The sequence below is a fragment of the Saccopteryx bilineata genome, chromosome 1 (genome assembly GCF_036850765.1).
Source record: "Saccopteryx bilineata isolate mSacBil1 chromosome 1, mSacBil1_pri_phased_curated, whole genome shotgun sequence".
Lineage (NCBI taxonomy): Eukaryota > Metazoa > Chordata > Mammalia > Chiroptera > Emballonuridae > Saccopteryx > Saccopteryx bilineata.
In genome coordinates this window covers 351,847,786-351,919,874 of record NC_089490.1, presented here as the reverse complement: position 1 = coordinate 351,919,874, position 72,089 = coordinate 351,847,786, and the positions used below count along the sequence as shown (strand labels likewise).

At 37.2% G+C, this 72,089-nt stretch overlaps 3 protein-coding genes and 1 pseudogene across 5 annotated transcripts in view; all 4 read right to left on the bottom strand.

Annotated features, from left to right (window-relative positions):
* Nucleotides 1-4,453: 4,453 nt before the first annotated feature.
* On the bottom strand, nucleotides 4,454-5,404 carry LOC136320627 (olfactory receptor 52D1-like). Its single transcript, XM_066253787.1, has one exon. It carries the CDS (start codon nucleotides 5,402-5,404, stop codon nucleotides 4,454-4,456), a length of 951 nt encoding a protein of 316 aa, XP_066109884.1.
* A 13,385-nt stretch (nucleotides 5,405-18,789) lies between these two features.
* LOC136318467 (olfactory receptor 52H1-like) lies at nucleotides 18,790-50,617 on the bottom strand. Of its 2 annotated transcripts, XM_066250806.1 has the most exons (3): nucleotides 50,512-50,617; nucleotides 44,630-44,652; nucleotides 18,790-19,767 (listed from the first exon to the last, which is right to left on the bottom strand). In XM_066250806.1, exon 3 carries the CDS (start codon nucleotides 19,729-19,731, stop codon nucleotides 18,790-18,792), a length of 942 nt encoding a protein of 313 aa, XP_066106903.1. In that variant the 5' UTR covers nucleotides 19,732-19,767; nucleotides 44,630-44,652; nucleotides 50,512-50,617. The 2 variants fall into 2 exon arrangements, with proteins under 2 accessions (XP_066106903.1, XP_066106904.1); XM_066250807.1 differs by lacking the exons at nucleotides 44,630-44,652; nucleotides 50,512-50,617 and adding an exon at nucleotides 23,381-23,467.
* LOC136319626 (E3 ubiquitin-protein ligase TRIM22-like) lies at nucleotides 27,354-60,398 on the bottom strand (annotated as a pseudogene).
* Nucleotides 60,399-71,457: 11,059 nt separating this feature from the next.
* LOC136318464 (E3 ubiquitin-protein ligase TRIM22-like) overlaps nucleotides 71,458-72,089 on the bottom strand; it is a 13,754-nt gene continuing 13,122 nt past the window's right edge. For both annotated transcript variants that reach the window (XM_066250799.1, XM_066250800.1), the window contains one exon: nucleotides 71,458-72,089. This exon is cut by the window's right edge and continues 567 nt beyond it. In XM_066250799.1, coding sequence (XP_066106896.1) covers nucleotides 72,061-72,089 — 29 coding nt within the window. In that variant the 3' untranslated portion in view covers nucleotides 71,458-72,060.

The window sequence follows — 72,089 nt, the reverse complement described above, 5'->3', positions numbered from 1 at the left end:
CTTGTTTTATCTTAGCTGTCATATACATTTTTGTTAAATTTATTATAAATACTTTAGATTTTGTTGCTTTGTCAATTATGATTTACAAAATATTTACAATGGTGAATTTATATAACAATGTAATTAATTAGTCTGGGTTTTGTTTGTTTACTTGAAATTCAGCAAATTTCTTGAAATACCATTTGTATTAATTAAAATTAAATCTTTAAAGTCTTATGGGGTTTTTTCTGTAGAAAAATCATGTAATTAAAAATTATTTATTTATGTATTGCTTTTAGAGAATGCAAGGGAGAGAGAAACATTGATTTGTTGTTTTATTTAGTTATGCATTTATTGGTTGATTTTTGTATGTATCCTGATCAGGACTTGAACCCACAACCTTGGAGCATCAGAATGATGCTCTAATCAACTGAACCATGTGACCAAGGCTTGTTATTTGTTAATTATATATTTTTTTCCTTTGTGACTCTTAAAAATTGATTCCTTTCTATTGCCAATTATATCAATTTGAATTTTTAATATTTATAAAGTAGAAGCAATCAGTATAGGAATACTTGTTAAACTCTTGTACCTTGAAGAAAATTCTTTTTTAACTCTTTACAACAAAATATATTTTTTAAAAATCAATCAAAAAATTCTAGGAGTTCTAATGGGATAGTGAAAAAAATAACTTTAAGCAAAGGGAAGTTCATCTAGTCTTAACTTCAGCTACTGGGAGGTGATGTCTAGGCCCTTGCAATGTCCTACCTGACAGAAGTATATTCGTTTTGCCTGGGGGCTTTGGCCGCGAGACAGTCTATCAATGCAATTTACAATGAGGGCTTTGGGTCACATCATATTATTTCTCACCTCAAGAGGAACTGAAGACTACATGTATTAGCTTGACCTTCTGAAAGAGCTGGAGAATGAATGTCATCATGTGAGAAGTGTGATGGAGCTCTAAGAGTGGATCAGCCCTGGTTGGCAGTACTCTGCGAATAGTCACACATGGACCAACAGGACAGAGTGTCCATCCATGACTCCATAAAGAGAGGGTGACCAGAAACTTCACATTTGAATCCTTAATGGACTTTGCTTTATGAATCCCTTACTTCTGCTGTTTTAATCTTTATCTTTTTGTTATACTAATTCTTTAATCATAGTATTTTGTGTTTTTCTAGCAATTTAATTAACATGATATTGTGGTGACCCCCAAATTTGTGGCTAACTAGTCTTAAGTGAGGGGGTTATTGGATATTTCTTAACGTGAACATAGTATTGAAGTGAAGGTAGTCTTGTGAAAACAATTCCCTCAGAATTTGTGGTTTGGCTAATTCTGGGTAACTATATACGTGCTTTAAAGAATGGATTCCTACTCAGGGTCAACACAGTAATTCTGGTGAATTGTTAAATCACTGGCAATGATTGCAAGCTTAGTAAGATGAGCACAGATATTGGGACAATTTTTATTGCAGTAGAGAATAATGGTATGTCTTCTTTTGAGAAGTGTCTATTCAGATCCTTTGCCAATTTCTTAATTAGATTTTTTGCATTTTTGGTGTTGAGTTTTATAAGTTTCATATAAATTTTAGATATTAAGTCCTTATCTGATATATAGACAAATATGTCCTTCCGTTCAGTGGATTGTCTTCTTATTTTGTAGAAAGTTTTCTTTGTTGTGCAAAATCTTTTTATTTTGATGTAGTCTCATTTGTTTGTTTTTCTTTTATTTCTTTTGTCCAAGGTGATATATCAGAAAAAAATATTGCTACAAGAAATGTCTGTTCTACAGTAAGATTTTACTGCTTGTTCTATGACTTTTACGGTTTTGAGTCTAACACTTAAGTCTTTAATTCATTTTGAGTTTATTCTTGTATATGGTGTAAGAAGGTGTTCTAGTTTTATTTTTTTGCATGTACCTGACCAATTATCCCAATAGCCTACCCACATTTCTTGATGATCTTTAATTTAGAATTGGCCCCAAACTTCCAAGATACATCCTTAAAATTATTAGGCACAAGCTCATATTGTATAAATATCCCCTCCTAACTCTCTGAGGTTCTCAACAGTTTTTGGATGGTTTCTCATTTTCTGTAGCATAAACAATAAACCTAACTATTTGACTATAAATGTATTCCTAGTGGTCTTAAGTGTTTTAGTAACTTCCGACAAAGGAGATAGTTGCAGTCTTTTATTGTTCTTCCCCCAAAATATAGGAAACTTCTTACTACAACTAATTTTTATACGATTTTTCCATAGAAATAACTTAGTTATCTAACTGGAAAACCATGAAAATACCAAAAATATACTTTCAAGTTATAGACAGTTTTTACCTTTCTGCCTTAGCTTATAGAAAGAGGGCCTAGAATCAAGATGGATCAGACAATAATAATAGCTTCACTGTAAAAGAAAACAAGTCTCTTAACATAAACATTTTTATTCTTGCTCCAATAATATCTTTTACTCCTTTTTCTTGTCACTGCAAATGCCAAATTTTGTTGTAATTACCTTAGTTCTTCTCTCCCTAAATACTGAGTCTCCTGATTGAGCTTGGTGTCTTATTCATCTATGAAATTCAATGCCTAAATACCTGATAATAGTTGATCCATAATACTTAATTTTGAGTGAACACTCAACTATGAGAATGAATAAATGAACAGTGTCTTTAAAGTTATTGGGAAAAGCATATTCCCTTCAGATTGCATATTATTGATATCCAAGGACTGCACACAGATAGAAGGGAGAGTTATTACTTAATATTTACAGAGTTGCTATTTGTGGTGATAAAAGTTTTGTAAATAGAGAGTTATGATGTTTGCCCAATAATATGGGTTGAAATGCCAATTTATGTTATATACAGTTTATAATAGTGCAATAAAGAAATTTGATCTCAGTTAATATGATCCTTTTTCTTCAGACACTACATTACAGATTAAGTCAACTGTACACGGATTGAATCTCAGATTTTAGAAAAAAAAGATACGAATCTTAGAGTTGAAAAGTGAAATAAATTTTTTAGAAGATTAAGAGTTCCAGGTAATAACACATGGTGAAGCATTGACTCTGAAGAAGATTAATGCATTGTCTAGGAGGGTAGATTGGTAATTTGGTTTTATTTCTGTCAAGGTATCCAAGGTAACCTGTGTAAAGCACAAATGCCAGGTGTTTGGAGAAAGATACTGTCAATTCTGACTTTCCTAAGATACCCTAAATAACATTATCAAGAAATGCTTTGTCTGAAAATTTTTATACCCAAAGGGCTGTTAACTAAATGACGTAAACAAAAGGTCAGGCTGAGTCCACAATGAGCCAAAAATAATTTACATGTAAAGCTCATGACTCTTAGATTATCAGGAAAAATGCAAAAGTCATCAGTCAAGAGGTGATCAGCTACAAAGTATCATCTTTGAAGTCATTCCTTCAGAAAGCTGTGCAATGGTTTTCCCATTGATACTTGTGCTTCCAGATTTCTCACAATAAGACACCTAGAAGTCATCTTCATCTTTTGAAACATAAACCCAGAGCCACAGGATCATGGAGTCCCTCAGTCCTCTCTAGTCTAGGGGTAACAGTCTTATTGCAAATACACTTGGCATAAGAAAGTGCTATCAATCAATCAATCAATGCATGTGTGTGTATGTATTCTCATTTTCTTGAAGATATAAGTAAATAGTTCTTTTATGACTATTTTCCCTCTACTTCTAGCACTTGAGATTTCTGTACATTGAGAAAATAAGTTTTTTGGCTTTTACTTTCAAATGTATTGCATTGCCTCCTGACCTTTGCTTAAGAAGATTCAAGACCCCGACCCATTTACAGGGCATATAATAGTTTACAAAAAAAAAAAAAAGGTATTCCATTGATTGGTCAGGTATAAATAAGCTGTTCTAAATACTTCAAAAAACTGTCAGATATCATGATACTTACTGGATCAAATTAACAGAAGTGAACCCTCTAGTCCAAGGAAAAGAGGTGCTGGAGAAGGTGGGAGATTAATAATAACCTATCCCCTTCGTCCTTGAGATATAGAGAAATTATAGTTGTTAGGTTTGGGTTCAGGGTTTCTTTTAATCCAGAACCCCTTTAAACTCAAATTCCCCTCACCCAACCTCCCACTAAGGCAACTTCCTCATTAGCATCTCCCTCGCCCAACCTCCCCCTCCCCTTAAGCAACTTCTCCCACATGGGATGGTTCTGGGAAATATCCTTGGAACAAGGTCATCCAGAGGGACCTGAGTGTTGGGGAAGGGAGACAGTCTGTGAGCAAAGGCAACAGACTAAGATATGCTAATCTGGGCATGCCAGGTGCCAGCAAATGCCTGCAGTAACCCCGATATCAGACACCCCTTTCATGTAGCTCTCAGCTGATGCCACTGGGATCTCAGCACATCTGCTTGCAGATGCATAAATAAACTTCCTTTTAAACTCATCAGGCCTTGTGCATCCCCCCCCCCCTCAGACAGCCTAACAATAATTACCTCCTCCATATAAAAAAGCTAAATATTCTTAGGCGGATCTGTTTGGTGTTAATGCCATAGACCAGGGGGTTGAGAACCGGGGGTACAAGGAGATAGAGATTTGCAAGTACAATGTGAACATAAGGAGGTATTTGGTGGCCAAAGCGGTGGCTGAAAAAAGTAAAGAAGGCAGGGATATAAAAGACAAGAATCACACAAATGTGGGCTCCACAAGTGCTAAAAGCACGGAATTGGGCATCCTTCGAGGGCAGGCGCAGTACAGCCTGCAGGATCAAGCCATATGAAGTGGTGATGAGGATCATGTCCATACCAGTAACTGCGAGTGCCACAGTGAGACCATAAATGGTGTTGGGCTTGATGCTAGCACAGGCCAGCTTGGCAATACCCATATGTTCACAGTAGGTGTGGGGAATGATGCGATGTCCACAGAAGGGTAACCGTTCAATGAGGATGACAAAGGGGAAAACAAAGATAAGGCCACGGACTACACACGCCAAACCAATCTTCCCAATCACTGTGGCATTGAGGATGGATGTATAATGAAGCGGATGGCAGATAGCTACATAGCGGTCAAAAGCCATGGCCAACAGAATAGCTGACTCTGTGGCAAAGACGGCATGAACAAAAAACATCTGGGTAAGGCAGCCATGGTAGGAAATTATGTGGGACCTAAGCCAGAAGATAGTCAGCATTTTGGGCAATGTGGTTGAACAGAGTATCAGATCAGTGATGGAAAGCAGACACAGGAAGAGGTACATTGGCTCATGTAAAGCTCTGTCTGTCATGATGATGTACAGGATAGAACCATTGCCAACCAGAGCGAAGATATACATGGAGCAAAAGGGAATGGCAACCCAAACATGCTGGTCTTGCATCCCAGGGATTCCAAGTAGAATAAATGTGGAAGGGTGGAAGGCAGTATCATTGGGGGCAGATGAAGAGACCATAATGATGCAGAGAACAGAAGACTCTCTCCTTCCTGAAAGTGGTTAGAAAATGAAAGAAAGTCATCCTCAATGCCATTTATTCTTTCTGCGTACTCATTTAATTCCTTGTCTTTTATTCTCACCAATGCTCTTACAATTCATGCTCCCTCATTTCTTGCCTGGTTATTAAAATGGCTTTGTAACTAATATGCCTGTTTGTAGGATTTCTATTTTCCAATAACACCTCTATATCACTACCTAAAAATTTTAACATGTGACTTATTCAACTAAAATACAAATATAACTTTTTTTAGTGTATGCAATGCAGGAAATCTTGCATTAACCTCCTCTGATCTATCCTCCACCACTTCCATCATATTCTGGGCCCTGTGATACTGGACTGCATCAAAAGACTTTATTACTTGTGGTTGAATTTGGCAATGGGAAACACAATCATGAGATTGTGAGGTCAAGAATTTATTCTGTCAGCTCCTTCCTACCAGGATTGCTGCAAGCTGGCTGCATCTCCCTATAAAGTTTTCTCTGGTTCTGATTTCCACTAATAACCATATGCTACTCGTCTCTCTTCAGTCAAAGCATTGTAATAGTTTCTGCTGTCACTAACCTAAGGACTTGTGATTTTCTATGCTGACACACATTTTTTATAATGATGACTGTATTACACTGTACTCAGATTACCTAACTTTTTTTTTTAAGTAAAATGAAGGGAGATAGAGAGACAGACTTCTGCATGTGCCTCAACTGAGATCCTCCCAGCAGCCCCTGTCTGGGGCCAATGCTTGAATCGTCCAAGTTATCCTCAGTGCCCGAGGCCAATACTTGGAACAACCGAGCTATCTTCAGCACCCAGGGCTGTCACTTGAATCAATCAAGTCACTGGCTGTGAGAGGAGAAGGAGGGGAAGAGAAGCAGATAATCTTTTCATATGTGTGTTGTGACTGGGAATTGAACACGGGATGTTTGCTTACTGGACTGACGCTCTTTCCACTGAGCCAACTGGCCAGGGCCTCAAATTACTTAATTTGAGCATACATTCTATATCCCACTAGTATCTTGATACAATGGCATGCAAAGCTCTTTTTGGCATTGTTCTTGCTCCTGGTCACCTATCTAACATTATTTACTATCACATTCTGCCACATGCTTTATGTTCCAACCAAATCTAAGTCATATCTAATTCAAAATATCCAAAAACATGTTTTCTCACATCTGCATGTCATTACATAAGGTGATTTTCTTTTTCTTCCAAAAAGGTTGTTCCCATTTGTTCACCTGCCAAGATGCTAACAGTCAGACCATCATTCTAAACTCATCTGAATACATCCTCCTTTATGAAGGACTTCTATGATTTCTTCTGCTGTGATGCGAGAAATATACAACTTCTTCATACTCCCTTTAGAAAATACAAACTTGTTTTATAATTATGTGTATGTTGTTTCCCCTTTTACACTATGAAACTTCTGCATTTTATTTTTTTTTCTACATTCAGCATTTGTGCCTTAGGTCAATAAATAATGTTTAATGAGTGAATGGATAAAGAATTGAATGCTGCAATTAAAAATATTTTTGACATATTTGGGAAAGTAGCCACAGTTGAAATGGTTCTTCTTGAGAGCCTTCCTTGTGGATCAGACAAGCTCCTCTTTTACGAGACCTACAATGCACATTATGTTCTTTGCACACAATATACTCCAAGAGATGCTCCTAATAACCTCTTTCATACATTTCTAATCTAACCCAATCTATTGGAATATGACCTGATTTAATCTATGAACACATTTTTGTCTGCTTTCTTGATTGGCCACAAACATTAGTTTGATTATAAAACATAACTACCTTAGTTTGTTATGTATGCTTTAAAGTGTGAGCCCTGACATGACAGATCAGGCCAGGAGCCACACAGGCTCCATGAAAATTTCAAGATGAATGTGCCATTGAAAGGAAAGAAAAAAGAAAAAAGAGATTGGGGGCTTAGTAGTGTGTTTCTAGGCATTAGTAGTCCATGTCAATAGAAAAGACGAAAGAGAGAAAATTTTATTTTTCCTTAGAGTCATCTTACCTTGAGTGATTCCTGTAGGTGAAGTCAGAATCACCATTCTTACCTTATTGAAGTTCAGTCTCTGTAATTCAAACACGCTCGTATTTAGAAGAAACATTAAGGATAAGTTGATTCAATTGCTCTCACCTAAAAATAATTTTAGAATATAGAAACACTAATACAGGATTAAAATATTATAATAATTTAAAACAATATTCTTCCTTTAATCCCTTATCCATCTGCAGTTGCATTATTAAGAAATCAATTTTTTTATTAATTGCAATACTGTAAACATTTCTCATATTCTATTATTGTAAGTTTATTGCTTTAAGCCAACAGTTACTATAGCTACAAATTTTATAGAAATAACCTTATCAAAATATTAGCTACTAATAAAATTATTACTTTGTTAGAATTTTAAAGCCAGACAATGTTTACTGCCAGCACTACTATAATTTTGTATATCCTTAAAAATTCAAATCAAGTCAGAAGAAAAAATTGATTGTAAACATATCAATGCCCATAGTGGAAAAGTGTAAAGTCTGGTGATGTTTTCTTTTCATTAAGTTAATGTCTATAAAAATAATCTGTATCAAACAAGCATGATTCTTCTACAGATATCTTGGGTTTCTGTTTTACAAATACTAATATATTTTTAATGCTGCTCTTTTACTTAATTTGTCAAAAATATTTTATTGACAGTTTACTATGCACCAACATTTTTTCTAGATATTTTCTATATTTAATGAGAAGATGTAATTAATCAAATTACCTCTAATATATCTATTAAGACATTACACTGCTATATGCTTTGAAAAAAAAGTTACATAAACCAGTACCTATTTAGAGATGGACTGACTTCCTAAAAGAAGCCACAGGCAAGAGTATATAGGAGCTGAATAGGAGCTGAGTAGGGATGTTGAAGCCAGGACATTGTGGACATCTCTTATTCATAGGATCATCAGGAGTCAGAGCTGACTCAACAGCGTATAACACACACTTAGAGAAAGCTTCCCTGAGAAAATAAAATTTAGTGTCCAAATATGAGTCTTGCTTAACTGTCTCAAACCTTCTTTATGCAGTCCAGTCTAGAAAATAAGAGGTCAAAGAAAATTTAGATTCAGACTGCGTGATTTTAAAACCTGACCTGACTGCAGGTAGTTGCTAACTGTATTACTCTGAGCAACTGTTTTATGCCCCTCTCTCCTTGTTTTCCTAATATAGTAAAAGGTGAGATAATACTTCATAGGGGGCTTTTAGATTGAGAAAATCCTACAAAGTACATAATACATTCTTTGATTTAATAAAGAGTTGTTGAGATTCTGTTATTTTTTATGATTTTGCAAATCTCTCTGACTTCATTGGTCTTACCATATAATATCTCACCATGTACCTCTCAAAATAAGAAAATTCACTTAGTTTCTCAAGTTGGACATCATATTGACCTTTTTAAAGTTTCCTTTAGTGAGATTACTGAGGGTTTCACCCCCCTTTTAAATCAAGAACTATCTTCAGAGATATTTAAGACTAGTCCTCAGTTAGCTGAGTTAGAGGAACTTTTGCATGATATGAGAGAAAATGGCTCCTCAGTGATCCTACTCCTATTAATATGCCAATGTCACTGAGGTCCCCTCATTAAACTTTCTTGGAACTAAGAAAGAACTGTGACATTTGGGTCTTCAATACAAAAGGAGTAAGCATATCTGTGCTGCCTCTAAGAATGAAGAAATGTGTGTCTTATTTGTGTTAGAGAAAAAACTTCTATTTTAAGCTGTTCAACTAAGCAGTCACCTGGTTTTGCCTTGGAAAATATAAATGGAACATGGGGATACTGTCACAGGGATTCTGAGCTCGGTGTCATCTAAATTTTTTGCATGTGAAATTATACAAGCAAATTAGGAAATTAAATTCAGAATATATCAGCTGTACTTAGAAACTGGGGAAACTGGAAATCAGATGAGTTTTCTGATACTCCAATCTGTCTAAGGACACTGTGAAAGCCCTAGGTACTCAAGAACAAAGTCATTCTCTAACAAATATACATAGCTGTCTTCCCTGTGGCTGGCCTGACAATAAAAGTTAGAATAATGTGCAGTTATTCTCAAGAAATTCAGACCTCATCATCAATACCTTAAGAAGAGCTGCTTCTGGAGTTCTATCTGACTGGCTTGTCTTGAAACCATAAGGAAAATATCAAGAGACTAAAATCTCTAACTATAGCAGAAAGGATGTAGGTGCACAAAAAATAAGAACATATTGATACATTTTGGCATGCTATAAGGCTATTCAACTGCCTGAGGGATTCAAGAAACTGTACCTCCTATAATAGAATACAGGGGATAATCTGAGATGACCTCTGGAATCAATATCTTTGTATGATTGTCATTCCTCCCTATCTTCCCCTACCTCTGCTCCTGGCTTTACAGAACTGTCTGTAACATTAATTTTCTCTTTATCTCATTCAATACTCACCCAGCCTCAGTGGTCAACAGCACTAGAAAAATTTGAACCAGCACAAGTAGCATAGTTCTGAGATCTGAGATCTGATCCCACTTATCTCCACCCTCTAAAGAATTTTTGACCCAGAGAGGTTGTGATTGTCTCAGAACACCAAAGGTCCCATCTGCTAAAAATAGAAGTAAATTTTCAAATAAGATCTCTGGGGGAACATATCAGACATATCAGAGGCTTCTCTTAAAGGCTGGGCATTTTTTTTTAAAGTAGGACAAAGTGTCAAAAGTGTGAATAGTGCCAGAGATATACATTTGCTAATCAGCATCATAATGATAATATTTAAATCTCTAAAGTGAAATAAGATTAAAAAAAGAATGCATATATTTAAAAAGCACCAAAAATTAATCCCTTGTAAAGATTACATGATGAGAAAAAACTAGTAAACCAGGCAAATAAATAGTGACAGTAAGATAGGAGAGAAAATAAAAAAACACTGAAACCAAGTGAAAAAAGTAATTTAAAAAGAAAAATAATAATTCCCTGGCATATATAAATATAAAGTACTGATAAAAAAATAAGTCAAGGAATAAGAGCACCGAGACCACTATTTTTAGTAATTGCAGTCATTACTGACCTTAACAAGGACCAAGTTGTGCAGTGGTAATATTTGAGTAGGAGTGAGTTAAAGACAAAATGAGAGAAGAATTAGAACTAGTAAATGTAGACAACTCTTTCAAGGAGTTGTGATACAAAGGGAACTAGAGAGAGAGGTGGGATAATAGGTGCAAGAGAACCATAATCAAGAAAAAATTTAAGGTTAGAGAAATATTATTAACTTTATATATTGATGTACCAAGATTCAATAAAGAGAAAAAAATGGTAATTTCAGAATGAGGAGACAATTGTGGAGATGATTGCTTTAAGTAGGCATTAGACAATGCAGTCTAGGGCACAAGTAAGGAGTTGAATCCTTGCATCCATAGTAACCAGACTGAGAGTAGAGATGAAGGTGTAGATGTCGATAAGTGGGTATGTATAGTGGGGATGTCTGAGAAGGTTTTTCCTTTTTGCCTCTGTATTTCCAGGCCAGTAAAAGCAAGGTCATCTATGACTGAGAATGATGATAAGAAAGAAGGCACTGGAAGTCTCAGGAGAGAAGGTATAAAAATAATCATCTAAAGAGTGTGTAATAAAATAAAAAGAGAAACAAAAAAATTGCCATGAAACACTAAAGCTAGGTGGCAATACATTACAACTTGCTCAAGAAAGTCCCAATTTATATTTGTTGTCTAAGTGTAATTACTAATAGTTTCCCATTTTATTTTCAAATTATGTTATTTAACTAAACATATTCTTGAGTTTAGCAATCCTAAACTTAAAATATGGTGTCAGCACATTTACATCTTTTGTCCCCTGGCAATAGGCACAAAATGAGTGGAAAGTTAGTTTTAGAGTGAATTTCTGTAAAAGCATAATAAAATTTGTGTGTATGTGTATACATAGTGTATGTATGTTTGAGTTAAGGAGGGAGGATAAGAGAAGGGGGATAGAGAAATAGACAGAGGAAAATTAATTTGTATCAAATAGTAATTCTAAGAATGAACCATAAAATTAAAGTTGGTAAGGAGGATAAGAAATGAGGAAATGTAAAAAAATAATAATAGAATCAATTTATTATCAATACAAATTCTAAAGTATTTTCAAGGAATTAAGAAGATTAGTAAGGATGGGTAAGATCTTTGGAGAAAAACTTAGAGTACAAAGAGTAAAATTGCTTCAGTTGTTGACTATTGCATCACAAAATTATTCCAAAATGTAGTGATTTAAATATTTTGTTATGTCATGATTCTATAGATTTACTAAGACCAGATGGGCAGTTGCCATTTGGAGTCTCTTTGTCATGTGGCTACAATTGATTTCGGATGAAGAAGTAGTCATTGCAAAGTCTGACTAAAATTGATGCAGTTGATTTTGGCTATTAACTAGGAACTCAGACAAAATGTCAATCATGTGAACTCTCCATGTAGCCTGAGAATTGCACAGTATGTTCTAGAAAAAGTATCCAAAAGCACAAGTCCAAAGACACCAATGAGAAAAATATAAACTTCTTATAATCTAGCCTTCAATATCCTGAAATGTCACATCTATTGCATTCTTTTCTCAAGGAAGTCACTAAGGCCAGCTCAGATAAAATGGGAATATAGTTAGATGGCACCTCCTGCGGCAAGACCATATTGCAGAAAAGTACGAAATACAAGATTTTATTTCAACCATCTTTGTTAAATAAAACCTGCAAAACACTCCACCTGCTGGCCAGAAAAATGCATATATCTTCCTACATGCAAACTCATGTTTGAACTCATGAAGTTCAATTCATCATATCCCTCAGAACCTAAAGTTTCCTTCCCATCATGGGATTAGTTCAAGGTCCAGGACTTTGGCTTCTAAATTAAGACAAAGTGTGAATAAAGCTCATTGGACATGTATCCTTGAGTACAGCTCTTTGTATGTTGTTCCTCTCAATCTGAAGATCTGTATAGTAATGAAATGAGAAACAAATAGGCTGCCTACATAGCCAACCAACAATGGTGATGCAGAGATAGAATAATTGCAATAGATACTCACTTATGAAACACTGGAAGTCATATCATTTCCACTAACTAGTTCTTTAAAGATTCTTAAATAGGTGCTCTACCACTGGTCCCCTGAAGCACCTGGAAGTCTGAGATCACCATTGTCAAAGCCCTAAAGCTGTAAAGCCCACACAACACACCCCACCCACAAACATGACTTCAGCCCTGCCTACATCATTGTGACAGCAACATCTCAAAAGACAGCCCAGGAATTCAAAGAGCTAAAACCCAATCCTGCTCCCTAGAAATGATTCTCCATGGCTCTCATCTACAACCTCTGGGCAATTGGTTCTATATTCCATGTGACGTTTGCTGCTTAGTGAGAACTGATCTATGTTTTACATCTGAATATCTTTCTTGGTCTGCTTCCTGTCAAATGAGTTTGAAGACCCAAAGGTCTCTTTTCATTTTACACTAACTCTGTTCTTTTTAGTCCAATCTAATAGTGCTTACATTTATACATTTATCTCAAAAATTGTAAGTTCTATATGAATCTTTTTAGGGTTTACTTCATCAGACAAAATTTATACTGGCATATCTCCCATATTGTTCCCTGTCTGATTTTGACTGGGAGTTATGATTATCTGGAAAATTTTCTTAAGATTCTTAGAAGCATCTTTTTCTAATTAAAAGATTTATTAAGCATACCCCAAAATATTTCTTTACTCTTGTTTGTTTGTTTGTTTTGTGATTTGGAGAGGCTGGGGGAGACGTCTTTTATTTTTTTTATCCCATTTAGCCATAACTCCTCTGTATTTACTCTAAATTCTGCTTGAACATTAATTAATTTAATTTTCATTCATACCTCTTTATACCTTATTATATCAAAATCTTTTTGTCCAAATGTATCAGTTAATTAGGTGTATTTTTTTTATTTTTCATGTTACTGCAAACTATGGTATTACCAAATTTTCTGTTGCTGTAAAGTACTTGTACCTTTTTCTCCAACCTCCAATGATAATTTTCTTGCTGTCTTTCAACCTTTCATCAATAACCTCCTCAAATATTTTTTAGCTTCTGCTTGCTGCCCTTTTCTAAAGTAACAAGTATTTTAGGTTTTTGCTATATCAACAGTCCACTTTGACCAATTTCTGCATCATTTTTCTATTGTGATAACTAATCATACCCATATTTATTGGCTTGTTTAAGCCAATTATTATTACTTTCCATGGTTCTAAAAATTGGTTTTAATCATCTAGGTGGTTCTCTCTTTGAGACTCTCATGCATTTCAGTGAGATATCAGTTGAAGCTACAGATATCTAAAGTCTCAACTGAACTGGATGTTTAAGATGGCTTACTGATATAACTGGCAGTTGTTGCTGTCCTGGCTGGGATCTCACTTGGGGCCATTTACTAGAATATTTAGACAAAGCTTCTTCATTTTGCTTGGGATTCTCACAGCATAGAAACTGGTTTCCAGGAGGAAACATGACAATACCGAGCCTTTCACAAGACCCAGGCAGAAACTGCAAAGATTTTTATGTCACTTCTACTAAATTCTTTGTCAAGAATTTCTATGAGCGGTACAGATTTAATAGAAGTCGAATTAGACTCCAACTATTGATGTAGGAATGGTAAGTTCACACTGTAAAGAAGCATGGAAGATGAAATATACTATTGTAATCATTTTGGGAAATACAACCTATCACATTAGTTTATTAAAGTGTCATCTACACTAGCATTAAAATCAGCAACAGTCATGATTTTGTGTTTGTGTGTGTGTGTGCCAGAAGCCAGAATTCTTTAAATGAGAAAGAACAATCCAGGCTGAGAAGATGATTGCAATATATAGAGATACTTGATAATATGTTTTGATAATGTCAACTTTAAAATTGCAGAGTTTTGGCCCTAGCTGGTTAGCTCAGTAGGTTAAGTGTGTCATACCGAAACAACAAGGTTGCGGGTTTGACCCCCAGCCAGGGCGCACACAGGAAACAGTCAATGAGTGAAACAACAAATAAGTGCTTTGTTCCCCTTTTCCTCTCTCTCCCTTCCTCTCTCTGTCTCTCTGAAAATAACAAAGAAATTAATCCCTGGCTGGATAGTACAGTTGGAACATTGTCCAGGAACGAGGAGATTGCCAGTTCTTTTCCCTGGTCAGGGCACATACAGGAGCAGCCTGATGTTCCTCTCTCTCTCTCTCTCTCTCTCTCTCTCTCTCTCTCTCTCTTCATGCCTCTCTCAAAAACAAAACAACATAAAACAAAAAAATGAATAAAATTATAGGGTTTTCAGACAGTTTATTAATACTAGACAAGAAGTTATGGGGACCATAAAGGAAAGATATGTTATTTTCAGACTAGGAAATTGTTATAAGCACCAAGTCTGTGAGTTTTTCCAAGAACAAGAACTTTTATGATTTGGAAAGAACTAAGATTTCTTAGGTTTTATAATCACCTAAAGAACTATTCAATTACAGAGGTTCATTTAATGGGATAGAGCTTGAAACTTTGCATTTATATAAAATTTCTCAGGTGGTTCTGATACTTACCAAATTTGAGAACTGTTTTATAGATTAATATATTTTTTGGATGATTCTTAAAATAGAGTAATCATTTTCTGTTAGCTTTACCAACTCTCATCTGGAAAGTGTCCTACAAAAGTATCCCAAATTATTAAAACTTTACTCATATCTTTTAACCTGTTTATAAGAATAATATTCTATCCACATTATATATAATCAAAATTGTATTCCCTAAGTCTTAAAAATATATCTACTTCCTTATTTTGTCTCACTGATTCTTATAACACAATGCATTTTTAAGATTTCATATATATTAAAGTCACTATTTCAAAGATTGTAGCTTTTTTAAAAATTAGAAGTATTCTTAAATCGATATGGTTACCCATTTCCTTTCCCAGTAATGACAGACAAAGGAACAAAAGGGACCGATATAAGACCATGCTCATGGTAAGGGAGAACACAGAGCCTGGAGGAGTGGAGTGAAAATGCACTTCCTTTGTTTTATTAGAGGATTAGAGACACGTTAGAACACATGACCTCTGAACAAGAGTTACCTATGGGCATCAGGTTCCATGGCTGCAAGTCAGTCTAGGACACACAATTAACTCCTTTCCAGATTAGGTTCTTAGACCTCTCCTCATATTAGTGGTTGCTTGGGAATTGTGGGATTCAGGATGATAGCATATTTGAGTCTCAGCAGGGTCTTGATCTAGCTTGATCAGTAATTTGATTAAAAATAAAACCTGGCAAGAGTCAGCATAACCATGTCTCCAGGCCTAGCCTAGAGCTCCTAATATTTCTTGTAGAGGAATTGTGTTATTTTCTTTTGAATTCATGGGAGAGTTTTTTCATATGAATAATCAATAAACATCTATTAAATTAAATGAATTTACTTCAAGCCTTAGATTACAGAACTCTGGAGACATTTTTCCCTGTTACTGGCACCACTACCACATCCCACCTTAGTGGAAAGAGGCTTTTCTTTCCAGGTTCTTATTTCAATGTTCAGTCTTGCTTGGCAGTTCTCTTCATCTTCCCTCATGGAGAATCATCACTAACTTTGTGTTCAATCTGTTACTTAGAGTATAGGCTAGTAATCTATTTGTGTGAGGTAAATCTTTAAGACAATGTACATAAAGTTCTGAAAGCCATAGATAGCCAGTCTGGGTACATATCATCCTTCAAAATAGAAAACCCTTTATACAAACTCTTATTGGTCCAATGAAAAAGTCTATTTTCAAAATCTAGTGGCCAAATATCTGGGATTTATCCCTTGTTTGACTCATCCTTTCCTTTGTGCTTTAACAAAATACTTAACTGTTCTGAAAATCAGTTTCTGCATCTATTAAAAGGGAATAGTAACTTGGAAATGTTTAAACGAGAATTCTGTGGAATAAATGGGAAAACAACTACTCCCTTACTGTAGAGAAAATGCGTCCAAGACTCTTTGTAATTTCCTTTATTAGATTGAGTTATAAATACAGGCAGCTTCCCATAATACAAAATGAGATTTTATTAATTAATTACAACACATGTGTTTCAACTCTTACAATCAGAAAAATATTATTTGCATGCTCATTATGAATTAGGAGCTTTGCCGGTGATCGGAATATAATGGTAAACAAGGCAGACACTAACGTGATCCTTGATGACATAAGGGAGAAAATAAACAACCAAGTATACAAGCAATCTGTTAAAGTTGTGATAAATCCTGAAATAAAATAGTACATTGTGCAATGAAAATGTATGCAGGATATATTAGTCAAATAAGCAGGATTAAAGAAGAAATATCTGAAGGATGATTTCTAATTAAAGCTTTCATAGCAACTGCCAAACAAATGGAAGAGAAAAAAGAATCTGATGCATTGAGAAGTTGAAACTAGGCAAATATGGGGTCATTAACAGCAGTATCATTCAGCTCTATGGGGTCATGCTCTCTAACTTCCCCAAAATACAAGGCTAACTTCTTTCCTGTGGAGACTTAGGAAATAGGTGTTTTTTTATCTTGGACAGTTTCTTAATAGAAACATAAATGGCTTCCATCCAGCTCCACCCAATATATGCTTACACCAAGGGTTTGTTTTGTTGTTTTTTTTTTTTTTTTTTTGTAAAATAACAGGACACTGAGTATGACAACATAAAAAAAGAATTATGGCCTGACCTGTGGTGGCGCAGTGGATAAAGCGTCGACCTGGAAATGCTGAGGTCGCTGGTTCGAAACCCTGGGCTTGCCTGGTCAAGGCACATATGGGAGTTGATGCTTCCTGCTCCTCCCCCCTTCTCTCTCTCTCTCTCTCTCTCTCTCTCTCCCCCCCTCTCTCCTCTCTAAAATGAATAAATAAAAAAAAAAAAATTAAAAAAAAAAAAAAAAAAAGAATTATGCCTTCTGCAGTTATTTGCTCAAAGAGTTAGAGGAGGGCAAACAAGTGAAAATAAACATAAATGAAATGTAAATAAAAGTAAATCAAGTGCAAGGTTCTAAATCTCATGGAAAACTCTTCTTTTTATTAAAGTTGTCTATTCCCTGCAGTGAGTCTAAGAACAATAGTTGTGTATGATCTTGACAATAAAATTATTGAAGTATCAAGACACAAAGCGACCCAATCATGTAAATTGTAAAATGATCACTCTGGTTTTTATCAAGTGAGTGGATTAAATGAAGCAGGGTTGGAACTCCTTTAAAAAAAATGACATTGAAATACTTCCTTAGAGACAGATAATAATAGATAAGGGCCCAGACAAACTTGATGGCCATGATATAGATGAGAATGGGATGTATTTATCTATTGAAATGACTTCCAAACACCAAATATTCAACTCAAATGTTGAGTTAATTTTGTTGTAGGGTGAGGCAGAATAAATCAAGAAGCTACAGATTTCTGGCTTTGAAATTTATGTTTGTGGTTGTGCCATTTACCTTAAAAGAAGATTATAAAAATGAATAGTACTTTTATGGAGAATACTAGTAAGTTTTCAGATTAGTTTTAGAGAAATTAAGCTTGAAAATTTGTGAGCCATTCTAGTGAGTACATATCCAGGACACAATTGAATAAAGAACTCAGAATCAGTCAGACCTAATTTTATATCTTGAATCTATTCATTGCTGCTCTGTAAGTACTATGTCTCAGTTCCCTTATCTATGAAATGGATTAACTACTATTGCCCCTCTCATAATTATTTTAATTCAATATATTAATACTAAGGAACTATGGGCCAAGGGTAGTGAGACTTTCTTGGAGCATGCAAATGAAAATAGATACAAAATGTAATCAATTTTATGTAATCTGAGATGGGCAAGAAAGAAGTAAAGCAAGTAAAGAAAACAGGAGGAGGAATTAATAAGGTGTAGAATCAGGACTGAAGTGTGCAGCAGTAAGTTTGATAGTTGTAGTGGAGAGAATTGACAGCTACTTAAAGGGGAAAGGCAAGAAGCTTGCCCTTTAATTCAGAAACTTAGGAACACAGGGATGAGTTGTGTGTTAAAAAATATCTAACTTTCAAATATCTCAAAATCAGCACTAGGAAAAATTAAAACCTTAGTTTCTGTGCTCTTCTATATTCATCATCACGTTCACACAAGTAGAAAGAAAACTAGCCCAAGAAAACCCTTGATTTTTCTAGAAATCTCAAAGATTTTCTTTTCCCCCTCTTACTCCTGCCTATATTTTGCAGATGGGTACAAGTCTAAAATTTTAAATTAATAGAAGTTACAACTGTAATTTTATATCTTTCTGTATTATATAAAATTTCACCTAATCAATTTTACCTAAATTTCTCTTTCAGTGGTCCTGCCACTCATTTTGTCTCCTTCAAAGACAAAAGAAGAATAAATTTTTCCCGAATCTGCTTGGTCTTTACTCCATACACAACAGGATTTAGAGCAGGAGGAACAGCCACATAGAGATTGGCAAATAGAATGAGCATGTTTCGAGGGACACTGTGACCAAAACGATGAGCAAGGATAGAGAAGAAGGCAGGTATATATAGCATGAGTATAACACAGATATGAGAGCCACAAGTGCTGAGGGCCTTTTGACGGGCACCCTGGGATGAGAGGTGAAAGACAGCATGGAGGATGAAAGCATAGGAAACAGCAATAAAGATTACATCAGAGATGACCGTCATGAGAGGCACAGCAAATCCATACCAGATGTTGATGGAGATGTCAGCAGAAGAGAGCTGAGCAACCCCTATATGCTCACAGTATGTGTGTGGGATGACACGTGTCCTGCAGAAAGGTAACCGTTTCAGCAGGAAAACATCTGGCAGGATAACAGAGAAGCTCCTCACAACAATGCTCACCACAAGCTTGATGATCACCTGTGGAGTCAGGATGGTGGTGTATCTTAAGGGGAAGCAGATGGCCACATAGCGATCAAATGCCATGGCCGTAAGAATGGCTGAGTCTACTACAAAGCTGAAATGGAGGAAGAACATCTGAGTGAGACAACCAGAGAAGGTTATTTCCTTGGAGCCAAGCCAGAGGTTACTGAGCAGTTTCGGCACTGTGGCAGTGGACAAGACAAGGTCTGTGGTAGCCAGCATAGAGAGGAAGAAAAACATGGGTTCATGGAGGCTGTGCTCAACTGTAATGAGGTAGAGGAGTATGCAGTTGCCCGCAATAGCCACAACATAGATGACACAAAAGGGAATTCCGATCCATATGTGGAACTTCTCCAGGCCAGGTATTCCAACAAGGATAAAGGAGCTGGGGTTGTAACAACTCCAGTTATACATGGTCTCTTCAGTCTGGGATCTGCTGGTTTTAGAGTCCTGAGGACAAATCAGCTGTCAAAATGTGCAATGAAAGATAACAATTCACAAAACACAGCAACAAACAAGCAAACAATTCAATAAAAAAATGGGGAGAGGATGTGAACAGACACTTCTCCCGAAAAGATGTACAAATAGCCAACAGGTATATTAAAAAATGTTCATCTTCACTAGCTGTTAAGAAATTCAAAACAAAACTACAATGGAATATTACCTAACACCTGTTAGATTAGCTATTATCAATAAGACAGGTAATAACAAGTGTTGGAGAGGCTGTGGAGAAAAAAGAACCCTCATTCACTGTTGGTGTGAATGTAAATTAGTGCAACCATTATTGAAGAAAGTATGGTGGTTCTTTAAAAAATTAAGAATAGAATCATCATATGACCCAGCAATCTCTCTCCTGGGTACCTACCCACAAAACTCAAAAACATTGGTACATAAAGACACATGTACCCCCATGTTCATTGCAGTGTGATTTACAGTGGCTGAGGCATGAAAATAACCAAAGAGCCCTTTCAATAGAGGATTGAAAAAAGAAGATGTGGTACATATATACAATGGAATACTACTCAGCCATAAGAAACAATGACATAGTATCATTTATAACATGGATGGACTTTGGTAACATTATACTGAGTGAAATAAGTAAATCATTAAAAGCTAAAAACTATATGATTTCACACATATGTAGGATACAAAATTGAGACTCATGGACATAGATAAGAGTTCAATAGTTACCAGGCAGAGGAGTTTGGGGAAGGATATTAAGAGGGACAACTATAAGGTGACAGAAGATAATTTAATTTTGGGTGATGGGTATACAAACAACATAATTGACTGTTCAAATAATGTGGTGATGTTTACCCAAAATCTATATACTCTTGTTGACCAATGTTACCCTGTTAAATTTAATTTTCTAAATAAAAAAGAAAGAAAGATAACAATTTTACACTGGTACTGTACATGGTTGAGGAATACAACTGTCACATTCAGGGTTCCTGCATGAAAAGATCTCCTGTCCTCTAGATGAGCTGGCACTTATAGAGTTGACTTGTTAATGCCCCCTTTTCTTTGCCATTTTCCCTTCATTCCTTTATATATTATATATTTCTTAATAAACCAAAGCAAATGGTTGTTTTTTTTAGGTAAACAGTTTCATGTGATGAAACCTAAATAACTGTGTTCCTTTCTTAAAGCAGATTATGTAGAATAGGCCCAGGTTCAAATGGAGAAAAATTATGTATGAAGAGAAGGAAGAGAGGGAGGGCTGGAGAAAGGAAGAGAGAATAAAAATATTAAATGGAGAGTGAGCTTTATAACGCCGCAAATATTGTTTCAGAGAATGAAAGAGAATGGATAAAATGAGTATTAATAAAGCAGTAGAATAATGAAGAAGAAAGGAAAAAAGGACATATTACAGTGCTGTAGGTGCTGTGGGAGCTTTTTATACACTGTACTAAAATACAGTTCAGATTAGCATAGATGCTTACTGGGATGTGAATGTAAGAGAACGAATCTACCAGAAATTGCTCAGGGACAAGAGAGCAACATTTTCCTGACTCAGGCAGAGAGCGGTGAGCTCACAAGATGATTTATAGCTTCAGGGGCAATGCTCTCAACCTTGGGAGAATCTCTGTTTCTTAATATTAGTAGGGGAGATAGCTCTACCCATTAGTCACACTAGCAATGCTTCCATTGCATACATTAGATAATATCTGTTATTTGGCTTAAGCAAAGTCAAGCAGAGCAGATTCTCACCTCATAGAGATGAAATAAATAATACTAAAGAAGTTTTACCCCAATGATTTTATTTGTAGTCTCAAGCTTTGCACTAAACAGAACCTACCTTTTGCGGTGCCTTTTGCATTGAAGCTATTCTTTTAGATTTAATGCCACTGTGTGATCTATTTTATAATTACTTTTGAGAGGGAATCAGTAATGGTGATACCAGGAGTGAAGCAATGGAGAAGCACAGCACAACTTGAGCCATCCTCAAACCAGTTTTGGAGAGGATTAGTTCTTATTCTCCCCAATAAATTCACACATTCCTCCAAATAGCCTTTAAGAAAAGAAAGTAGATAAAAATGAAGTGGTTACCAACGGGAGAGCAGTTGAGGAAAGGGGAGTAAGAAGGGACAAATATATGGTCCCTTTGACTTTGAGTGATGGGTATACAACATAATCAATAGTTCAAATACTATAGAGATGTTCATCTGAAACCTATGTACTCTTATTGATCAATGTCAACCCATTAAATTTAACTAATACATTAAAAAAAATTTTTTTTGTATTTTTCTAAAGTGAGAAGCAGGAAGGCAGAGAGACAGACTCCCACATGGGCCCAACCGGGACCCACCTGGCAAGCCCACTAAGGGGTGATGCTCTACTCATCTGGGGCATTGCTCCATTGCAATGGGAGCCATACTAGTGCCTAAGGTGGAGGCCATGGAGCCATCCTCAGTGCCTGGGCCAACTTTGCTCCAATGGAGCCTTGGCTGATGGAGGGGAAGAGACAGATAGAGAGAAAGAAGAGGGGGAAGGGTGGAGAAGCAGATGGGCACTTCTCCTGTGTGCCCTGGCTGGGAATTGAACCTAGGACTTCCATACACTGGGCCAACACTCTACCACTGAGCAAACTGGCCAGGGCCTAAAATAATTTAAAAAGAAAAAAAAATAAAGGAAGTAGATTTTGTGGATGTCATACAGCTCTATATTATTGCATTGGGCAGGAATCTATAATTTTGTGCACAAGAAGGGAAGACTGGATTGAGACATAGGATTTGTGATACCCTTACCAAGAACCCAGTAAAAGCTTAACATAATGAACTTCTCTTATTTAGGGAATAGTTTAGTCATTTAGAATCTTTAATTAGTCAAAATGACCAAAGCATTTAACTAGGAGGAATGTAACCAGTTTCCACTATCAAAGGCATCCCCATCCCTGCACACATGTCCATAAGAATGTATAGTTTAAGTTATATTGCCAGGTTTAATGTAGACTAAACTCCTACAGGCACTGAACATGTTAGAATAACAATAACAGAGTTAGTGAAAGTCTCCCTCAAAGGATGGTGACCTCATCTCCTGTAGCATGAAAAGCAGCAGGTAGACTGAGAAAGCACCCAAAATGTCTGTATAATTTGGGCTAGATTGCAACTCTGTCTCTGGGAGCACAGACTTACTGCATCTTGACAAGAAGCACATTTCCTCACAGTCACTGGGAATAATTTAAGGGGGAAAATAACCCACTAATCATTAAAACTACAGAGGGTGTCAAAGGAAAACATCCAAACCAAGGCCGCTGCTTCAGTCACAACCTAATCTGACCTCAGTTCTTTTTACCCAAAGAGCTCTTTTTTTCTGTTGAATTACTTGCTGAATTACTGATTACATTAGTTGTTTTACACTTGAAATCAGTAATTTTCTGCCAGGAACTGCTACCTTGTTATGGAATCATTGCTATTAGAAAGACTCCTTCTTCCAGAGTCATATTTTCAAAGGCACAGATCCTACCTGGCCACTGAGTGAATGAATGGCTACCTTGTTTGACAAATTGCAGAGCCAGTGTTGGGTTTTCCTCTTCTCTAATTGACTATAGTTTTCAACTCACCAAACTCTGTCTTCTGTCTCTTGCTTTACAGGAGTAGTGGGAAACAAGCAAAATTTCAGATTGGGAGAAGTTCTGTTAGGAGTGAAATGAAAACATTTATGCATTTCCTTTTATTCCTAGGAAATTCAACTCAGATCATATGAGCCCCTGTATTTCTCATTCCCAGACAAGGGAAGAAAATCATATTGACTCCTTTCCCTTGAGAGGAAATGTACTTTGGTGGTTGTGGTAGTGTGTGGATATTGAGTCCCATGGAGATTGGAAAGACCATTCAGACACAGTCAGTTGAGACAAATTCTCAGAGGCACAAGTATGTTCTTGTATTTGAGGTATTTTTAATTAGTCTATTTGTGTAAACTTGTACCAATACTGAAAAATAAATTAAAATTTTCCAGTCTTTTTTAAAAAATTGTTTTTATTTTATCTGGTTGAAGACTATTAATCCAGGAACAGTACAGTTCTGATCATAACACAGACCTGAAGCTTTCTGGAGGGATGAGGCAATGTCAGGATAGTGGGTGTATACATACAAAGAGTATAATTTCAGGGATACATGTGGTTCCCTAGAACCAGAGTGCATGATGTGAAGGCACCCCAAGCAGTATGTATATCTGTTAGCTAACAGGTTAACAGAGCTCCCAATGTAACCTTCACCATGGGTTTCCAGACTAGATGAAATAATTCCCTTCAGCTTTTGGCTTCAGAACTGACACAGGCAGTCAGCCTCAGCTTCAGATTCTCTTCTTTACGACATTAGTGTATCAGCCTGGTGAGTGTGGATGACATCTGTAAGTAAAGTGTCCGAGAGGACAGTGCAAGAGCCAACTCATCCCCTGTCATCTCATAGTCAGAGCTGTGGAACTGTGAACTCAGCACTCAGTTTGAATCCAAAGTGTTCATAGCAACTTGGAAAGGCTGCAACTGGTTTTTATTCAGGAGAAGGGGAAATCTTTCAGGAGCAGTTCTGAAAGATCATTAATGTCCCCCCACCCTTATGTCTTCATAGGTACCGGGATTTTAACTTTCTTTTTTTATGGTTGTTGTTATCGACATGCCCCATTTAATAATGAACTTCACATTTCTATTCTCTCCAGAACTTTCGGTCCAGAAGGATCATATGCAAGAGGGAGAAAAGCATTTATACCAAAAAAAATTTTTTTAGACCACTTAATCAAATAGACACACCATGTTTAAGAATCAGTTAACATAAAAATGTATCTCCCATTCCTGCTACTTAGTAGTCATTTTAATCCCCTATTTAACTGAAACTTTAGAAAGGTGATGAAAGGGCTGTAAGATCTCCCACAAACTTAGAGAGGTCAAAATTTTAAAAGAAGAACACATAATTGAAGAAAGAGGGCAGAAAGCCTGTTCTCACATGGCACAAATGACAAGTAGAACTATTGGGGAAATGTTGCCGTGAGACCCCAGGTTGCTAGCCTGAGATGTATCACGCAGGCTGGGGTTGTCTTGTCCTCCCCCATCAGCTGCATAAGCCTGCCCTCAGTGTTCTTGTGAATTGGGTGTGATTTGAAGCATGAAGAGTCTGTCATATAACCCTTGATGGAGCCCACTGATGTGTAGCTTGAACAGCAAATCCAGGGCCACTATCAGATGTAACATGCTCAGGAAACCTAAACAAGAAAGATATATAGTATTGTAAGGCCTGGATAGTGTGGCTTGAGTCAATGGAATGCAAGTGATGTCTAGATCAAATGCAAAAAAGTGCCACCTGCAAGCAAGATACAGTGAACTTTCTTTTTTTATTGTTGTCCTCTGATGGAACTAGAAGCTCAATGTGAGGCAGTATGATTTACCTGACAAGAACATACCCATTCTTTGACTTGAGGAATCTCAGTCTGGTGGTGTTTTTAGCCTTGGCCAGAATCTGATAGGTGGGACAGCTTTCTTTATGCTATTTCAACATGTTCTTACCACAGTGGCAGTCCATGTGTATAGGCCCAATCTGAGATAACATCTGTATTTTCAAGGGTTATCCTCTCATGAATTCAGGTGAACACTTTAGTCTTCACATTAATAGATAGGCATGGTCTTCTCATTGATTATACAGTGTGTCTGTAAAGTCATGGTGCACTTTTGACTGGTCACAGGAAAGCAACAAAAGATGATAAAAATGTGAAATCTGCACCAAATAAAAGGAAAACTCTCCCAGTTTCATACCTATTCAGTGCAGTTCAATGTGGGCTCACACACAGATTTTTTAGGGCTCCCTAGGTAGCTATCCCATATAGCCTCTACAGACTCATCACTGACTGATGGCCTACCAGGACGGGGTTTCTCCACCAAACTGCCGGTTTCCTTCAACTGCTTATCCCACCGAGTAATGTTATTCCTATGTGGTGGCGCTTTGTTATAAACGTGCCGATATTCACGTTGCACTTTAGTCATGGATTTGAATTTAGCGAGCCACAGAACACACTGAACTTTCCTCTGTACCGTCCACATCTCAACTGGCATGGCCGTGGGCTGCTCTACTGTATACACGGTGTTACGTCATCATCTGCTCATGCACACATGTTGCCACATCATCCTATAGAAACTGGGAGGGTTTTCCTTTTATTTGGTGCAGATTTCACATTTCTATCATCTTTTGTTGCTTTCCTTTGACCAGTCAAAAGTGCACCATGACTTTACTGACACACTGTATTTTCTTGGGCAATCATGGGAGCCTCTCTGGTGAGCATCCACATGGGTAACAAAAAATTCATTAGAAGCAGAACTGATTTTTATCCCAATATGTCTTTTCCACAGGGGGTCTTGTTTTCAATGCCAGTCTGAGGTTCCCCAGAGCCCCAACCAAACAGCTAGCCCAATGGCATTAGGCAGATGATCACATAGGTTTTTCTTTCTTATTTTTTAAGTGAGAGGAGGAGAGATAGACATACTTCCACATGTGCCACAATAAGGATCCACCTGGTGACCCCTGTCTGGGGCTAGATTTTCTGCCCATCTGGGGTCCATGCTCACAACTGAGCTATTTTTAGCATCTGATGTGAAGGTTTCACTGAGTCATCCTCAGTACCTGGGGCCAACACTCTCGAATCAATTGAGCCATGGCTGCAGGAGGGAAAGAGAGAGAAAGGGGGAAGGGGCAGGGGAATGGAGGAGAAGCAGATAGTTGCTTCTCTTGTGAGACCTGACCAGGAATTGAACCCAGGACTTTCACATACCAGGTCAATGTTCTATCACTGAGCCAACCAACCAGGGCTGATCACATAGGTTTACAGGCCTCTACATGTCCCATGAAAATGTTCTTCTGTAGCAATTCCCATCATGGGTTCAGGGCAAAGTCCAGCAAAGGTACATAGATGACATACCAATACTGATAATATCCATATATTCAGCAGTGGAGGCCATCACAATAGACCTTTGTAGAGTCCTGAAAACACCCATTATGTCAGGTTTGGGAAGGGGAGCCTGGGTGGGGACAAAGGTTTTCTCCTTTACCAAATTTTAGTCTGGGTCTTCTGAATTTTCTTCTTATTTAACCATAACTTCTAGGCTTCTGGTGTCCATCTCTGCATTGTACAATTTTAGCCAAATTCTTATTGATTCAGTTTAATAAAAATTCCCCACCCCTGTTCTAACCAACTTCAACATTGTATCACCCTGGCTTGCCTTCTGCAAAGATTTGGTCAGGTCATTTTAGCAAAGAGTTATCCTAGTAATATTTTTTATTTACTAACTCCTGACCTTGCTCATTGGCTATAAATTTCTATCTTTCCATATTATATTCAAAGTGAAGCCCAATCTCCCTTCTCTATTTTTGTTAGGTCACCTAGTGTGTGATACACTGTTAGGGCAGCTCTTGCAAACTAATTAATGCAAAATCATTCTAAATAAAAGGAGAAAGAATGGAAGAAGTGGTCAGATGGTGCAGATGAATTCAGGTGCATGAGGTGTGCCCCAGGACAAGGAGCACTGCAAGAAGTGGTTGAGAAAAAGAGAAGGTTCAGGACCTTGGTAAGCACAGGGTGATGATGCCTGAAGAGTTCTGAGAATTAAAATATTAATGAGAAGTCTGAGATAAGTAACATTTAGAGAACTTGTAGATAAGTGACTCATGGTTTGTGACATTAAAATATAAAACACTGCCTGCTTCATAGTCTAGGAAAACTCCAACACAATGTGGAGAAACAGCCATCTAAAGAATCAAGACCTTGGGATCAGAGGTGGAAGAGTCCTCAAAGGCATTGTACTCAGATTCATTCTGTAACCCTACAACCCAATAGCCATTTTCAGGTCTGTATCTGGAGTAAACATTTGAGTAATTTGCATTTGGGTTGAAAACAAACTCAGAGCTTTTGTGTTCTATTTAGCTTACTTTGTTTTACTGTATACCTCCAGGATCCAGGCAATCTTCCCAGACACATCAACTTCCCAGTAATATTCTCCCAAAGAGAAGTTTTGGGAGCCTAAGACATTAAAAGCAGAAAAATTACATAGATACACATTCTTAAACATACATGAAAGCCAACTCTCACTTGTCTCTGATCCACAGAAACAACATTTGAAAGAATGTTGAGTACATTCAACATCAAGTCCACTGTAGGGAAAATTACACAATTAGGCCAGTTACATAGGGCCTGTGTGTCTTGTGACATTGTGAGAAAGAATATGGAAATTGACTGGGAAGAACATGAGTTAATGGGACAGAAGTGAGTAGATCACTTAAGAACTATTGTATGTATGCATGTTTGGGAAGAACACATGTAACTAAGTTTAAGTTACCTAATAGTCACCACACTTCTAAAAAGAGATCAAAACATGGTTATTTGATGATCCTGTAAATTATCACCCCAGTAATATGAAAGCTCTTTGAGATATGAAATGACAAAAGTTTTCAATGATGTTGTTAAAAGCAAAATAGGAAACACTGAAACCTATCATTTTCTTGAGTGGAAACTAGGGAGCGTTGCCCTGTGAGGCTGTCAACTGGTAAATGAGAGGATGCCTAGCCATTCTACCTTATATATGTTCACATCTTCATCACAGGATATTTATCCATTTTTCTCAGGACTACCTTTTCCCTTTTATTCTGATATAGAAATAACATCTACTCTCCCATTCTGTTCTGAAATTACAAGAATCCCACAACCACATCCTTTACTAGATTCTCTGCACGTTCAAATTCTTGCAGCATCCCACTCAACTCTGGAACTTGGAATGCACTCTTCACTTTCTTGGAAACAATTTTGGGCTACCTTAATGTCCAGATCTCATTCCTGGAAAGACAAAAGAAAATGATTCCCACATTTTTTTCTTTGTGTCTCTCCAAGATTACTGTCTCCCTCACCTTTCTCTTCATGGATGCCTCCTCACTCAGTCCTCTTTTCTGAAGAGCCTGAGAGAAGGAGAGTTGGAACCCTGACACAATCAGAAGAAATGTATTCATGTCTACCGTTCCATTTATCCACATGTGACCTTGGGAAGGAATTCTTGTGAAACTCATTTTTTCTTTTAAAACTAAAAAAAAAATTTATTTAGAAAATTAAATTTAACAGAATGACATTGATAAACAAGAATACACAGGTATCAGTTAAACATCTCCACATCATTTGAATAGTCGATTATGTATACCCATCACCCAAAATAAAATCATTTTTGACAACTTATATTTGCCTCTTTTTATACCCTATCCTATGCCCTCTTTGTCTGGTAATCACTGCACTCCTATCTATGTCCATAAGTCTCAGTTTTGTATTCCACCTATGTGTAAAATCATATAGTTTTTAGCTTTTTCTGATTTACTTATTTCACTCAGTATAATATTATCAAGGTCCATCCATGTTGTTGTAAATGATACTATGTCATCATTTCTTGTGGCTGAGTAGTATTTTATTATATATTAAAAATAAATAAATAAATAAATAAAATAAAAAAATAATCCCAGACTCTCTGCTTTTTAAAAATGATATAATATTAGATAAAATAATGCTGCCTTTAAATGTTTGGTGCCTTTTTAGAAAGAATTTGATATATGGAGAAGTCACTACCATCTAAGAGGTTTCTCTAGGAAGCATACATAGAATAGACATGGCTTCCCAGGCAGATGGTCAGTGAAGGGGCTCTAGAACCCGGTTATTGAGAGTTTTAAGTTATCAATGTGCAGTTCCTGCATTGAAAATCTGAAGGGTCTCCTAAGCCTGTTATCCAAGCACAGATGCTGAGAATAACATTATGGAGTCACATGTTCTGGGGAAACATTACAAATATTTGGGAAAAGAAAAGTTATGGCAGAAAAATTAATAGTGGTTTGAATTTCCTGTGCTTGATGTTTCCAAGTGGGTAGGCAAATTTAGACAAAGAAAGGCAGTTTTTTTCTACATGATGCAAAATATGTATAAACAAAAAGATATTCATAATTGACACTAGGACTAAAGCCAAGACTTGAGTTTATTTATTAATTTATTGCAATCCAAAAAACATTGCCTTGCAGAACTGTTCTTGTGAAAAATATGGGAGTCTTTTAGATAAAGAAGATAAGACCCTCTCTGTGACAAAGCAGAAAACTATAAAGTATGAAACAAGAGCTGAGGCAGACAGTAAGGTATGATGAAAATGAGTGAAATCTTGGAGCTCTGATACTACAACCCCTTATTTCTAATTTGTCTATAGACCCAAACTTTGTTACCGCCCATCAACCAAATTCTCTACCATTAAAGATATCCAGCTCTCATTATTAATTTACAGCATTGTAATACCAATATTTCCTAGGTCTGGAATTAAAAATATATATATATGATTGATTCAAGATTACGCTTAAAGCTATAATTCTGAGGTCACACCAAAAAAGTACAGTGTTTGGTCTTACACACATACCTTCTTATGACTTCATCACATTAAAGATAGAAGACAGACAATGTAAGTCAAATGTAAGTTTACCAGACTTAGAAAATTTAAAAAGTTAGTTAAAACTTAATTTTGGAATAAGTAGCAAATATATCTTAGGATAATCATGAGCAATGCGATATTTAAAAATGATGTGTCATTTATCTGAAATTCAAATTTAATCCACATCCCTTATATGTCTGGCAACCCTCAAAGAAGTATTAAACCCTTCTACCTTACAAAATTTTATTCACCTTCCTCTTCCTTTCTAGCTTCCCTTGGTACAATGTGAATAAATAGATGGTCAGAATATATACATGGAGACAAACTGTACAGATAAGAGCCAGATCATCCATCTTAGAGGACTGCTGTGAGGATGTTAGGAAGATGCTTCAAGGATCTGGAGATGACATATATTTAACAGGAAGAAAGGAGACTTACTGTTTCTTAATATTCATTCATGAGAAGATGCCTTTTATTTATTATGCTTTTATTTTCTAGAGACAAATAAAAGTAAGTCTATTTGTCTGATATCATTCTAGGCTCTGGGAAATCAAAGGTGAATAATTAATAATTACAGTCCTCAAGACAAATACTTTCTTTTGTTCCAGGAACAGGCAAACTAGTACTTCAAGCAAATGTTTTTTTGTCTGCTCCCTACTCACTCTGTACACCACCTACACACTACTCAAAGGGAATTTTGACAACTTGTAAGTATAAAATAAGCCACAGGAACCAGCAACAACAAAAAATGCTAAAATGTAATCGACTGTTTCTCAATCATTTACATTACATTGTTTAAAATGCTATCAATATCCACTTCATCCCTGTCTTAAAAAGTAATCTTACTCTGAATTCCAATATTGCATTAAGACAGTCCAGTTTATTTTCTCAGCTTTTTTAGCCATCGTCCTCCCCTATTAACATTATTTGACTTACTTTTATAAAAAAAAAAATATACTAATATATTTGGTTTCCCTCTCTTTAGTCTCAACACTTTTATGCCAACAAAGTCTTGACCACCAGTTGGCTGTATATCTTTTGATTTTTTTTAAAATTTAATTTAATTTTATTTTTTTAATGGGGCGACATCAATAAATCAGGATACATATATTCAAAGATAAGATGTCCAGGTTATCTTGTCAATCAATTATGTTGCATACCCATCACCCAAAGTCAGATTGTCCTCTGTCACCTTCTATCTAGTTTTCTTTGTGCCCCTCCCCCTCCACCTTTCTCTCTCCCTCTCCCCCCTCCCCCCGTAACCACCACACTCTTATCAATGTCTCTTAGTCTCGTTTTTCTGTCCCACCTAAGTATGGAATAATGCAGTTCCTGGTTTTTTCTGATTTACTTATTTCACTTCGTATAATGTTATCAAGATCCCACCATTTTGCTATAATGATCCGATGTCATCATTTCTTACGGCTGAGTAGTATTCCATAGTGTATATGTGCCACATCTTCTTTATCCAGTCATCTATTGATGGGCTTTTTGGTTGTTTCCATGTACTGGCCACTGTGAACAATGCTGCAATAAACATGGGGCTGCATGTCTCTTTACGTATCAATGTTTCTGAGTTTTTGAGGTATATACCCAGTAGAGGGATTGCTGGGTCATAAGGTAGTTCTATTTTCAGTTTTTTGAGGAACCACCATACTTTCTTCCATAATGGTTGTACTACTTTACATTCCCACCAACAGTGGATGAGGCTTCCTTCTTCTCCACAGCCTCTCCAACATTTGCTATTACCTGTCTTGTTAATAATAGCTAATCTAACAGGTGTGAGGTGGTATCTCATTGCAGTTTTGATTTGCATTTCTCTAATAACTAGTGAAGATGAGCATCTTTTCATATATCTGTTGGCCATTTGTATTTCTTCCTGGGAGAAGTATCTGTTCATGTCCTCTTCCCATTTTTTTTATTGGATTGTTTGTTTGTTGTTGAGTTTTATTAGTTCTTTGTAAATTTTGGATATTAGGCCCTTATCTGAGCTGTTGTTTGAAAATATCATTTCCCATTTAGTTGGCTGTCTGTTTATTTTGTTATCAGTTTCTCTTGCTGAGCAAAAATTTCTTAGTCTGATGTAGTCCCATTCATTAATTTTTGCCTTCACTTCTCTTGCCTTTGGGGTCAAATTCATAAAATGCTCTTTAAAACCCAGGTCCATGAGTTTAATACCTATGTCTTCTTCTATGTACTTAATTGTTTCAGGTCTTATGTTTAGATCTTTGATCCATTTTGAGTTAATTTTAGTACAGGGTGACAAACTGTAGTCCAGTTTCATTCTTTTGCATGTGGCTTTCCAGTTTTCCCAGCACCATTTATTGAAGAGGTTTCCTTTTCTCCATTGTGTGTTGTTGGCACCTTTATCAAAAATTATTTGACTATATATATGTGGTTTTATTTCTGAGTTTTCTATTCTGTTCCATTGATCTGAGTGTCTATTTTTCAGCCAATACCATGCTTTTTTGATTGTCGTGGCCCTATAATATAGTTTGAAGTCAGGTATTGTAATTGTAACGCCCCCAGCTTCATTTTTTTTCTTTAGGATTGCTTTGGCTATTCGGGTTTTTTTATAGTTCCATATAAATCTGATGATTTTTTGTTCCATTTCTTTAAAAAATGTCATTGGAATTTTGATGGGAATTACATTAAATTTGTATATTGCTTTGGGCAATATGGCCATCTTGATTATATTTATTCTTCCTAACCAAGAACAAGGAATATTCTTCCATCTCATTATATCTTTTTCGATTTCCCTTAACAATGGTTTATAGTTTTCATTATATAAGTCCTTTACATTCTTTGTTATGTTTATTCCTAGGTATTTTATTTTTTTGTTGCAATTGTGAAGGGGATTATTCTTTTGAGTTCGTTCTCAAATGTTTCATTGTTGGCATATAGAAAGGCTATTGACTTCTGTATGCAATTTTGTATCCTGCGACCTTATTCTATTGGCTTATTGTTTCTAGTAGTCTTTTTGTGGATTCTTTGGGGTTTTCGATGTATAGGATTATATCATCTGCAAAAAAGTGATACCTTTACTTCTTTTCCGATATGGATGACTTTTATTTCTTTGTGTTGTCTGATTGCTGTGGCTAGAACCTCTAGTACCACATTAAATAAGAGTGGAGAGAGTGGACAACCTTGTCTTATTCCTGATTTAAGGAGGAAAGCCTTCAGTTTAGTGCCATTTAATATGATGTTAGCTGATGGTTTATCATATATGGCCTTTATCATGTTGAGATATTTTCCTTCTATACCCATTTTGTTGAGAGTCTTAAACATAAAATTGTGTTGTATTTTATCAAAAGCCTTTTCTGCATCTATTGATAAGATCATGTGGTTTTTGTTCTTTGTTTTGTTGATATGGTGTATTACATTAACCGTTTTACGTATGTTGAACCATCCTTGAGATTCTGGGATGAATCCCACTTGATCATGATGTATTATTTTTTTAATATGTTGTTGTATTCGATTTGCTAGTATTTTGTTTAGTATTTTAGCATCTGTATTCATTAGAGATATTGGTCTGTAGTTTTCTTTTTTTGTGCCATCCTTGCCTGGTTTTGGGATGAGGGTTATGTTGGCCTCATAAAATGTGTTTGGAAGTATTGCTTCTTCTTCAATTTTTTGGAAGACTTTGAGTAGAATAGGAACCAAGTCTTCTTTGAATGTTTGATAAAATTCACTGGTATAGCCGTCTGGGCCTGGGCTTTTATTTTTGGGGAGGTTTTTAATGGTTTTTTCTATTTCTTCTCTACTAATAGGTCTGTTTAGGATTTCTGCTCTTCTTGACTCAGTCTAGGAAAGTTGTATTTTTCTAGGAATTTATCCATTTCTTCTAGGTTGTTGAATTTAGTGGCATAAAGTTTTTCGTAGTATTCTACAATAATTCTTTGTATATCTACGGTGTCTGTGGTGATTTCTCCTCTTTCATTTTGGATTTTGTTTATATGAGTTCTTTCTCTTTTTTCCTTGGTAAGTCTTTCCAAGGGTTTGTCAATTTTGTTGATCTTTTCAAAGAACAAGCTCCTTGTTCTATTAATTTTTCTATAGTGTTTCTGCTTTCTATTTCATTTATTTCTGCTCTGATTTTTATTATCTCCTTTCTTCGGCTGGTTTTGGGTTGTCTTTGTTCTTCTCTTTCTAGTTCCTTAAGGTGTGAAGTTAAGTGGTTCACTTGGGCTCTCTCTTGTTTGTTCATGTATGCCTGAAGTGATATGACCTTCCCTCTTATCACTGCTTTTGCTGCATCCCATAGATTCTGATATGTCATATTGTCATTTTCATTTGTCTATATATATATCTTTTGATCTCTGCACTTATTTCTTCTTTGACCCATTCATTTTTTAAAAGTATGTTGTTTAGTTTCCACATTTCTGTGGTATTTTTTTTTTCGCAGTTGAATTCTAGTTTCAAGGCTTTATGATCAGAAAATATGCTTGGTACAACTTTGATTTTTCTGAATTTGCTGATGTTGTTTTTGTGGCCCAACATATTGTCATTTCTTGAGAATGATCCATGTACACTGGAGAAAAATGTATACTCAGTCACTTTGGAGTGAAATGTCCTGTAGATGTCTATCATATCCAGGTGCTTTTGTGTTTTGTTTAAGGCCACTATTTCTTTGTTGATTCTCTGTTTGGATGACCGATCTAGAGCCGTCAGCGGTGTATTGAGGTCTCCAAGTATGATTGTATTTTTGTCAGTTTTTGTTTTAATGTTATTTGCTTGAAGTGTTGTTTTCTAGCCTTTCACTTTGAATTTGTTTTTATCCTTGTTACTTAGATGAGTTTCTTGTAGGCAGCATACTGTTGGATTTTCTTTTTTAATCCATTCTGCTACTCTGTGCCTTTTTATTGGTGAGTTTAATCTGTTTACATTTAGTGTAATTATTGACACTTGTGAGTTCCCTATTGCCATTTTATAGATTGCTTTCTGTTAGTTTTGTGTCTTGTTTCATCCTTCTCTTTCATTTTTCTATCTTTTGTTTTTATTTGGTTGTATTCCATACATCTTTCCTTTATTGCTATCTTTTTTAAATCATGTGCTTCTGTGGTGGTTACCTTTAAGTAATGAAAAGCATTCCTACCATGTTCATTGTAGCACACTATTTTGTGAGTACTTTTGCACTCCATCGTCCTATGCTACTGTTAATCTACATCCTCTCCCCCTCTTTCTTTTTGTTGTTGTCACAGTTTAAATTTGGTTTTATTGTGTTCTTCTTGGAGCTTTTACTTGTGGCTTTGTGTTGTTGTTTTTTTGTTCTTTGTATTAGATTGGAGAACCCCCTTTAGTAATTCCTGGAGTGGGGGTTTTCTGATGATAAATTCCCTCATCTTCTCTGTATCTGTGAATGTTTTTATTTCTCCTTCCTATTTGAAGGATAGCTTTGATGGGTATAGTATTCGTGGCTGAAAGTTCCTCTCTTTCAGGGCTTTAAATATTGGGGTTCACTCCTTTCTAGCTTGTAGAGTTTCTGTTGAGAAATCTGATTATAATCTAATGGGCCTTCCTTTATATGTTGTATTCTTCTTTTCCCTGACTGCCTTGAGAATTTTTCTTTGCCATTGGTTTGTGCCAATTACATTATGATGTACCTTGGAGTAGGTTTGTTGGGGTTAAGAAAACTTGGAGTTCTGTTTGCTTCTTGAATTTGAGGTTTTAGTTCTTTCCACAGGCTTGGGAAGTTCTCATCTATTATTTGTTTGAGTATGTTCTCCATTCCATTTTCTCTCTCTTCTCCCTCTGATATACCTATTATTTTTTATGTTATTCTTTTTGATGGAGTCAGATAATTCCTGTAGGGCTATCTCATTTTTTAAATTTTTGAGTCTCTTTCTTCTTCTCTCTGTTGTGCCTCAAGTTGCTTGTCTTCTATTTCACTAATCCTACCTTCTATCTGGCCTTTTCTATTAGCTAAGCTTGTTACCTCCTTTTTCAGCTTGTGAATTGAGTTTTTCATCTCTGTTTGATTTGTTTTTATAGTTTCAATTCCTTGGAAATATATTCTTTGTGTTCATTGAGTTATTTTCTGAGCTCCCTAAATTGCCTTTCTGTGTTTTCTTGTATATCTCTGAGTATTTTTAGGATTTCTATTTTAAATTCTCTGTCATTTAACTCCAAGGTTTCCAATATAATTAATTTTTTCTCCATAGATTTTTCCTCATCTAACTGTGTTACCTCTCTTTCTTTTGTATCCATGATATTCAATTTTCTCTTCCTTAATGGCATCTGAGGGTGTTTTTGTTGATAGTATTAATGAGATTTAATAAAGAATAAAAAGTTAAAAAATAAAAATAAAAATTGAAAAGAGTTGTTGTTTTTTAAAAAATTAATAATTAAATAAAGAAAAATAAAATTAAATTAAAATTTAAAAAAAGGAAATTATTCTTATCCCTCCTTTTGTCCTCTCCTCTCCTCTCCCCTCTTTCTTGAGAAAATCTTGTGGTGAACTGTGAATTATATTGTACTAAATAGAACAAACAATGCCTGTAATGGAGGGCCTGAATTTGGGAGAAGTAGTAAAGGGGCAAAAAACAAACAAACAAACAAAAACAAAAAAGGGGGGTATGGACCCACAAAAAGAAAATAAGGAAAATTTTGGGTCAAGAATAAAATGATTATAGATGACTGGATAAAGAAGATGTGGCACATATACACTATGGAATACTACTCAGCCATAAGAAATGATGATATCGGAACATTTACAGCAAAATGGTGGGATCTTGATAACATGATATGGAGCAAAATAAGTAAATCAGAAAAAACCAGGAACTGCATTATTCCATACGTAGGTGGGACATAAAAGTGAAACTAAGAGACAGTGATAAGAGTGTGGTGGTTACAGGGGGAGGGGGGAATTGGAATGGGAAAGGTGGAGGGGGAGGGGCACAAAGAAAACTAGATAGAAGGTGACAGAGGACAATCTGACTTTGGGTGATGGGTATGCAACATAATTGAACGACCTGATAACCTGGACTTGTTATCTTTGAATATATGTATCCTGATTTATTGATGTCACCCCATTAAAAAAATAAAATTATTTAAAAAAAAAGAATAAAATGATTATCTTTTAGGTGTTGGTTGACTAAGAGTTATAATGAGAGGAATAAGAGAGAAACAGGAAAATGGGGGGACAAATTAAAAAGTTACTATTGTATTTAGTGGAACAAGAACTGTATAAAATGGAGAGCCAGGGATGGCAGCACTGCTAGTGAGTTTAAAAGGTGAAGTAAAAACCCCTCAAAATGCCACAAACATAAGTTTGAGTCCCAGATAAGATAATTTGTTCGTTATTGAGGTTTGAATGAGAGGAGATGTAAAGGAGAAAGGAAGAAACTAATATAGAGGGAGAAAAGAATGAGAGAGAGAGAGAGAAAAAAGTGAACCACTAAAAGAAGAAAAAAAGAGGAGAGAGAGAGTTAAGGGTTTTGGAGTGCTACCCTCATAGAGAGAAAGGAAGAGGAAAGAAAAGATAATGGGAGATGTAACACTTATGGGTAGTATAGTTCAAGAAGAGGAGAGAGTAAGATCCGCAGAGAGTTAAATGACCAAAAGGAGGAGGAAAAAAAATCAAGAATGAAGATAAGAGAAACAAATGAACAAATATAATAAAATGCGATAGGTTATAAAGTCTGCGGATTATTCTTGATTTTGATTGGTTATCATTCTTTTTCTTTGCTCTCCCTCTTCCTGGTCGGTGACTCTGTACCCCGGGTTCTGCCCCTTTGGCACACTCAGGTAGATGTTTGCAGTTGATAAGTCTCTATGGCGATGTCATGTATTGTGCTTCAGTCTTGTTGGCAGTCGAGGCTTATTAGCATTTATAGGCTCCAACAGTGAGAGAGTCCGTGTTCCTGAAGCCTCTCTCCTAGTCTTTCCTTCCTCAAATAATAGCCTGATAATCCAGCTATGAGGCTGCTGTTGCCTCTGCCTGGATAGTAAGAGGCTCAAAGAGCTGGCAACTCCCCACTCTATTCCCACTCAGCACAGGGCTCTGGGTAAGGCTCAGTCAGTCAGAGCTGCTAGCATAATCAGGCGGGGCTTCTGCCCACTCAAAGACCTCTGGCTCTGCCACTCTGTCCAGTAACATGGGTGGGCACCCACTCCCGGGGTGCTTGGAGGAAACTCTTGCTCACTATCTGTGTGTACAGACCAGAGTATCAGGCCAGCCACCTCACCCTCTGAGTGAAACCCCCGCCCACACGGAAAAGTTCCAGCATTGGAATTGGCTCTCACTCCCTCCCCGTGTGCGGCTTTTTCAGGGCGCTGGGGCAGTCCGGAGATTCCACTTTCGGCCCACACAAAGGCCCCTGACTCTGCCTCTCTGTGGGGTAACACAGGCACCCACTGCTGAAGCAGTCGGAGGAATCTCTCGACCACTATTTGCCCACGTGGACTCGGAGATCGGGGAAAATGGCTGCCCCGCTTGTCTTTCTTTGTCTGGGTTTGGTGCGAGTGTTAGCTTGTATTGACTGGGTTGCCACAGGCACAGTTTTTCCTCAGCTTGGATCTCTGTGCCACAGCCTGGTTCGGCCATTTGTGCCACGGCCTGGATCTATTCACCCCCTTTGCCCACCTTAGTTTCTATATTCTCAGTTCCCAGTGAAAGCAGCCCTGTTTAGGTTAGTGAGGAAGGCAGAGCATTTCTTATTCCCTATTTCCTTCGGGGTTTGATTATATGTTTAGCCAATTTTTTGCTCGACCATACCTTTGGGTGTATTGCAAAACATCTGGAGGCTCCAAGGATAGGTTTTTCCATTTCTGGTGAAGATCTTGTTGAGTTTTGGGGGAGATTTATTGGTATCGCTTCCTACCACGCCATTACTCTGACGTCATCAGCTGTATATATTTTAAAAAGTTTTCATCTCTATTAGTTTTTTTGTTGTTATTTCATATAACAAAACCCCCGCTAAAATGGTCTTAAATTAAAAGATAAATGAGAAACTCAGGGAGCAGGTATAACTTTGATCATAGCTAGATTTTTAGGGAAAAAATATTGTCATTAATATCTTTTCATAATTCTATTTTCTACATGCTATACGGACTTTCTTTTTGTAGTCTATATGACATGAACTTGAACATTCTGGTTTAAATGATCATTTTTAACCCTGGCCAGTGGCTCAGTAGATAGAGCATTGGCCCAGTGTATGAATGTGCTGGGTTTGATCCTCACTGAGAGCACATAGGAGAAGCAACCATTTGCTTCTCCCCTCTTTCCCCCTCCTCTCCCTTTTCCCCTCCCACAGTCAGTGGCTCAGTTGATTCAAGCTGTCAGCCCTGGACACTGATGATAGCTCAGTTGGTCTGAGTACATCAGTCTCAGGCACTAAATATAACTCAATATGTGAACAGTGGCCACGAACAGCATTGCCAGGTGGGTCCTCATTGGGGCACATGCCTCACTATCTCCCCTCCTCTCTACTAAAAAAAAATGAAATAAAATAAATGATAATTTTTAATATATTACCTAACAGAAAAGATGATTTTTCTTTCTAGTCATACCAGTAAAATTCTAAGGCATACAAATCATTGCCCTGAATTGGGTCAGATATATATCTTAAAATAATTATTGCAACATTGATAAACTTATATGAATTGAATATGTTGATTTACCTAGAATTGAGATACATATACATCTTTGATGGTACTTATTATATCAACCCTAACCAACCACACTGGTTGAGGGTAAAGATGTTTCTTCAAAGGGTAATTCAAGAAATGGTTACCAAAGAAGAGAAGAAAAAATTAAATGAGGTTGAATAGACAAACAACTGTTCCATACAGAGCATTTCTTAGATAATTGTTATATACTCACTTTATAAAAATTCCAGCAGGATTTTAATAAAAATTAACAAGATATAAAATTTTCATAGAAAATTCTGTGCTCATAGGACAGTGTTTCTGGCCTAGGTTATTGCAGTGGGGTTTGCTCTGTGCTTTGTAGTTGGGTTAGCAGCACGACTAGTTTGTACTCACTAGATGGCAGTAAAATTCTTCAAAGTTTCCCTGGGACAGAGGTGCTTATAAAGATCTCCATAGAGAACAACTAATTTAGAATAGAATTGTTTTTGAAATAGAATTGAATAGAATTATTTCCATAAAAATTTTTTTGATAAAGAAAAGCAGAGTTAGGAGATTTACCTACCCAATTTCAAGATTATTTTTGAAGCCACAGAAATAAAAAACTTAAGAGTATCAGTATAAATGTATAGAGATTCATGTATGAGAGTGATAATATAGAAGTATAACCTTATATTTAGGATAAACTGATTTGGTAGAACAGTCTTCTCTTTCTTCCTGAGGACTGTAATAGACTGTCGGCCCACTGGAAAGAGTGAGGACGACCAGGAGAAAACAACTGAAAACAAAAGTATGCCTGTGAGTAAGTGCATGGTGTGTGTGTATGTGTTTATCAAAAACAGAGTTTCAGGAGTCTTGACAGTGGTGTCAAAGGCATGAAAAACGTTTCATATAAAAATTTAGATATTTTTTTTCTGGTAATCAGTACTTCATCCTGAATTGGAGGACTGGCATTTCAGTACCTGAAAAGACATGAATGTCCCTGGAATTCATTTGTCAATCACTGTTGAGTAATGCTAAGAGGTTGTAGCCTCAGTTCTCATAGCAATGGGGTGAAGAAAAGGCAGAAGTCAAAGAGATAATTTAGGAGATAAATTTAATATGCATTTATATATTCACACACAATGAAAATATTCACCTGGGAAAACTTTGTTTTAATCAAAGATCATCCAAAGTGAAGAAGTTGGCGTTTTCTATGGACATTCAGGAATGAGAGAAGGTAATGATTGTCCAGACAATCTTATTTATTTATTTAATTAATTGTTTATTTATTTTAACTCCTACTTGTTTGAGAGAAGAGTTGGGAATAAAAATGCCAAAAGACATGGAGATTCCACCAAATTCTGAATTAGTGGGAACATCATTGCAAAAATAATGCTCCTGCTATCTCATTTTCAGCCAAGAACTAACTTTTCTTTTTATTTCTATTAACTCTTACCTCTCTGCAAATATAATACTGTCCTGATCACAAACTTGTTTCATGAGACGGACACAGATTATAGTTTTTAGTATTTAGTAGAGAAAATGTTTATTAAATTGAGACACTTACATGTTTTATATTTAATGGCATTTTTCTTCTCACAATGATCCTAAGTATGGTATAGTTTTTATACTAGGATTATTTTAAGAAAATAAAAAAAGCATCAAATTATCTTATTCTTGCTTACACTGCTCATATCTGAAAAGACAGGACTTGAACTCAGACACTGTAGACATAAAATTTTCATTCCTAGTATACATTATCCATTTTCTCTTTCACTGATTAATCGATAAGAAACATCATGAGTAAACTGAAAACAAGATATTGGGGAAAAATATGACACAAAGCAAGCTGTATGCTCTATTTTTGAATGAAGGGTATTGAAATGTAGAAAGAAGGGAATGCAGCAAGTAAAAGTTAATGAGAATACAGCCGATTAACTCAATGCATTAGTTGCACCCAAGGCCAAAAGTATTACAAAAAAGTGGGCGGGAGTGTAAGAGATTTAAAAGCTTGGAGAACACAATGCCTAGGGACCAACCAGTACATGATATAAAACTGAAAAATGAAAAAAAAATTACCTGAAAAAAGAAACTGGAAGAAAATTTATAAATAAGAAACCCATGGTTTGTGACATTAAAAATGAGACGGTGCCAGTGTCATAGTTTAGGCAAACCCAAACACTCTAGGGAGGAAGTCGGAGAGAGGGTTAAGCTCAAGAAATCAAAGGCAGCAGAATCCACAAAAATCTTATATTCAAACTATTCAGAAACTCTATAATTTAGTAGCCATATTTAGATGGATATCTAGAGTAGAAATGTTAAAAAAAGTTAACATTAAGTCTAACAAAGTTCATCATATTTAATCCATTGTTCACTACATACACCCAAGATCTAGGCACATTTCTCTGATACATCTACCTCTCAGTAATTTTCCCCTGATATAATAAATTGTGAGCTCAGGACACCAAATTTATAATTGCTAGTCTCAGGTTCAAAATACATTTAATGTGGCCCTGGCTGGTGGCTCAGTGGATAGAGTGTCATCCCAGCATATAGATGTCCTGAGTTTGATTCCTGGTCAGGGTACACAGAAATGACTATCTGCTTATCCTTCACTCACTCTCTCCCTTCTTTCCCTCTTCCCTTCTCACAGCCAGTGATTCAATTGGTTTGAGCATGGCCCTGGGCACTGAGGATAGCTTCCTTGGAGTACATCAGCATCAGGCATTAAAAATAGTTTGGTACTTGAGCATCGGCCCTAGATGTGGTTTCTGGTGGATCCTGGTCAGAGCACAGGTGGGAGTCTGCTTCACTATCCTCTTCTCACATAAAAAACCCACAACCAATGTAAGTAAGGTATGTCTCACTTGTCTCTGATCTGCATAGATTTCCTTGGCCGTATCATTGCAAAGATCACGTTCATATACCTTGTAAAGAAATTACAGGATGTAATGAGGAGTATAATGTACCTTTATTTGTGACATTGTAGAAGGATCTTAAGAATAAAATGAGTGGGAACTTGAAAGAACCATAGGTCAGTTCATGGGGAGAGGTATAATACTATGAAAATATAGTATGTATGTGTGTTCTGAGAGGAAAAACAGGGGTGTTAAGACATGAGACCTGAGAGACAATGTAAAATACTGAAAGATGAGGACAGGGTAACTTCATAATACTGTGATTTCTGCTTATCTCAATAGGATTGCACATAAGTCAGTTCAGAAATGATAAAAATCCATAATTTTAGATATAAGCAAAAGAATCAGCACTAAAATCCTTTTTCTCTCTAGATTAGAAGACTGGGGTTTAAGTGAGGTGGTACATGGAAGAATGAGAGGTGAACAAAACAGCTGGCCATTTTGCATTAAATATAACTAGATCATCAGAACATAAAATCCATTTTCCTTGTCTCCTCTAACCACACCTAAAAATTGATCCCTCCTCCCTCTTTAACCCCCACCATCACAAGAATCCTACAGCCACTGAGCTGCTCTAGCATTCCTCATCATTAAACACTACCAGTGTTCTTCTCTGTAAAGAAACCCTTACTCATTTCTTGGAGAGAGTTTTGGTGTCTTCAGAGCGAACTTCTTACTCCTAGGGATGACAGAAAAATATTCCCATATATCCAAATTTAGTTGCTCAGAAAAAAACTGATTTCTATTTATTCACTTAATTGGGCACTTCAGTCCCTACTCACAGAGACCTTGAGAAAAGAGAGAGTACACAACTGACCTTGGTGCCAGAAGCAATGTGGTGCTTTTTCCTACTTTCCCATTGCTTTCTGTGAGACATTGGGAAGGTGTTGACTTCACAGAAGCACAGTTTATTTCCACCAAAATGATAACTAACCTATCCCTCTCTAACTCCAAAAAATTATATAAAATTACATGTAATAGTGGATTTTTTAAATGCTAAATATAGTGGTTTAAAACAACTTAAAGCAAAGAAATGCCACTGTGTGAATAAAGATTCCCAGGGCCATGACAAGAGAGTGAGGTTGTAGATTCTCGCTCCTGGTTATGTAAGATATTTCAAGTATGGGATTGCTGTCTTGGGAGGACCAAGGTCTTTAAATTCTACTTCCTAATAGAAAGGTCCCCAGAACAACATAGTGAGATTTCACATTATCGGGGGGGGGGGGGGAATATAGCACTTGGAAAAGAAGACATTATGAATACCATACTAGTAGTAGACAGAATTTCATGTGCTTGGAAAAGATTGAGGTAGCCAAGTAGGTGTGCAATTTAGACACAAATACAATGCCCTTCAGTCTGTCTTCAAAAGTATGTGATCAAGATTGATCAACAGTTTGCACCAAGCCAAAATATTCTTTGTTATGCAAGTCTGATTTTGGAAAATGAAGAGAACCATGTAGAAACAACTGGTCTCTTCTTTTTCAAAGACAGAAAATTAAATATGAGAAAGTAGTCACCAATTCTGTGTGCTTGGCATGTAGACTAACACAATCTACACACTATCAAGAAGCTATGAAATATGTGAACCTGAGTTTGATACAGACATATTGGGTAAATAAAATTTATGAAGTCACATGGGTCTGATTCTCCAGTGTTTTATCCATAACTGTTACTGACCCAAATTCTCCAACTTCTCCCACATAAATTCCATATATAAAATCTAGTCCATTTTAAATAGTGACAGAATGCTCCAACCATGATACGTGAACAGAAATTTAAGATATATCAACATCCATATTTTCCTGCCCTGAGAAAATTTTATTGTAATTAATCACTAGATAAATTTAACTAATTTAAATCTCCTTTTCATAGCAAAAAATGACCATCTCTGGTCTCCCACACATACCTTTTTATGATGCCATTCAGATCCTAGGGAGAAAAGAGAAAACACAAGTTAAGAAGTAATAAGTCCTTCTCACTAATAAATCTTCATCACATTCCCAGCACCCCTTGATGTAATGGGAATAGAGATGACCCCAATATGAGAGCCAAAAAGGTAAAGGAAAGACCTAGGCCAATCATTCCAGAAGAGTCACGTCAAGTTGCCAGGTTTTCTAAAATATAGAAACAACATTGACTCTTCTGGAAGCACAGCAGGAGGCTTCCAGTACCTGGGGATGAGACATATTTATGAGGAAAGCATGAGGCCCATGGTATTTCCCCATATTCCTGGGGCTCCTCATGAGATGACTTGAATAATTTATGGCTTGTTCATTCATTTAACATAAATGTAACGTTCTATTAATTGTCAAGCATTATGACATAATTAGGAGAATAAAAGACGAGTTGTTATTGAATTCTTCATCAAATTTACATGGCTTCTACTGTGCAGTACAAGCAAACAAATGTATTAATGGAGGCATTTCTCAAGTCTCTCCTCATTTTATATGCTATGAATGACCTCATCCACTCTCTAAATTCCACACAGACAAGTGATTTATTTTCAAGCATTCATTTTTATTTAATTTTGTATCTTAAATATATTGTCAATTAAAGAAGCCACAGGACCCCGTAACTTAGGATGTCTCATGTGCAACTTACTCTTCACCAACCAAACCATATCCTCTCTTATATCCCTTTGTCCATGTTACCAGTATCCACTCAGTCACTTTCTTAAACCTTACAATATTTATCTGTATTTCTGTCTCTACCAAGTCAGTTTAGGCCACATTGTTAACAGTTTTTAGTCATCTGAACTTCCTCATCACCACAGATTTATTTCTTTGAACAGAAATATACTAATATATTTGGTCTCCTCTGTCTCATACTAACTTCTTTCGTGACACCAAAAACTAGGGCAACCCCTGGGTCTACACAAATATACACAATTGCTTTCCTCTCTGTATTCAGATTTTATTGTTTTATATGACAAAAAAAATAATTAAAAGTAGATGAAGTACTATATAGAAAAAGAATTTTGGAAACAGTTGCAACTTTAACTAAAGCTTAACTTTGAAGCTTGAACACTGTCATCAGGGTCTGGTCTATTTCAATCTCCAAATTCCATTTATGCCTTCCTTCTGTATTGATTATATATCCTCAGTTCATGAAGGAAATATGAATATACTCACATAAATTCCAGAGAAAAAGAGAAAATGTTTTTCCCAAAAATTCTGAGGCCTGAATAAGATTGACTCATATTGAATCAACTGCCCACATTAAAATATCACTGTGTTGTTCCTGGAATATTACAAAGCAATGTTAAAAGAAAGTATCCATATTTGACTGGAATTAATTTTGTACTAATTTGATGAAGATTGTGATAAAATAGGATGCACACTGTAATTAGATGAGCAACAGCCACAAAAACATAAAATAATAAAATTTAAACTTTTACACCATAAATATGCATTGAACTCAATAAAAGGTAGTTAATGAGAAAAAAGCAATGAAAATTGAAGGCAACATATGGAAGCAAGTAACATAATATAAATTAGTAGAGCTACTTGAAAATTGCATCAAATATTATTGTTTTAACCCACAAAATAAAAGTCAAAGATAGTTGGACTACATAAAAACTATTTCAATTACTGCTTTCTACAAGAGACATATTTTAGACTCAAAGACATAAATATGGAAAAACCAAAAAGATAGAATTCCAATCAAAATGTTAGATAGGTAAATACTGTGCTCATCTCCTCCTGCAACCACATTAAAATTTAACTAAATTATAGAATAACCACCATTGGGAATCATAAGAAGATGAGCTGAACAGAGCTCCTATAAATAAGAATATAAAAAAGATGCCACCTCCAGACTGGTAAGAGGGGCAGAAATGAAAGGGCTGATACCACATGCATGTATGACAGAAAACAGATGAGAGAAATATCTTTGGCTACAGAAGTACCACCTGAGGAACAAAGAGTCCCAGTCCACACCAAGTTTTTCAGCCAGAAGTATCAATGCCAGAAGGAGTCGTCCCCACAATATCTGGCTGTGAAAGTCAGCAAGGTGTCAGGCAGGTAGATGCAAGGCTGCTGCAGAAACAGGTTCTTCTTAAAAGCCCCTAGTACAGACTAATTCACCCACAAGAGTTCGTCCTAAGCTTCAGAGAATAAACAAAAGCTTTCAAAGCACCAGGGACATATGGAGAGAAACTGAATTGTTTGGCTTCAGTTTGAGAGCTGGAGGAAGCAACTCTCCCAGGGACTCATGTATCGATAGGTGCCATTGTTCTTTTGTTGAACTCTACCATTACACAGCCTGCAGGTGCAGGCCAGCACCAAGTCGGTGTCTCCATTAACCTGGCTAACACTACTTTACCCCTCCCTAGTGATTCCCTGAGATCCCACTCTACACAATTCAAGTCTCTGGCCAAATCTCTTTCAGAGAATAAACCACACAAGGAACTGCCTGTCATCCACACTGCAGATTTTCCTAAAAATCTCTCAAAGACCCACAATCTCAAAACAAACAGTGGCTGACATCATCATGTCCTTTATCTTTTGCTAAGTGACCCCAGTCTAGTATTAATGGCAGCTGACCTTTGTTAACAGCATAGCCTCTCCAAGCCCAGCAAAGGCACTACCAACCACAGATAACTTTGCACCTTTTACCAGGTGACCCTGAGCCAGACACGGAGAGTGGCTGATCTAGCCTACATCAGAGCCTCTTCCAAGAGGCCTCATAAATAACACACAAAGTAGCCAGCTCCTGAACACACCAGAGCACCACCAAATTAATGCCACAAATACACACACAATGTACAGACTCAGCTGGCTTTAGAGCCCTGCTAAAGTGGATTTTGCTCCATGAAATCAGGGCCCATACAACAGCTTATTTGCTGTAGTCAATGCCATTTTAGACACTCCTCATGAGGGTCAATAAAGGTTTAACTACAACAGGAGAACACACACAACCCACAAAAGGGATATTCCTAGAGCATCCAAATGAGGTTAACAAGGAGACTGCACCACTGGGGCCCACAGAACACCTACTACATAGGTTACTCTGCCAAGACTGAAAGATGTGGCAGATTACCTAATACATAGAAATAAAGAGGCAGCCAAAATGAGGAGACAAAAAAATGTCCCAAGTGAAAGATTAGGACAAATTATCAGAAAAATAACTAAACAAAATACAGAGAAGTAATCTACCAGATGCAGAAAATTATAAGACATTGGAGAAAAAAAATGAAGAATATACAAATAAGTGGAAGCATATATGGTGTTCATGGATAGAAAAAAAGTTAACATCATTAAAATGTCTATATTACCCAAAGCAATCTATAGATTAATGCAATTTCTCTCAAGATACCAATGGTGTTTTTCATGGAACTAGAACAAATATTTCACAATTTTTAATGGAACCATAAAAAAACCCAAATAGCCAAACCAATCTTGAGAAAGAACAAAATTGGAGGTATCTTGTTACCTGATATCAAATTGTACTAAAAGGTCATAATACCAAAACAGCATGGTACTGGCATAAAAACAGACATATAGATGAATGGAACAGAATAGAGCCCAGAAAGAAACTCATGCCTATATGGTCAATTAATATGTGATAAAGGAGGCAAGAACATACAAAAGGGATAAAAAAAAAACAACAGTCTATTCAATAAAGAATTTTGGAAAAATGGGACAAGTACGTGCAAAAATAAATAAATAAATAAATAAAGATAGATGACCTTATGACATACACAAGAATAAACACAAAATGGATTAAAGACTCAAAGCAATAAAAAACCTAGGAGAACAAATAGGCAGTAAAATCTCTAACATTTCTTGTAGCAATATTTTTTTTAGCTATATCTCCCTTGGAATGGGAAACAAGAGAAAAGATAAACAAATAGGCTTGCATCAAACTAAAAAGTTTTTGTACAGTAAAGGAAACCATCATCAAAATGGAAAGGCAGCCTAATGAATGGGAGAACATATTTACCTTCTCTGCTACATCTAATAAGGGATTCATATGTGAAATTTATAAAGAACTTATAAAACACAACACACGTAGAAAAACATATAATCTTATTAAAAATGGGCAAGCCTGACCAGTGATGGCAGAGTGGATAAAGCGTCAATCTAAAATGTTAAGGTCACCAGTTCAAAACCCAAGGCTTGCCTGATCAAGGAACATATGAGATGCAACTACTAGGAGTTGATGTTTCTTCTCCTTCCCTCCACCCCTTTCTCGCTCTTTTTATCTTCTCTCACTCTGAAATAAAAATGGACAAAAGACCTGAATAGACACTTTTCTAAAGAAAACATACAGATGGCCAATAGACATATGCAAAGATGCTCAGCATCACTAATCATTAAAGAACTTAAAACTAAAATGATATATCACTTCACACATGTTAGAATGCCTATCATTCATAAATAAACAAGTATTGATGAGAGTGTGGAGAAAAGAAAATCCTCGTGCACTGTTAGTGATAATACAGATTGGTGCAGCCACTGTGGAAAACATTATGGAGATACTTCTAAAATTAAAAATGGAACTACCTATTAATCAAGCAATCCCACTTCTTGGATATATTTTAATAATCCCAGTCCTGATCTGTGGTGGCACAGTGGATAAAGCAACGACCTGAAACACTGAGGTTGCCAGTTCGAAACGCCTGGCTTGCCTGGTCAAGGCACATATAGAAGTTGATGGTTCCTGCTCCTCCCCCTTCTCTCTCTCTCTCTCTCTCTCTCTCTCTCTCTCTCTCTTTCCCCTCTCTAAAATGAATAAATAAAAACCTAAAAAAATAGAATCCCAAAACTTTAATTCAAAATAATATATGCACCCTACATTCATTGCAGCATTATTTAAAATAACCAGGATCTTGAAACAGCCCAAGTGCCCATCAGGAGATGAGTGGATAAAAAAGCATGGTACAGACTCAGTAGATGGTGACTGAGTAGGCAGATGTTCCAATTGCAACCTCCCAGGACAATAATCTTGAAAAACCAATTTTAGACTAAATGAGAGGAGTCTATAATCAAGAATCACAGAAGAAGACACACTGAAACTGGTAGGAAGGGTGGAGACATAGAAAGAGCTGCCCCGCTCCCAGTAGTGAGCTGTGGCAGTAGAGGGTCCAAAGGACTATCACGGCAGGAAGGTTTGCCCTGAGAGGTGACAGTCCTAAACCCCAAGCCAGCACCCCAGCCTAGAGCCCCAGAACTTAGAAGAGACCCTTTTGGGCAGATAAAATATATTATGCTCACTTTGTTAAAGATGGCGCTGCCCATGTGGAGGCCCATCGCCCAGGTGATATTAATGTGTGTTGGGGGTGGGCTGTGGGCAGGCAGGATCCTTGTAGCCTGAGGCTTGGTTTTAGGACTAAGCCTTTCCCACCCTTTTTGATGTGGGGTGGTGCAATCCCATCATGTCCCAGATAAGTGACTTTGTATTAGAGACTTCCCTATTTTGTATATTGGATTAAAGGTTTTGATTTCTATACTATAAAATGGGGGCAGACTGGGAGTTTGCTCTCTCTCGGTTCCTAAAATTAGCATTAGAGGAGACAGCAGAGAGCAGAGAAAGGCCACGTGAAGGAGAAGCAGCCAAGATGGCGGAGTGTTGAGTGAGAAGCCAGTTTGTGCAGAGTTTGTGCAGGGAGAAGGAAGGAGATAAGGAACAGAGGTGAATAAGTCTGGTGAGCTAGAAACCTTTGATTCTAGGAAACTCGGGTAAGTCAGTAGCTTTGTGAACACAGAATGTGAGTGGGTTTTGGAGCCCAGTGTGTGTTTTTACTTGCCCACCAGGTGCAAGCTAGGATTAAAGATGATGGCCCACCAGTTTTTGGCTCTGTTGTTTCTTTGCCGACTGTCCGAATCCAATATGAACCTTCATGGTCCAGGTGGCTGTGATGATGGCTCTGACAACTGGCTTCACAGACCCCCACATAGCATTTGATGGTAAAAAGAGCCAAGGTTTCTGTCTGAGAGAAAGAAATGGAGCTTTTAGAGATGCAGGCTCCATCTTTAAGTGCCAGCACAGAAAATCTCACTCATAGCCACTTACCCAGGGCTTTAGCAGAGGGAGGGCTGAGAGGACTAAAGTTACATGAGGAGAGTGTGAAGTTGGTGGCCCATGGAGAGACATGTGGGGGATGGCCACTGGAACCCCTGTGCTGAGTCATTATCTAATATTGCAGTCGCCATATTTATTGGGTGGAGCAGTTCCCTCCGTGTGGCATCGTCTTGGGGGAAAACAACTGCCCCACCCTCGGTAATCTCTCCTGTCTCACCCTATAGAGACTGGGCCATTATGAGAAATCAGTTAGTGACTCATTTTTCTGGCATTGAAGCTGAAGCTTTCCCCACACTCTCCTGAGACTATGATTAGCGCTTCCGCATCATGGGAGATTTAGTAGAAACTGTCCAGACTGTGGGTAGACCACATTTCTGGGTCTCAAAGGCCAAACCCACTGGATTGCTAGGGCCACAACCTAATAAAGTCTGTGATAAAAGTCTGGACAAACTGATACCTGGGGCAGAGAGGCAGGAGCCACACCCACCATTTTTCCTAACCCCTGACTTGCTGCAGGCTCTAGACCAGGCATGACCAACATATATGCCCAAGGGCTGGATCTGGCCAGCGTAATAAGTTTATGCAGCCCGCGATTAAATTTTTAATATTCTCTGCTACTTTAAAATCTCAGCTATTCAGGAGTGGAAGCATCTTTGATTACTGGAAATCAAGATATTTAAGAAGATAGTGAGAGAGAGAAGATGGCAGCGGAGTAGGCGGATGCACAGACACCCAGCTCTCAACACCAAACTGGAACACAAATCAATTTAGAAAAAATCAGCATGAAAAACCAACACTGAACTGCAAGAACAGCTCTCAAAAACCAAGGAGCAAAGAGGAAGCCACAATAATCCTGGTAAGGAGTGCCTGAATCTCCTCTGCTTACAGGAAGGGAAGGAGGGGGGTGAGGCTGAGAGCCCAGAGAGGATTTCACAGAGGAAAAAGAGCAGAAACTACTGCTCACAGCCACTTACCTGGCGACCAGGAAGCAAGGTGGGTTGAAAAGACCAGCTTATCTCCCAAGTGGAAAAGACAGGGAGAGGGACAGACTGTGAGGGGCTAAGGTATGCAAGAAACAAAATAAAAAAAGCTGACTCATTTGTGCTGGAGGCGGCCATAGCTGGGGGAGGGACTGAACCTTTCACAAAACAGAGCTGAAGTGCTTCCGGATCAGAGATCTCCAGACATCTATCCAGCTCCAATCAGCACAACAAGACACAGCTGAAAACAAGAAGTGGGGAGGAGGGGCAGTAACTCAGGTCTCCATGGAGATCTGAGATACACCTCCCCCTACTGAAGCTGAGAGAAAAAACCCTGCCCCCAGTGAGATTAGTTGGAGGAAGAGACCTTCAGCGTCTCAGGTTACACCCACAGCATTCCTGGATACAGTTTCAAGGAAGCCCCCTGCTGAGATCAGTTAACAAGACTATCACCTGTTAAGAAAACAAACAAATCAAGACTTCAAAGCTGCCCAAATCCGAAAGTGGATTACAAATAATAGCTGATACCAACCCACGAAGACCTAAAAATAACACAACTGAAAACTGGAGGCAGACAACACCAAGCCTAGACTCAATCAACTCTACAAATAAAAAAAAAAAAAAGAAGAAGAAGATGAGAAAACAAAGGAGTGCAATCCAAATGAAACCACAAGAGACACTTTCGAGAGATGAACTGAGTGATATGGAAATAATCAAACTTCCAGATGCGGAGTTCAAAATAATGATTGTAAGGATGCTTAGGGATCTTAGAACAACAATGGAGGGGGAGTTTGAAAACCTAAATAAAGAAATAGCAAGTATAAAAAAGAATCAGTTGCAGATGACAAATACAATATCAGAAATAAAGACCACAATGGAAGGAATTAAAAACAGGATAGATAGAGCAGAGGATCGAATCAGCGAGTTAGAAGACAACTGGAATGAAGGCATGAAAGCAGAGAAGAAAAGAGAAAAAAGACTCAAAAAGTCAGAGGAAACTCTTAGAAAGCTCTGTGACAACATGAAGAGAAATAACATACGCATCATAGGGGTTCCTGAAGAAGAAGAAAAAGAACAAGGGATAGAGACTTTGTTCAATCATATCATAGCTGAAAACTTCCCTAAATTAATGCAAGAGAAACTCTCACAAATCCAAGAAGCACAGAGGACTCCATTAAAGAGAAACCCAAAGAAACCTACACCAAGACACATCATAATTAAAATACCAAAGCTAAGCGATAAAGAGAAAATATTAAAAGCTGCAAGAGAAAAAAAAGCTATCACCTACAAAGGAGCCCCCATAAGGATGACATCTGACTTCTCAACAGAAACACTTGAGGCCAGAAGGGAATGGCAAGAAATATTCAAAGTAATGCAGAACAAGAACCTACAACCAAGACTACTTTATCCAGCAAGGCTATCGTTTAAAATTGAAGGAGAAATAAAAAGCTTCCCAGACAAAAAACAACTCAAGGAATTCATTACAACCAAACCAATGCTGCAGGAAATATTAAGGGGCCTGGTGTAAACAGATAAAGTGGGAAAAGAATACAGAAAAAAAAAAAAGAAAAAGGAATACACCTTTAAAGAAGAAAATGGCAATAAACAACTACATATCAATAATAACCTTAAATGTAAATGGATTAAATGATCCAATCAAAAGACATAGGGTAGCTGCGTGGATAAGAAAACAGGACCCATAAATATGTTGTCTACAAGAGACACACCTTAGAACAAAAGACACACACAGATTGAAGGTAAAAGGATGGAAAAAAATGTTTCATGCAAACGGAAATGAAAAAAAAGCTGGGGTAGCAATACTTATATCAGACAAATTGGACTTTAAAACAAAGGATATAGTAAGAGATAAAGAAGGCCACTACATAATGATAAAGGGAGTAATCCAACAGGAAGATATAACTATTATAAATATCTATGCACCTAATATAGGAGCACCCAAATATATAAAACAGATTTTGATGGATTTAAAGGGCGAGATCAACAGCAATACTATAATAGTAGGGGATTTCAATACCCCACTAACATCACTAGATAGATCCTCAAGAAAGAAAATTAACAAAGAAACAGCAGACTTATTGGAAACACTAGATCAACTCGATTTAATAGATATCTTCAGAACCTTTCACCCTAAAGCAGCAGAATATACATTCTTTTCAAGTGCTCATGGTACATTCTCTAGGATAGACCACATGTTAGGGCACAAAAGTGCTCTCCACAAATTTAAGAAGACTGAAATCATATCAAGCACTTTCTCCGATCACAACGGCATGAAACTAGAAATGAATCACAGCAGAAAAGCTCAAAAATTCTCAAACACATGGAAACTAAATAGCAGGGTGTTAAATAATGAATGGATTAAGAATGAGATCAAAGAAGAAATAAAGAAATTCCTAGAAACAAATGACAATGAGCATACAACAACTCAAAATTTATGGGACACAGCGAAAGCAGTGCTGAGAGGGAAGTTCATAGCACTACAGGCACACTTTCAGAAGCTAGAAAAAGCTCAAATAAACAACTTAACCCTGCATCTAAAAGAATTAGAAAAAGAACAGCAAGTAAAGCCCAAATGTAGTAGAAGGAGGGAAATAATAAAGATCAGAGCAGAAATAAATGACATAGAGGCTAAAGAAACAATACAGAGGATCAATGAAACTAGGAGCTGGTTCTTTGAAAAGGTAAACAAGATTGATGCACCTTTATTAGACTCACCAAGAAAAAGAGAGAGAGGACTCAAATAAATAAAATTAGAAATGAGAGAGGAGAAATAACAACTGACACAACAGAAATACAAAATATTTTAAGAAAATACTATGAAGAACTGTATGCCAAAAAACTAGACAACCTAGATGAAATGGACAAATTCCTTGAAACGTACAATCTTCCAAAAATCAATCTGGAAGAATCAGAAAACTTAAACAGACCAATTACACCAAAGGAGATCGAAACAGTTATCAAAAAACTCCCAACAAAGAAAAGTCCGGGGCCCGATGGCTTCACAACGGAATTCTACCAAATATTCAAAGAAGAACTAACTCCTATCCTTCTCAAACTATTTAAAAAATTCAAGAGGAAGGAAGACTTCCAAACTTCTTTTATGAGGCGAGCATAATTCTGATTCCAAAACCAGGCAAAGACCACACAAAGAAAGAAAATTATAGGCCAATATCTCTGATGAATATGGATGCTAAAATCCTCAACAAAATATTAGCAAACCGGATCCAACAATATATGGAAAAAATCATACACCATGATCAAGTGGGATTTATTCTGGGGAGGCAAGGCTGGTACAATATTCGTAAATCAATCAATGTGATTCATCACATAAACAAAAAGAAGGAGAAAAACCATATGATAATTTCAATAGATGCAGAAAAAGCATTTGATAAAATCCAGCACCCATTCATGATCAAAACTCTCAGCAAAGTGGGAATAAAGGGAACATACCTCAACATGATAAAAGCCATCTATGAGAAACCCACAGCCAACATCATACTCAATGGGCAAAAATTAAAAGCAATACCCTTAAGATCAGGAACAAGGCAGGGGTGCCCCCTTTCACCACTCTTATTTAACATAGTCCTGGAAGTCCTAGCCACAGCAATCAGACAAGAAGAAGAAATAAAAGGCATTCAAGTTGGAAAAGAAGAAGTAAAACTATCATTATTTGCAGATGATATGATATTGTATATAGAAAACCCTAAAGTCTCAGTCAAAAAACTACTGGACCTGATAAATAAATTCAGCAAAGTGGCAGGATATAAAATCAATACTCAGAAATCAGAAGCATTTTTATACACCAACAATGAACAGTCAGAAAGAGAAATTAAGGAAACAATCCCCTTCACAATTACAACCAAAAAAATAAAGTACCTAGGAGTAAACTTAACCAAGGAGACTAAAGACTTGTACTCGGAAAATTACAAAACATTGATAAAAGAAATCAAGGAAGATACTAACAAGTGGAAGCATATACCGTGCTCATGGTTAGGAAGAATAAACATCATTAAAATGCCTATATTACCCAAAGCAATTTATAAATTCAATGCAATACCAATTAAAATACCAATGACATACTCCAAAGATATAGAACACATATTCCAAAAATTTATATGGAACCAAAAAAGGACACGAATAGCCTCAGCAATCTTAAAAAAGAAGAATAAAGTGGGAGGTATCACACTTCCTGACATCAGGTTATACTACAAGGCCATTGTACTCAAAACAGCCTGGTACTGGCACAAGAACAGGCATATAGATCAATGGAATAGAACAGAGAACCCAGAAATAAACCCACAGTTCTATGGACAACTGATATTTGACAAAGGAGGTAAGGAAATACAATGGAGTAAAGACAGCCTCTTTAACAAATGGTGTTGGGAAAATTGGACAGCTACCTGCAAAAAAATGAAACTAGATCACCAGCTTACACCACTCACAAAAATAAACTCAAAATGGATAAAAGATTTGAATGTAGGCCGTGAAACCATAAGCATCTTAGAACAAAACATAGGCAGTAAGCTCTCCGACATCTCTCGGAGCAATATATTTGCTGATTTATCTCCACGGGGAAGTGAAATAAAAGACAGGATAAACAAATGGGACTATATCAAACTAAAAAGCTTTTGCACAGCTAAAGACAACAAGAACAGAATAAAAAGACAAACTACACAATGGGAGAACATATTTGACAATACGTCTGATAAGGGGTTAATAACCAAAATTTATAAAGAACTTGTAAAACTCAACACCAGGAAGACAAACAACCCAATCCAAAAATGGGCAAAAGAGATGAATAGACACTTCTCCAAAGAGGACATACAGATGGCCAATAGGCATATGAAAAAATGCTCAACATCACTAATCATTAGAGAAATGCAAATTAAAACCACAATGAGATATCACCTTACACCAGTCAGAATGGCGCTTATCAACAAAACAACACAGAATAAGTGCTGGCGAGGATGTGGAGAAAAGGGAACCCTCCTGCACTGCTGGTGGGAATGCAGACTGGTGCAGCCACTGTGGAAAACAGTATGGAGATTCCTCAAAAAACTGAAAATCGAACCGCCTTTTGACCCAGCTATCCCACTTTTAGGAATATACCCCAAGGACACCATAGAACGGCTCGAAAAGGAGAAATGCACCCGCATGTTTGTGGCAGCATTGTTCACAATAGCGAAGATCTGGAAACAGCCCAAGTGTCCATCAGAGGACGAGTGGATTAAAAAACTTTGGTACATATATACTATGGAATACTACTCAGCCATAAGAAATGATGACATCGGATCATTTACAATAACATGGATGGACCTTGATAACATTATACGGAGTGAAATAAGTAAATCAGAAAAAAAACTGAGATGAATCCATACATAGAAGGGACATAAAAATGAGACTCAGAGACATGAACAAGAATGTGATGGCAACAGGGGCGGGAGGGTTGGGGGAGGGGGGAGGGGGTGAAGAAGGAGAGAGGGGTTAGGGGAGGGGAGGGGCACAAAGAAAACCAGATAGAAGGTGACAGAAGACAATTTAACTTTGCGGGAGGGGTATACAGCACAATCAAATGTCAAAATAATCTAGAGATATTTTCTCTCAACATATGTACCCTGATTTATCAATGTCACTGCATTAAATTTAATAAAAAAATATTAATATTAAAAAAAAAAAAAGAAGATAGTGATACACGGAAAAGAATTCTGCTTGTGACTAATCTAGGGTTAACTTCCAATAATTGATGTTGGGCAGATAAAATATATTATGCTCACTTTGTTAAAGATGGCGCTGCTCACGTGGAGGCCATCACTCAGGTGATATTAATGTGTGTCTCTGAGGGCTGTGGGCAGGCAGGATCCTTGTAGCCTGGGGCTTGGTTTTAGGACTAAGCCTTTCCCACTCTTTTTGATGTGGGGTGGTGCAATCCCATCATGTCTCTGATAAGTGACTTTGTATTAGAGACTTCCCTATTTTGTATATTGGATTAAAGGTTTTGATTTCTACACTATAAAACGGGGGCAGAACGGGAGTTTGCTCTCTTAGTTCCTGAGATTAGCATTAGAGGAGACAGCAGAGAGCAGAGAGCAAAGAAAGGCCACATGGAGGAGTCCAGGAGAAGTAGCCAAGATGGCAGAGTGTTGAGTGAGAAGCCAGTTTGTGCAGAGTTTGTGCAGGGAGAAGGAAGGAGATGGGGAACAGAGGTGAATAAGTCTGGTGAGCTAGAAACCTTTGATTCTGGGAAACTCGGATAAGTCAGTAGCTTTGTGAGCACTGAATGTGAGTGGGTTTTGGAGCCCATTGTGTGTTTTTTACTTGCCCACCGGGTGCAAGCTAGGATTAAAGATGATGGCTTACCAGTTTTTTGCTCCATTGTTTCCTCACCGACTGTCCAAATCCAATGCGAACCTGCAAGGGCCGGGCAGCTGTGATGGTAGCCCTAGCTATTGGCTTTACATTTGGTCAAATGGATTCGCAATACTTCTTTATTTTTTAAAAAAAATCCATTATAAAGATTTATAACTTTTGTACTTGTCTGTACTCAATATGAACTGTTCGATGTTTAGTGGCGATGTGAAACCCACATTCTTTTAGGCAGAGTTTGCCAGTGCACACACAAGGTCAAACAATTCATTATTTTCGTGGTCAAGTGTGCTGAATCAAGTGGCATTGTAGCATAGACAATAGCTGCAGTTGATAACTGAAAACCTGTCCAAGCTGTTTGTAAAATGAAATAATTGTTTTATTTGTGATATAACCCCTTCAAGCTCATTCTATTAATTAAATATTGTTTCAATTGGTTGTGTTGCAGTTTGGATATTTATATAGTATGTAATTATATTTTTATTAAAATATATTTTTATTAAAATAATATTGTATGTTAAATTTTTTCACTCACATTTATTCATAAACAAATTAAATAATAAAATTTTGTTTACTAAAACAAATCATTTTTGTATTTAATAATTTTTTAATTTTAATATTTTGTCCAGCCCATGAAAATGTTTTTTTTTCTAATCTGGCCCAGGAGCAAAACTGTTGGCCATGCCTGCTCTAGACTCTGCCAGAGGTTTTATTTCAGTGGCTGAGCCCAACCAGCAGCCAGTAGTCAGAGGCTGTAGGAGGAGGATCTCAGGGCACCTTGCTCTTTTGGTGATCTTCCCCCAGAACCAGTGTGGGTAAAAGTCAGCCTAGGTGTGCATCTTGGTATTTCCATGAGCACCTGGGCCCAGCAAGGTAACCACAAACTCTGGATTGCTTGTAGCTCTAAGAAGGTTGTTGAGGGCCAGTCACAGGTAATGTCCCCATTGATCTGCACCAGATTCCCTCCAGGGAGGTCCAGGGCTGGCACATGCAGAGGTCAGTTGCAGAGAGCATCCATTCAGGACCTAAAACCCTTGCTGGCAGTGTGTGAGGGAAGGTTCATAGGACACTGAGCCCAGCTAAGAGAAATTCTACTTTCTGTGATCAGCACTGGCACAGCAGCTCCTGTGCATTGGACAGGGTGAAGCTTCACAATCAGCCAGCCCAGGTTCTGAATATCCTGTCCTGCTGGGCTAGGTTCTACAGGGTGAAGGAAAAGAGGCTTGGAACAAAAACATTCAAAGTGTGGGTCCCTGTTAGCCTATTGTTGGGTCTGATTGAGGGGCTTGGCCAGTTTTGGGGGGGCACGGTCAGCCCCAGGGAAGGACTCTCTCAGTCTTCCTCCCTGAGACCAGGGGCTCACCAGCTGGAAGAACTTCTGCAGCAAGGACTGTCGATACCACACAATCTGAACCTGCTGCTCATCTAACTGGGGAGAAATAGAATGAGAGTATCCAGCAGTGTCTGAGAGATTAGCTTCAGAGTAGGGTCCACTTTCCCCTGACCAAAAGACCCTTGAAGTAGGGGTCCCATTAATGTTGTATTCCCAACCTCGGGTCCCCTAACCCACCAAGCTTGCAACTTATAAAGAGGTTGGTGGGGTAAGGCCAGTGTAAGCTCACACTATAGTCTTTCTAAAGAAGACTCTGTGGCAATACCAGTCAGCTGCAAGAGGAGGTGGAGCAGCTGAAAAGTGGTAGCAAATCTTACAGAGCTTGGGGCTTTTATAGAGCTGTTGTCAGCTCTAAGCAGGAGGAAGCTGATCCTTATACACAGGTTGACCCTTCCCATACTACCCAGGCACAGAAAACACAGGCACAGTGAACAGAAAAACAGCTTCAGATGGGTAGGTAGCCCACAGCTGTTTACAAACAATGGCTGATACCAAACCAAGAAGAACCCAGAACCAACATAGCTAGTAGTGGGTGGCAGACTCAGCTAGCCACAAAAGTAGCACACCTAAAGGAAGAGTCCAACAGGCACCAGCAGGCACTACAGAGAATAAATATGCCCAACAGGACAGACACTGAACAGTATCTAATACATACAATCAAGGTTGATCCTTATAGCCAGCCAGCTAGAAGGGAAAACCATACCCACAAAAGGACCAACTGCATTCTATACTCAGATACAACAGGAGAGTAAATACCATCCTCAAGAAACATTCCAAGAGATACAGGCTTGGCAGAAGCTGTGCTCACAGTCCAGGCTCAGGGGTTCTGTCAGGAGCTCCAGGCAGATGGGGCAGGTTACCTTCTTCTTTTTGTTCACCAAGAATCCAGAAGCCATTACAGCTACTCTCCTGCTTTTACCTGTCCTGATCTGAGGCTCTTCTTGCTCTTGTTCACAGATCCCAGCTTGATCAGAAAGGATAAAAGGGGATTGAGTAAGTTAGGTAGGTTTGAAACAATACAAAACTATGTAGAAATCAAAAATGGGGAGGAAAAAATAAGGACAAATAAGAAAAGGTAGTGAGACAAGGAATGGAGTTTATTTACCTGGTAAAATGACTTTTCATAACAATGTTAAATACTTTTAGTTCATCTCACATGGCACATTTTATTTTTATTTGTGCTAAAGTTATTATTGTCTTTTACTTTTACTAATCAAAAGGATCATCTGAGGTCTATTCTACCATAATCCTTGTTTAGCCACCATCTTGCCTGCTTCTTCTTTCATATGTAAAACATATCCTCAAAGATAAAAGCACCAAACCACTATACGTCCTGGCTGTTACACCTGCTCTTCCCTCAGTATGCAATGCTGCCCTTGCTATCAGTAGAAATCACTCTCATCCTTCAGTGACTCTTTCCATACATGTTCGTTTATCAGAAAGACCCACTCTGATTTGCATTTACAGTGTAAGCATTGCCATCCTTTGCTGTATGTTTGAAATAATTTATTATAATTACATGACAATGTGTTTGTTTATGTGACAGCAGCAAACCTTTTATAAGATGTATAAGTTTGACTTCTTAAAAGGCTGATATAACAGAATAAGGTGCTTTCTATAGCACTGTGAACACCATCACTAAGAGCTCACCTGAGGTATCCAATGTCGGCATGCCCTCTCTTATGTCTTGTATTCTCAACTAAGCCAAGTGACTACAGCAATTAATGTCTTATCAGGTCATGGATGGTAATGACCATTCAAACTGAAAAGATTGCTAGTGGTCAGTCAGAGAAGGTATCACAGAATGGTAACACAGTGATTTTATTCTTAGTCTGATTTCAGTTCTGCTGCCAGAAGTTGTTCTCATAGCTCTCAAAGTTGTTCATTTCTTGGAAAACTAAACTTATGTAACTAGTGTAATTTCACACACATCAATCTCATCTTGTTCTTTTACAAATGTGATGTCATGAAGAGGGAATAGAGTCCCTCCTTTACCACAGTGAGGACCCACACTGAAGGATCACCGGAGGCAGCGATAGTGACAGCTGTATCTGTCCTGTATCTATCAGCTAAACTCAGTAAATCTGGCCAATTTGTGTCTTGTTAGGTCATTTGAGATGGAATGGCTACCCAAATCTGAAATTTCCTCAGGTGGTGGTGAGAAGGACCTTCACAGAGTGACAGCAGTATGATGCTGCTTTCAGAACCGGGATTCCATATGGACAAAATGATACTTTTCTTAAATAGACTGCAGAGATCCAACTACAGAAAGTGTCATTTGTTGGGCAATCACCACTAAGACTATTTAACATGTAATCTTTAGAGACGTAACATAAAGAAATGAAATAGAAAAGATTTTGTGATAAATAATTTTATGAGTCAATGTGACTAGCCACAAGGTATCCAGATTAAATATTATTTCTGGGTGTGTCCATAAGGGCATTGTTTCCAGATGAGATTAGCATTTGAATCTATGGGTCAGTAAAATAAAATGGGGACCAGAGCAGAAAATAAAAATAAAGGCAGAGCAAGAAAGAAAGAATGTGGTCCTTTTGCTCCCTGCCTGCCTCTTTGACCTGGGGTACAGGTTTTCTCCTGCCCTTGGACTAGGACCTACACCACTGACTGCCCTGGGTCTCAAGCTTTTGAACTTGGACTAAATTATACCACCAGCTTTCCTGGGTCTCCAGCTTGTAGATGGCAGGCCTGGGAAGTATTCAAAAACCATCACAATATGAGCAACTTCTCAATAATCGATCTTCTTCATGTATATGAAGTATATACATAATATTAGTCCTGTTTCTCTAGAGGACCCTGAATCAATTTTAATATCATGTGTTAATTGGCAGGAGTGAACTCTGATCATGATAATGATAATGACAATGACTCAGGTGAACTGTGCACTTTCAAAACATGTGTGCAGAGAAATGACTTGGGCACTTAAGGGTACATGAGAACATTGTAGAGGTGGAATACACAGTCATCCTTAATTCAGTAAGAGCCAATCAGATAAGGACAAGCCTGAGGTGAAGAAGAAGAAGAAGAAGAAGAAGAAGAAGAAGAAGAAGAAGAAGAAGAAGAAGAAGAAGAAGAAGAAGAAGAAAAAAAAAAATACTTAGCCTGAGTGAGTCAGTCTGAGTGCTCACTCCAAGGAGCTCAGTCTGGGAAGTACCAATGTCTAAGAAAAGAGAGGTGGTTAAATAAATAAATAAAGAGGCAATCCTACTTTCTCTTCTTCTGTTGGTCTTCAGATCTTGTTGTCATGCCACTTCTGGTATCTTATCAGATACCAAACAGGTATCTCATTTGGTTTTATGAAATGTTGTGAAGATGCCCCTTTATTGTGGAAATCCTTTCTATGGGTTCCTCCTGCCCCTGATCTCTCAGATGAGCTCTGTTTCTGGATGGCAGAAATGGTCCAATGAGAAAATGAGCAAGGTTAGTGAATTTTTCAGGTAATGCAGTAGGTCCCTGAGTTTGAACTTAAATATCTTGTATGACTACCAAATACAAAAAAAAAAAAAACACCTACATGACCTGGCCTGTTAGCTCAGTAAATTAAGAGTGTTTTCTGGAAACGACAAGGTTGTGGGTTCAATTTCTGGTTAGGGCAAACACAGGAAGAAAACAAAGAATGCATGACTGAGTGGGACAAAAAATGAATACTTTCACTTCCCCTCCTCTCTCACTCTCTTCCTTTTTCTGTCTATAAATTTAAAAAAACAAACAAACAAACAAAAAAAACAAGAAACAAAAAACGCCCTGGATCGATAACTTGGTTGATTGGAGCAACATCCTGGAGCATGGAGGTTGCCAGTTTGAGTCCCTGGTCATTGCACTTCAGGAACAGCTCGATGTTCCTCTCTGTCTTTCTCAAATGAAAAGAAAAAGTCACAGAGTAAGGCAGTTGTCACAAACTAAAGCTCACAGATCCATAAAGGACAATTTGCTAGAAATTGATGTGCATAGCCACACCAAACACATCACCCTTAAAAGAGTTAGCTTATAAAGCTTCAGAGAACTATGTGGCTTTCTCTGTTTTCTTTCAAAAAGTATCTTGTTCCTGAGTAGGGACAGTCATAGCTGTCTTCTTTACTTGTCTCTGTGTAGATATGGTTCAGAAGTCTGGGCTGTGGTCCACAGAGATTCTATAAACTCTTTCTTTGGGGCTTCCTTTGCTAGGATTTTATTGTGAGTCATCTCTGTAACACAGGTTATCCCTGAAGGTCAGAACTCAGTTATTACACATGAATTAGAAAATGAAAACGTATAAGTGGAAAGCAATAAGGAGCCTTCAAGGGGAGCCTAGTCTTAATTATCATAAGGAATCTCCAGCCCAGCCACCCACCTCACACTCACAACTGTAAGTATTGTGAAATCAGGTAGGGGCATTTTCTATTTTCTAGCTTATTGCCTCATATCTACTAGAAGGTGCTGGATATAAGGAATAATAGATACACAGGTATATCACTGTACATATAATTTTAACTGAATGAGCATCTGAGAGGTAAACCATGCTTCTATCTAGTGTTGCTGCTCTGAACACGAGTACTGTGCCACATAATGAGGTTCAGCTAGTCTTCTCGTATAATTAACATGTCTATCATTCTCCTTTGACAAATATTATTTAACAACACTTTATGTTTTCCATTTTCTATTAAGTTTTACTCAGAATTAGTATGTGTCCCTAGCCATACTTTAACCACATTCCCTTTTACTGTGCACCAAGGTTTCCTCAAATGGGAAAATGGTAAAGATCCAGAGGCCACAGGGGAAGACATTTCATCAGGTTCCTCTCTAAGGGGAGATGCCATGGCTGGAGCAAAAGCACGAAGCCTAAGGAGGCCTCATCTTTCTCCTCAGCCCAGAGCACAGCTGGCCCGCACATGGAACCGCGGAAGCTCTGGAGAAAAGTGTGTGTGGTGAGGGGAGTGCAGCTGATCAGGTTTCCTTCTGGCCCAAGTTTTCAGGTTTCTAGACAGGACCTGATTGCCTGGGCTGAATGAAAATCTAATGCTCCGTAGGAGAGTTCCAAGATATCAACCTAGGGTGTGGGGTCAGTTCAGAGATTCAACGGGAGAGGAGTAAAATGATAGATGTTTGATCCATGGAAGGAATGGAAAAGAAAGAAGTAATGGACAGAGTAGGGGTCTTTGGGGAAGGGGCCCATGCTTTTAGAACATTGCATTCAATACCTTTATGCTGTAGTTGTCACTCATGCACAGTCAGACTCTGAGCTCTTTAAAACCTTCCCGCTTTAATCCTATAATATACCTACATGTACATCTATTATTTTAAATTAAAAAAAAAATTTTTTCTGAAGTTGGAAATGGGGAAGCAGTCAGACAGACTCCCGCATGCGCCCGACCGGGATCCACCCGGCATGTCCACCAGGGGGCGATGCTCTGCCCATCCGGGGTGTTGCTCTGTGGCAACCCGAGCCATTCTAGCGCCTGAGACAGAGGCCATAGAGCTATCTTCAACGTCCGGGCCAACTTTGCTCCAATGGAGCCGTGGCTGCGGGAGGGGAAGAGAGAGACAGAGAGGAAGGAGAGGGGGAGGGGTGGACAAGCAGATGGGCGCTTCTCCTGTGTGCCCTGGCCGGGAATCAAACCCAGGACTCCTGCACGCCAGGCCGACGCTCTACCACTGAGCAAACTGGCCAGGGCCTGTACATCTATTCTTAATATCGCTGCATTAACTACTATGCTCTATACATATTATTTTGTGCTCTTCTGGAAGTATAGGGGAATACAAAATGGTACAACTACTTTCAAGAAAATTTGGCAGTATGGGTAACAAAAAACCCTGATATCCAGTAATTCAATTTACAGTTATAATATGTAAAGCAGGCAGAGTGAGGTTCTAATTCCACAAGTGGAGAGGTTTAATCAACAGAACAACCCCATAAACATGTACATCAACATTATAAGCCTTGCACGCATGTAAAAAATAATAACTAAACTAGGGGTCAGGAATGTATGGCTTGTGAGCCAGATGTGGCTCTTATGATGGCTGCATCTGGCTCGCAAACAAATCTTTAATAAAAAAATGATAATGTTAAAAATATAAAACATTCTCATGTATCACAATCCATTTATTTCCTACCGCTTATGTTCACGGTTGCAGGTGGCTGGAGCCAATCACAGCTGTCCTCTGGGACAACACCAAATAATTATTGGTTAATGCGTAATGTACACGTGTCATTGTATAGCTCTTACAGAATTACATTTTAAAATATGTGGTGTTCATGGCTCTTTCAGCCAAAAAGCTTCCTGACCCCAGAATTAAACTAAACTAGAGAACACTAAATCTGGAGGCAGAGACAATGAGAAAAGCAGTCAGAATGTAAAGTGTAATAAACAAATAGACACTTGGAATAACATTGAAGGTTTTTCCTAGTTTTATGTTCTTTTTTTTTTTAGAGCAGACCTCAATTAATAATGGGTAGACAATTATCATCTAGCAACTTACAGACTTATTAGCCTGAAGTATAAGAATAATTTGGGACTACCACAGCAGCTACAAAATGTTAGAACTTCTTTTTGTTGTTATTGTTGTTACATTTTCTTTATATATTTATTTAAATTTATTTTTATGTTTAAATCATTTTTGTTTCTCAGTTACAGTTGACATACATTTTTATATATTTTTTTTTGCGTACAACTTTAAAGGGTTATGCAGAGAAAGAAATCCCAATGTGTATACAAAAACTCTGATCGTATCTCTGAACTACACATATTTGAAATAGATGACAAGCTGACATATTAGGATTAATGGAACTGATAACAGATTTCAGCTCCTGCAAAGTACAGAAGAGAATTTAGAATTTGGCTTCAACCCAGTTAACCTACTGAAAGAAAATAAAGAAACAAATAGTAATATTCTTCAAAAAACAAACAAAGAAACAAGATCAATGATCTCTACATCTCATTCATAATTCCCATGAGGGAATTTTACATACAATCAAATATTATTCAACATTTGAAAAATAATAAATGACATGGCCCATATTCAATAGAAAGGGCAATCAATGGAGACCAACTCTGAAATAGATATTAAATTTAATAAATAAGTACTTCACAGCAGCTATGATATCTATGGAGAATTATGTAGAAGAAAGTATGCTTACAATAAATCACCAAATGGGAAATGTTAGAGTCTACAAGAAACACATTTTGTTTTAATGGAAATACTAAAACTATAATCATTCAAAAGTAAACCTAGGGTTGGAGTATGAGAAATTCAAGATCGTGGAAGAAAGACTAACTAAAATTAAAATAAGCTTAATAGAAATTATCCAATATGGAAGTAATAAACAAGTCTTCAATAACCTGTAAACAACATTAAAGAAATTACAGGCTCAAACCACAGAACAACTACTAAAATTGAACAATAATAAAATTTAAGGTAGCTGACTTAAATGAAAATCAAAAGGGTGATAATTGAAAGTTCATTTCAATGCACGAAGAAGAGCATCACATAATATTCAATATACAATCATGATAATATTAGAAATATTAACCTCATTAATGAAAATAAGTAAAAGCCTATAGTTATCATCACATTTAGTAGCCAATGATAAAAATACACTCTATTTATGATTGGGAATGTTTTAAGAAATATGCCAAAAAAAAAGGAAAGAAAGAACAAAACATGCCAGCACTACCCCTTCTATTCATCATTGAACTGTAGATCTAATCCAAGAAATAAGGAAAAATAAAATAAATAAGAACACAAATATTGAAACAAAAGGAATAAAACAATCTTTATTTAGATGGTATAAAAATTATTTAGAAAATAAAAATGAATCCAGAAAAACATGCTAAAATAAATAAGTGAATTAAGCAAGGTCATAGAACTCAAGACTAATATTAAATAGTAATTATGTTTTAGGAACTACTAATTAATAATTAGAAATATAAGATAATATAATTCTTTAAAATAATGCCCCAAACCAAACTACCCCGAGAAGATAAACGAAACCTCACTTTCCATCCCTGAGTCACTTTACCTGGGAAGGTTCATAAAACTGGGAAGCTTAGTGCAGTGGCTGCATGTGTGATACATATCAGATCATGACTGGACAATATGGAGAAATTAGTAGCAGTCAGGATCAGTAGATTTCCCATCACAAATCTACATCAATATAGATGATCATTGGAATCTGATATTATTAAATACAGGTCATGTGTTTCTCTGCCAATAGCGATATCAAATCCCCAAGATGTAGAAACTTCTTGTCTACAATTAATGATAGCTTAGATACCACTGCCTGTTCATTCTCCATGGGTGAACTTTCAGGATGAAGCCAGCTTATTCCCTGAAATTCTACCTAGCAGCCCCGCAAATGTACACTGTGGATACCGATCTCCCAAATTAATGTCCCAACAGTATCCTTAAGTCCTAGGCATAAGAGTGTTTGCCACTCAGAGGTTTAGAGGGAGAGAAAAAAAAAAAAAAAAGCCTTAGGCCTGACACATGCATCATGAGAAAAGCCACACTTAACAGTTAGCTAACTTTTTATTTGCAGTCTAGAATCCTTTCACAGGACATTTTTCTTAGAAGAAGCCAAGAAAATAAAAGCTATTTATTGGCTTCATTCTCTGTGAGGAGAGGGCTTCAGTTGGGGCAGTGAATGCTCATTTTTCTTTTTTAGGACATCTCAGTGTGAAGAACATTGGTTTATGTTTGTAACACTGTTACTGTTTTTGTAACCTATTTCACATCTTGAACTGAAAGCCTGGACACTACAGGGAACAAAAATCCATGAATATCCTTGGAGAGATACCTGCTGTCTAATTCTACAGTGCACTGGCTTGTCTTAATTAGCTATGGCTTCAGTTTTTGTGGCAATACAGTGACAGGAAAGCAGAGATCAAAGGGAGCGTGAATGAGGACCAGTTTCCCCCAGTGTTTCTGAGAGACATTTGTGTGTGAGTGTGTTTGTGTGTATGTGTGTATGTGGAGAGAGAGAAAAAAAAAGAGAGAGAGATAGGGAGAAAGACACATAGAGAGAGAGTCTTCTTGTATTTATCCATCACAGGTCTTCCAGATTTGTGAACCAAAGAACCTGGAAAATTGAAAAACTTCTAGTGAGTAGGAGCCAGAGCAGACACTGGCCAAGTAACCCAGTATTTCTATAGCTTTCAGCTAATAAATAAATTGAGAATAGTGGGAAGTGAGAATGCCAGGTCGTGGATGGGTAGCTCAGTTGGTTAGAGGGTCATCCTGATATGCCTCGGTTGCTGTTTGCCTTGGTGACAACAAAAATTAAACACTGAATGCATAAACAAGGGAAATATTAAATTGTTATCTCTCTGTCTGTCTCTCTCTATAATATGAGTAAAATAAAAATAAATTTTAAGAAATGCCAAGAACATATGCTGCAGAAAACACTCACTCCTGTAGCACGTGGCCTCCTGTCTCACTGGAGGGGAACAGGCTTACTCACTCCTGAGAAAACAGCAGCCCTTTCACCTGCCTGGAGGCAGTGAGGCTGACCAGGAAAGGGAAACACTGACATAGTACTCATTGCAGAGGGAGCCCATACGGAACTCCTGACGCTGCCTCTGCCACTGTAAGTCATAATGTGAGCCAAAACCCGACAAATAGAGATAAACCAGCAGGAAGAGAAAAGAATTTCTGATGATGAGAATTACTAGAGAAATAGAACAGAATGTCAAATCAACTTATATCTAGTATATTCACTTCAACTACAGAAGCTATTCCAGGACTTAAAAGAGTAATTATTTCATACTACAAAATAAACCCTAATGGACAACACAGTATAGTTAACTATAAGCAGAATGTTATACAGTAGATTTTTAGAACTTATTCATTTTGCAGAACTGAAACTTTAAACTTGTTGAACTGGAACACCTTAAAAATGTAATTTGTTAGCCTGATCAAGTGGTAGCGCAGTGGAAAGAGCTATGAGCTGGGATTCAGAGGACCCAGGTTCGAAACCCAGAGGTCTCCGGCTTGAGAGCGGGCACATTCGGTTTGAGTGTGGGTTCACCAGTTTGAGCATGGGATCATAGACATAGTCACTTCCTTGTGCCCAAAGGTCGCTGGCTTGAGTCCAAGTTCACTGGCCTGAGCAAGAGGTCACTCACTCTGCTGTAGCCTCCCAGTTAAGGCACATATGAGAAAGCAATCAATGAACAACTAAGGTGCCATGGTGATGAATTGATGCTCATCTCTTTTTTTTTCCATCTGTTTCCTATCTATCCCTTTCTCTCTCTCTCTCTCTCTCTCTCTCTCTCTCTCTCTCTCTCTCTCTATCACAGACACAAAAAATGTAAGTGGTTAGATATTACATGAAGTGTTTTCATTGCAATAAAAATGACAATGTGATTGAAAACAGACTATTGAATAACAAATTCAGAAGGCTGTTCAGAGGAAATAAATTACAACTTGAAATTGTATACTAGAAAACTGTAAGATAAAATATATTTGAAAATTGAAAAAACAAATATTATGCAAAAAGATGAGATTAACGATGTGTTTTTTAATCTAGTGATTCTATTTCAAAGCATAACAAAAGTACTAATATTTGAAGTAGATTAATATTCATTGTTAACATTCACTATTTCAAATCACAAAGAAAATTAATTGACATCAATCTGGACCACTGTATATGTGTTAGGAAATGAGAAAATTAGTTCAAACATTCTAACTATCAATTTCCACTAGATTCTTATCATGCTATCTTAGTAATTTTATTTTTGATGAGAAACTAAATCTAATACAATTTAATTTATATGTGCCTGCATGTAACAATATAAGAATGATTATGAAATTCTATCTAATTTTAAAGTCAACGCTCTTAAGCTGTGCACAGTGCTCACTCTCTACAACATGTCACCTGCAACAGCACCCTGGACATTAAATATTCAAGTTAATTTTACTCATTACTAAGAGCCGTGTCTACTTCATTAGTGGATGCATGGATTGAGCATGTCAATCAATAGCTCCTGGATTCTACAATATTCCCATGATGCTCCAGCCTCCTTCTGTCATTAGTATCTTCTAGGGTTTCCCTCTACCTCAAATCCTAGAGAATTTGGCTTTTATCTATTCCCGGGGAGTGATCAACAGAAAGCATACATGGGCTGAAGACACACAGACTCACTAATTTTACCTTCCTTACTTATGAGCCATGAGACATTGTAATGACCTCTTAAGTTAATAAATTCCATCAAATCCCTGAAATTCTTTCTTTAAAGATATTTTTGAAAATTATTTGGATAAAGACACTCTATGTATTTGCATATAATTACATATATACATAACTGTGTGTATGTGTGTGTTTGTGTCAGTATAAGTGTACATATACATACCTTTCCCAGGCCAAGCACTTTATTTTTTATTCCAACAGAATAAGTGATCACCCCTCTACACCTTGATGTGGGCTCTGTGCAATTGCCACAATAATTTATAATATCAATATATAATTTTCTAATAAAAATGTGTTCCTTTACTCTCCTGGATAAGTCGTAATTTGAAACTTATTTTAAAAGTAAGAAAAATAAAAGTGAATGTTTTGATATGTAAAGGGTTATACTCAGATGTTTCACCACATGGGAACGGCCTGAACCCCAAGAGGTTTTTCCCTAATAATAGCTGTCCCTGAATCTGGCTCTCTCTGCTGGACAGATTTGGGAAACTTGTACTTTTGCAGAAGTTTCTGACCCATCCCAGTAAAGAACCTTAAAACAGTCCCAGCCTGGGTGTAAAAAGTTCTATAACACAAGACTGGAACTGGACTGTTTTTGACAGAAGAGCCTGGGAACTTGACAAATGAGAATTCAGTGTAACCATTCCCTGCTCCTCTGAAGGGCACAAATCTGTTGCACAGGACACTGACACAGATTACACTTTTCAGGGATCATGACAGCAAGTGTTTATTATATTGTGCAAGATAATTAATAGGCTTTTTACACTGAGTGACAGTTTTACACAATAATCTTAACAGTTAGGTCCAGTTTAGAATTACAATGTGTTTTATGAAAAAAATCAAAATGTTTTTATTGTTACACACTTAGTAAGTGAAGAGATTGATTTGACCTCAAACACTCTGAGTATAAAGTTTCACTCTGAGTACATATATTACTTTTGTTTTTTATTCAACTCTCTGATGAACCTGCTGTTTGCTGGGCAACAAGCAGACATACATTCAAATACTCCATAGTTGGTGGTGCTGGGTGGGGATGACTACAGATTGGTGGCAGACAGACTTTGTCATGTCAATTCAGATCAGTGATAAAGGAAAATCTGGAGAAATAGTATAGTGAAGATGTTAAACAGATACTGCTTTGTCTTTAGGAGAAATTTGATATATTTCATTGAGAATACAGAAAAAAGTAAATGGGTAAATATGCTTCCTTCTAATTTAAGTCAGAAACACTGCAAATCCCAGGACTGAGTAAAAGTTCTACAGAAAGAAGACAGAAAGGAAGAGATGGTTTGAATGGAGCAGTGAGCTCAGCTGCAGGAGATGAGTCCCAGGACAAAGGATGCTATACAACACTGAGGTAGTAGAGGGAAGAAGATTCAGGAGCTTGGTCGGCACAGAGTCATGG

What these genes read in the sequence shown, in the direction of transcription:
- LOC136320627 (XM_066253787.1), bottom strand. Translation starts at nt 5,404, where the DNA reads ATGGTCTCTTCATCTGCCCCCAATGATACTGCCTTCCACCCTTCCACA.
- LOC136318467 (XM_066250806.1), bottom strand. Translation starts at nt 19,731, where the DNA reads ATGTATAACTGGAGTTGTTACAACCCCAGCTCCTTTATCCTTGTTGGA.